The sequence below is a fragment of the Balaenoptera musculus genome, chromosome 13, assembly GCF_009873245.2.
Source record: "Balaenoptera musculus isolate JJ_BM4_2016_0621 chromosome 13, mBalMus1.pri.v3, whole genome shotgun sequence".
Lineage (NCBI taxonomy): Eukaryota > Metazoa > Chordata > Mammalia > Artiodactyla > Balaenopteridae > Balaenoptera > Balaenoptera musculus.
The window spans coordinates 10,473,792-10,539,411 of NC_045797.1; the positions used below are offsets into that span (position 1 = coordinate 10,473,792).

General features: G+C 41.7%; 1 protein-coding gene across 1 annotated transcript; it reads right to left on the reverse strand.

The window, feature by feature from the left end:
• Positions 1-232: 232 nt before the first annotated feature.
• BUB1 (BUB1 mitotic checkpoint serine/threonine kinase) lies at positions 233-42,141 on the reverse strand. Its single transcript, XM_036872320.1, has 25 exons — positions 42,025-42,141; positions 38,846-38,905; positions 38,623-38,761; positions 37,604-37,800; positions 34,809-34,852; positions 34,008-34,108; positions 32,460-32,512; positions 32,183-32,367; positions 30,798-30,949; positions 28,097-28,350; positions 26,266-26,324; positions 24,826-24,954; positions 24,619-24,729; positions 23,774-23,873; positions 22,773-22,854; positions 21,595-21,769; positions 17,068-17,155; positions 12,350-12,585; positions 11,042-11,185; positions 3,731-3,846; positions 3,258-3,419; positions 2,923-3,080; positions 2,649-2,823; positions 1,992-2,098; positions 233-449 (listed from the first exon to the last, which is right to left on the reverse strand). The coding sequence occupies exons 1-25, from the start codon at positions 42,048-42,050 to the stop codon at positions 254-256; spliced, it is 3,249 nt and encodes a 1,082-aa protein (XP_036728215.1). The 5' UTR covers positions 42,051-42,141; the 3' UTR covers positions 233-253.
• Between the last annotated feature and the right edge of the window lie 23,479 nt (positions 42,142-65,620).

Genomic DNA, 65,620 nt, shown 5'->3' on the forward strand with positions numbered 1-65,620 from the left:
CTTTTAGAGAATGTTCACTTGCCGATTATTCTCATGAATGCTCTCATCCCAAGAGCCGCCAGTCAGCCTGCTACGCAGGGACGTTACCGTGTTGTGTATTTTGTTGAAATATTTGTAACAACTATGTGCCAGGGATATACTTTGTGGGCTTTATTTTTAAGCAACATTTACATAAACAATAAATGTGGAAACATCAAGGTTCAAAGTGAGCAGGCCAGCATTTACAAGGCGATTTTTAGGGAGTGTCCATATTTTATTTTCGAGAACGCTTATATTCTAAGAGCAGTACAATTAGCCTATTACGAAGGGTCTTAATCTTGTTTGTATAGTGTTCTTGAAATACTTTCTTCAGCTTCTGCCTTAACAAATCCAAAGATGGAAGATGATGACAATCTGGTATATTCAACATTATGTGAAAAAATTCATTCCACATATCCAGGTGAGGAAGCCTGGAGAGACAAGGCATAAATGAAGGATAAAATGTAGCCTTCAGGGCTTCCCTGGTGGCTCACTGGTTAAGAATCCACCTGCCAATGCAGGGGACATGGGTTCGAGCCCTGGCCCGGGAAGATCCCACATGCCGTGGAGCAACTGAGCCCGTGCGCCACAACTACTGAGCCTGCGCTCTAGAGCCTGTGAGCCACAGCTACTGAGCCCGCGTGCCACAACTACTGAAGCCCGTGGGCCTAGAGCCCATGCTCTGCAAAAAGGGAAGCCACCTCAATAAGAAGCCCGCGCACCGCAACGAAGAGTAGCCCCTGCTTGCTGAAACTAGAGAAAGCCCGCGTGCAGCAACAAAGACCCGATGCAGCCAATAAATAAATTTATTAAAAAAAAAAAAGTAGCCTTCAGCATGCAGGGCAATCCCACTCTTGCATCTGACTTAACTCTAACCTCAACCCAACCTAATGCATCAAGAATGGATATGTTGGTGGGAATGTAAATTGATACAACCACTATGGAAAACCGTATGGAGGTTCCTTAAAAAACTAAAAATAGAACTACCATATGACCCAGCAATCCCACTACTGGGCATATACCCTGAGAAAACCATAATGCAAAAAGAGTCATGTACCACAGTGTTCATTGCAGCACTATTTACAATAGCCAGGACATGGAAGCAACCTAAATGTCCATCGACAGATGAAAGGATAAAGAAGATGTGGCACATATATACAATGGAATATTACTCAGCCATAAAAAGAAACGAAATTGAGTTATTTGTAGTGAGGTGGATGGACCTAGAGTCTGTCGTACAGAGTGAAGTAAATCAGAAAGAGAAAAACAAATACCATATGCTAACGCATATATATGGAATCTAAAAAAAAAAAAAAAATGGTACTGATAAACCTAGTTGCAGGGCAGGAATAAAGATACAGACCTAGAGAATGGACTTGAGGACATGGGGTGGGAGGGGGAAGCTGGGGCGAAGTGAGAGTAGCATCAACATATATACACTACTAAATGTAAAATAGCTAGTGGGAAGCAGCAGCGTAGCACAGGGAGATCAGCTCCGTGCTTTGCGATGACCTAGACGGGTGGAATAGGGAGGATGGGAGGGAGGCTCAAGAGGGAGGGGCTATGGGGACATATGTATGCATATGGATGATTCACTTTGTTGTACAACAGAAGCTAACACAGTATGTGAAGCAATTATACTCCAGTGAAGATCTATTAAAAAAAATAATAAAATAAAAAAAATTAAAATATTCAAAAAAAAAAATAGAATGGATATGTTGAATCTATTATACATAGGAGAAACTGAAGATCCAAAGAAATGTCTATACACAACTTGGTCCACAAAAGTTACAAATGGAGAAACAGAAGGACTTAAATAACTTGCTCACTGCACCCAGGGCCCAGGGTTATGCTATTTCACCCTACTTCCCAAGGCATGGGTCTTCTGTGGCAAAGATCCATTTTCCACCAGATGGAACCCAACATTCTACTGTATTTATTCTTTTCACTGTAGCACCAATGCTAATACCCACCTTCTAAAAAGACCTTCAGGCTTCCAGACTCCCCCTTCATTTTTCACTTTCATGTAAGTGCCAAAAAGCATGCAGTACACTGTTGCAGCAACTCCAAAGTAATCAATCTATAAAGAAAATATGGGTATATATGACTATACACTAATTTACACTTGAGTATATTCCCATGTCTAAGTTATGCAGCAAATATGATAAATCACAGGAAATAAATAGTCACAGGATTTCACTTTTAAAGAATTCTGGAAGTGTGCATTAACCCCACACTGACACGTCCTATGAACGCCTGTCTAGGCTTTGCTGGAGGCTTCCACGGACGGCAGATCACCCGCCACCTCCTGAGGCAGCGTCTTGGGAAGCTCTGCTCTTCCTGAGCTACTGCGTCCTTCGTTTTGTCACACAGAGGCAAACACAACACCAAGCCGCTTGCAAGTCCTCCCAGCTCCTCCCCCCAGGACTGGCTGTGGTCTTTGAACTGTGCTCCAAACCTCACGAGGTGTGACGAGTCCACAACGGAGAACAACCCTGGAGCGTCGTCTGAATCCAGGGCTAGAAGAACACTAGATCAGCTCAAACTATCTAGATGCTCAAATTCATTTTGAAATTATAGTGAGTGTTATACAGGGAAATGTTTTCAAATCTCTCACTCTAGTTCTCTACCTGGTAGTTCCAGGGCTTGTTACTGAGCATCTCAATACACTGGAAACCAGATGTTTCACACTTTGCCGTAAATGCGGTTCCTTTTGGAAAAAGTTTCATGTCTATACTCTGACCCAGGTCGATCAGTGCCAAGCCAGCAGATAAATCATCATCTTCACTGTCCTGTTCCAAAAATCTATATTAAACACAAACAAGGGCCAGGCTGCGTGAGCACAGATAATAAAAGTCTGCTGGGGAAACGGTAAGAGAAGGACCTGTTAAAAGGGCAACTTGCCTGTTTCCAAGTATGAAATTGTCTGGCTTGATGTCTCCGTGGATGATTTCGCAGTCATGGACTTGTTCAATCATGCACAGCACTCTGATAGCAAAAGCGAGGACTAGAGCTTGAGGCATCACTTTTTCAGGGGTATTTTTGTAGAGGTTAATGGCATTCTAGAAACAATGAAAAGTGGAGTCCTGAGTTGGTTGCACAGGATTAATGAAATTTCAAGTCAAGAGCTTTGCCCCCACCCATCACTCCAATAAAAGCTCCAAGTGCAAAAGGTATGTGCAAGGCACAAGCCAAAAATGTACTTCAGTTCCTGTTTGTCATAAAAGCAATACACTTACTAGTAATGTCCCATAGCTGTAGAGATCTCCTACTAACACACTGCCATTCTGGAACAGGTGGGCAGAATAGAATTTGATAAACATGTGTCGCATGCTTGGCTTTAGTCTCTCCATCAGCTGGGTCCCGATATAGAATTCCCAGGGGTTGGCGGGCTTCTGGACCTGCAAATCAGGTATGTGACATTCATATCCAGCTCACATTCTGGAAAATGATAGCAAGAAAGCCACCTCATCCAAATATAGGATGTGGGGTAGAAAGTGATGACAAGCTATGAATTGTTGCTGCAGCGTGGGAACTGCTGCAAGGTAATTTTAGTGGCGAGGCAATTCTGAATCCTTGTGGGATAGTTTTGTTTCTTAAGTGCTGACAATAGACCTAAGTGAAACCACCACTATCTTTAAAAAAAAAAAAAAAAGGAGGCTGGCAAACTCAAGTCCTAAAATTCATTTTCTATATTGTACAGATCATTTACCTTCAAAACAAATTTCTGCTTTTTTTTGCTATCGTTCACGTCTCCGTGGGTAACTTCATAGACGTGGGCAAAAGCCCCTTCTCCAAGAAGGTGATCAACATAGACCAGCAAAGAACCTGAGGAGGTAGATAAGTCAAAATGAAAAAAAGGCTCAGGGGCTTCCCTGGTGGCGCAGTGGTTGGGAATCTGCCTGCCGGTGCAGGGGACACGGGTTCGAGCCCTGGTCTGGGAGGATCCCACATGCCGCGGAGCAACTGGGCCCGTGAGCCACAACTACTGAGCCTGAGCGTCTGGAGCCTGTGCTCCGCAACAAAAGAGGCCGCGACAGTGAGAGGCCCGCGCACCGCGATGAAGAGTGGCCCCCACTTGCCGCAACTGGAGAGGGCCCTCGCGCAGAAACGAAGACCCAACACAGCCAAAAAAAAAAAAAAAAAAAAAGTAAATATATATATTAAAAAAAAAAAAAGGCTCTAAACATTAAAGACTATCAAAATGAAGTATTTGTAAATTTTTCTTGGTGCTTGCATTGCTTTAATAAATAAAAATGGATATAGCTCCCTTAGGAAATGTTTTTCCAGTCTTACGTGAAAGTTAAAAAAATACCTGCCACAAAACAGCCCCCTTTATAACGAAGTGATGGAGGAGCCAGGGCAGCACTGCCGGGACCCAGGCCTGTCACTGAGCAGCAGGGCCGCGGGCAGCCATCCTCTCTTTACCAGTGCGCTGTCATATTTGAAGGGGGAGTACGTGTGCTGCCTACTGGGCAAGGCTGTTGTGATGACAGAAAGAACAAGTGGACATCCTCTACAACGTGCTAAACAAAGCTCTAACATGCCTTTGAAAAATGCAAGCGTTTTACATCAGAATAAAAAGGGCAGAGTATAATTGTACCGATATTTCTAACAGATACTTAAAAAATTTTTATTGCAGTAAACTTTCTATTTTAGAACAGTTTTTGATTTATAGAAAAGTTGAGAAGATAGTAGTTTCTGTATGTGCTGCATCCTGTTTCCCCTACTGCTAACTTTTACATAACCAAGTTACACTGGTAACAAACAAGAACCAAAACCGGTATGTTACTGTTAACTAAACTCCACACTTTATTCAGATTTCACTAGTTTTCCCCTAATGTTCTAGGACACATTCATCAAGTCTCCTCAGCCTCTGCTAGGCTGTGACAGTTTCTAACTTTTTGTTCTGATGACCATGACAGTTCCAAGGAGCACTGTTCTGGTAAGTTGTAGAATGCCCCTCAGCTGGATTTGTCTTGATATTTTTCAGTTACACTGGGGTTATTGGTTTTGGTAGAAAGATGACAGAGGTAAAGTTGTAACAGATTTTTAATTTTTTAAAAAACGAATTCATGTGTTTAAAATCAAATATAAAAAAGTAGCTTTCTGGTTTCTAGCTGGCATGTAAGGCGTTTGGAAGTCGTCAGTCTACCCTCACAGTAAGAAAAAGCTGAACAAATTGAAAATCAACAACTCTTAGATCTGTTAGAGAACTGAGGTCACAGGGAAAACTGCTGCCCCCCAAACTGAGGAGACAGACAGGTGAATACAGAGAATAGCAGAGCCCAGAAGCAGAAACTACCACTGAAGCCAGTACCGAAGGGGGGTTGGGGAGAGGAGTCACCACAGAAAGAATTGATGTCTCAGACCTTATTTAAGAACAAGTCTCTAGGTAAGCCCAAAGACAACAGGGGAGACAAATAAGGACACGAAGGGGAATTTCAGCCTTTGATACCTACAGCCACAGAAAATAGTAAACACAGCCTAAGCCCAAGCCAGATAAGCATAAACCTTACACTAAAGGCCTATTTATCTCAGTTCCTTTCAGCAGGATATGAGGACTGGCTTCTAACAAAAATTACAAGGCATAATAAAAGACAAAAAACACAGCTTGAAAAGACAGAGCAAGTATCAGAACCAGATACAGATATAGAAAAGATTTTGGAATTATAAGACCAGGAATAAAAAAAATTATGATTAATATGCTAAGAGCTGTAATGAAGAAGGTAAACGACATGCAAGAATACATGAGTAATGTAAGAAGACAAATACAAACTCCGAGAAAGAATCAAAAGGAAACGCTAGAAATAAAAAAGGACTGTGACAAAATGAAGAATATCTTTGATGGGCTCATCAATAGGCTGTATGTGGCTGGAAAAAGAAACTGTGAGCTTGACAAATATGCCAACAGAAACTTCCAACACTGAAATGCAAAGAGAAAAATAAAATGAAAAAGATAGAATAGAATGCTCAAGAACTATGGGACAACTACAAAAGGGGTAACAAATGTGTAATGGGACACTAGGATGAAGAAGAAAAAGAGAACAGAAGACATAGCTGGGGTAATAATGGCTGAGAAATTTCCAAAATCAATGACAGACACTAAATCACAGATCCAGGAATTTCAGAGAACACCAAGCAGGAAGAATACCAAAAAGCTACAGCTAGGCATGTCACGTCCAAACTGCAGAAAATCAGACAAGGAGAAAATATTGAAAGAAACCAGAGGAATAAAACCACCTTATCTATAGAGGAGCAAGCATAAGAATTACACTGACTTCTCTTCAGAAACCATACAAGCAAGAAGAGACTGGAGTATGTATTGAAAAAAAAAAAAAAAAAAAGCCAGAAAACCACAAACCAAGAATTCTTCCCTTTCAAAAGTGAAGAAGAAATAAAGACTTCATTAGACAAACAAAAATTAAGGCAATCTGTCACCAGTAAACCTGCCTTGCAAGAAATGTTAAAAGAAGTTCTGGGGGGTGGGATGAATTGGGAGATTGGGATTGACATATATACACTATTGATACTATGCGTAAAATAGATAACTAATGAGAACCTAACATATATAGCACAGGGAATTCTACTCAATGCTCTGTGGTGACCTAATTGGGATAGAAATCCAAAAGAGAGGGGATATATTGGGTTGGCCCAAAAGTTCATTCATTCCGTAACATCGTATGGAAAAACCCGAACGAACTTTTTGGCCAACCCAATAGATATACGTATAGCTGATTCACTTTGCTGTACAGCAGAAACTAACACAACATTGTAAAGCAACTATACTCCCATAAAAATAAAAGAGAAAAAAAGAAGTTCTTCAGAGGGAAGGAAGATGATACAGGTCAGAAACTCAGATCAGAAAAGTATAGGAAAAGGAATAAATGAAGATAAAATAAAATCTTTTATTTATTTTTTATTCCTAATTGATCTAACAGATAGCTGTTCAAAATAATAATAGCAACAATGTGTTCAGTAAGCACAGCCTGTGGGTAAGTGAAATGAGTGAGAGTAATGCCATAGGGGGGAGGAGGGAGGAATTGGTAACTCTGTTATAAGGGACTTGTGCTATTTGTGAAGCAGTATAGTGTTATTGAAAGGTGGACATGGATTACTTGTAAATGTACATTGCAAACTCTAGGGCAACCACTAAAAAAAGTAAAGAAAGAAGTATAATTGATATGCTAAGAGAAGAGAGAAAATAGAATCACATAAATAATTAAAACCAGAGAAGGCAGAAAGAGAGTGAAAGACAAAAAAGGAAATGAAAAACAAGGGCAATAAATAGAAAACAGTAACAAATATAGTAGATATTAATCCAACTATATCACAATAGATAAAAATACAAGACCCAACTATATATTGTCTACAAGAAACACACCTTAAATATAAAGACACAGAAAAAATAAAAGTAAAGGCATGGAGAAAGATATGTCACGCTAATATTAATCAACAGAAAGCTGGTGTAGCTATATTAATTTTACACAGAACAGACTTAAAAGTAAGGAAAGTTATCAAGGATAAAGAAAGGCATTACATAATGATATAGGGCTCAGTTCTCCAAGACATAACAATCCTTAATGTGTATGAGCCTAAGAACAGAGCATCAAAATAGGCAAAAATTGACAGACTTGCAAGGAGAATAAATCAATTCACTATTACAGTTGGAGTTTCTACATCCCTCTATCAGCAATTGACAGATCCAACAGGCAGAAAATCCTTAAGGGCATGGTTGAACCGAACAGCACCACCAATCAACTGGATCTAACAGACATTCATGAAATACTTAATTTAACAACAGTGGAATATACATTTTTTTCAAGCTTACATGGAACAGTCACCAAGAAAGACCACATTCTAGGCCATAAAACACAACTTCACCAAATTAAAAAAAAAAAAAAAAAAGAAATCATACAAAGTATGCACTCAGATCACAGTGGAATTAAGCTGGTAATCAATAACAGAAGGATAGCTGGAAAGTCCCCCAAAACTTGGAGATTAAATAACACACTTTGAAAACATAATTTATTGAAATTGTGAGATGTGGAAAATGCAGTATTAAGAAATTTATAGCATTGAATGCATGTGTTAGAAAAAAAGATCTAAAATCAATAATCTTAGTTTCCACCTCAGAAAACTGGTGGAAACCAGAAGAGCAAATTAAATCCAAAGTAAGGAAAAAGAAGAGCAAATTAAATCCAAAGTAAGCAGAAGAAAAAAAAAATAAGAATCAGAGTAGAAATCAACAAAATTTAAAACTGAAAATCAATAGAGGAAATCAATGAAAACAAAAGTTGGTTCTGTGGGAAAAAAAGTTGGTTCTTTGAAAATATCAATGAAATTGATAAGCTTCTGCCAGGCTAACTAAGAAAAATTAGGGAGGACACATATTACTAATATCAGAAATGAAAGAGGGGGCATCACTACAGATCCTATGGACATTAAAAGGATAATAAAGGAATACTGTGAACAGTTCTATGCCACATGTACCAAAAATGAATAAGTGGAATTTGAAATTAAAAACACAATACAATTTACATTAGCAACCTCCTCCTCCCCAATGAAATATTTAAGTATAAATGTAACAAAATATGTACAAGGTCTACATGAGGAAAACTACAAAACTCTGATGAAACAAATTAAAAAATCTAAATATATGTAGAGATATTCTATATACACAGATAGGAAGACACAGCATTGTGAAGTTCTTCCAAACTTGATCTATAGATTCAATGCAATACCAAGCAAAATCCCACCAAGTCATTTTGTGGATAATGACAAACTAATTCTAAAGTTTATATGGAAAGGCAAAAGAATCAGACAGCCAACACAGTATTGAAGGAGAACAAATTGGAGGACCGACACTACCCAACATCAAGACTTACTATAAAAGCTACCAAAATCAAGACAGTGTGGTATTGGTGAATAGGCAAATAGATTAATGAAACAGAGGAGAGAGCCCAGCAATAGACCCAAACAAATATAGTCAATTGATCACTGACAAAAGAGTAAAGGCTATTCAATGCAGGAAAGATAGTCTTTTCAACAAATGGTGATGGAACAACTGAACATCAACATGCAAAATGAATCTAGACACAGATCTTATACCTTTGACAGAAGTTAATTCAAAATGGTTCATAGATCTGAATATATAACACAAAACTACAAAATTCCTAGCAGATAACGTAGGAGAATATCTAGGTGACCTTGGGTTTGCTGATGACCTCTTGGATACAACACCAAAAGCATGATCCGTGAAAGGAAAAAAGTGATAAACTAGACTTCATTAAAATTGAAAGCTTCTACTCTGCAAAAAACACAGCTAATAGAATGAAAAGACAAGCCAGAGGCTGGGGGAAAATCTTTGTAAAACAACTGATAAAGGACCACTAGCCAAAATATACAATGAACTCTTAATAAGAAAACTAACAACCTGATTGAAAAATGGGCAAACGATCTGAACATATATCTCAGGAAAGAAGATATTCAGATGGCAAATAAACATTTGAAAAAATGTTCAACATCATACATAATTAGAGAATTGCAAATTAAAGACAATAGTGAAATACCACTGCACATCTACTAGAATGGCTAATACCCCAAACACTGACAATACCACATGCTGACAAGAATGTGGAGCAACAGAATTCTCATTCATTGCTGTGGGAATTCAAAATGGTATAAACCCCGTTGGAAGACAGTTTGGCAGTTTCTTACAAAAGTAAACATAGCCTTAACTATATGATCCAGCAATCACACTCCTTAGTACTTAGCCAAATGAACTGAAAACTTACGTCCACACAAAAACTGTACAGGAATGTTTACGGCAGCTTTATTCATCATTGCCAAAACTTGGAAGCAACCAAGATACCCTTCAATAGGTGAATGGATAAATAAACTATAGTACCTTCCCACAATGGAATACTCCTCAGAGATGAAAAAGAAAGAGCTATCAAGTCATGAAAAGACATGGAGGAAACTTAAATGCATATTGCTAAGCAAAAGAAGCCCATCTGAAAAGTCTATATGCTGTAATGATTACAACTATGCGGAGACGGCAGTAAGAGATTAGTGGTTGCTAGGGTTTCAGGTAGAGGGAGGAAGGGATGAATAGATGAAGCACAGGGGTTTAGGGCACTGAAACTGTTCTGTATGATACTGTAATGACAGATGCATGTCATTACACATCTGTCAAACCCCACAGAATGTACAACACAAAGAATGAATCCTAATGTAAACTATGAACTGTAGTTAATAATAATGTAGCAATATTGGCTCATCAACTTTAACAAATGTACCACACCGATGCAAGATGTTAATAATAGGGGAATCTGTGTGTGTGTGTGTGTGTCTGTGTGTGTGTGTGTGTGTGTGGAAAGTACATTATGAGAAGTCTTGCTCTCATTGTTATCCACATCTACCCTGTTTCCCCTCCCACTAACAATTAACCATTTTTATTAGTTTTGAGTACCCTTCAAGTGTTCTCTGGAAATACTATCAAATATGAATATATATTATCTTGCCCCTTTTTAAGAAATAAAAAGCAGCATATAACACTAGTCTGCCCTTTCACTTAGCAGCATGTTTTGGAGATCATTCCCTAGCTGCACAGTGAGCTGTAGCTTACTGTAGAGATGTCCCATAATTTATTTAAGCAGTCCCCTTAGATGCCTATGTTGTTTCCAATCTGTTGCTTTTACACACACCTCACTTTGAATGTATCCAAGTGTATCTGCAGGAAATCCTTAAAAGTGGATGTCTGGGTCTAAAAGTACATGCATTTGAAATTTTGGTGGATATTGCCAAATTGCCCTTTATAAGTTATAGTCCCACAGCAATCAAAATCCTACAGTCATGGCTTAACAAAATGTTCTCATCTTAATACTACAGATAAAACTTTTTAACGGAAGTGGGGGAGGGGGAGGAGGGGTAGGGGTGAGGGTGGTGCCAGCAGGAATAAACATCAACTTCCCACAGAGAAAAAAAGAGTTTAAAGTTTTATTACCCATATGGTTCTTACCCAGTTGAAATTCAGTCTTGGGCTTGATGGCTGGAAGTTTACATTGCCATTCGTAAGTATTTGGATAGGAACTCACTGGTTTAGAAAGTCCGGATAAAAGTTTGACAATCAACTCATCATCCCAGGGATTCTCAACAGGGAAGTCTTAAAGGAACAGGAACAAAAAAGAAAAGGAATTCAGTATCCAACACTTTTACCAAATAAATCATAGACAAAGCAAGTGGAGACATTCATTAAAGAAGCTTTCAAAAGCCTTATCTTTAAAGAGCATTGATTCAAATAATAAAGAACCATTTTCAAAAGTCAAAATGGGTACTTCTGCACAGTTCATTATCTGTCATTTTAGATCTACAAATTTAAATCAATATTCAGTTGGGACAAAGGAAATTAACACCAAGGGCATCTATTCTAGATTTTGCCTTTAACACAATTATGGGTACATGTCTTAAAGGCAAACTTGGAGATTAGTTACTTCTAACGTGATCATATATATATTCTTTAAATTGCTTTCCACTTCTATTTATAAAACACGCTGCCTTTTAACACATACTACCTACGTGCAATTTGTCGGTATGAGATATAATTTGGGTCCACAAAGACACAAAGAGAAACCGTTTCTAAAGGGAAGAAAAAAGTTCCTGCCCAATTTAGAATGCTATAAAAAATTCTATTAGTGGCAGTTATCAAAGACTAATCCAACATGACTGATATTTACTAGTGCTAAGCAGATGTGGGACACTGTTCTGAGCCCTTGATGTTTAGTAACTCACTTGGTCCTAACAGTAAGACCCTAAAGTAGGTACTGCCAACCCCTCCACTTTATGGGAAACAGGGCCACAGAGAATTGAAATAATCTTGGCCAAGATCACAAGACAGCCTAAGAGGGGGAGCTAGGATTAGAATCTAGCTAGTCCATCTCCAGAGTCTGTGCTCTTGTCCACTGTTAAGATTGTTTCTGTGTAACCTTGGGGTGGGGGTGGGGTCCTTTAACCCTGAGCCTGTTTACTTTTCTGTAAAATGGGGATAACAGTATTAGATTAAACGCCTGGCATAATGGGCCCTCCAATTCCAGTTCTCTTTTCCAACAGTAGTTATTTTGATACCTTTTAAAATTAAAACAAATTAATTAGCCCTTCAAGTATGTTACTGTTGTATGCACGGTGATACAGCACGCAAGTTTGTCTGAACTTGCGTTCTACTCAACGGCATTCAAGGCCCTGCTCTTTGAGCTTCTTTCATGGAACAGCTTTTATTAACAGGCTATTGTCCTTATTCAGGGAACAATTAAGAATGAGCATCTGTTCATACCTGGAGCGTCGATATTCCCAAGCAAGCCAGTCTGCATTGGTTCTGCCTGGAACCTGGCATTGGCGTCTGCTGGATCCTCTGCAGGGGCAAAGTCAGGGTCTGTGAGTTTACAGGCCTTGAGGCCCCGCTCTGCCTCGCTGGTCAGCACAGCTGCAGCAGGTTGGCTCAGACGGAGCAAGGATGCTGAAGAGACATCTGTGGGGAACGCTGGTTCTGGGCTTTTCTCTTCAATTGGACTGGATGTGTTAAAGGGACAAGATAAACACACATGATTACAAGCTTTATTGGGTTTGAACACAAAAAAATCCCACAAAACAGTTTCCTTTTCATTCTAGGAATGAGATTTCAAAACTGCTTCACAAAGAGTTTATTAAAGCATTTTCTTCATACAAATATATGCAGATACACAGCTCGTACAATATGAATAGAAATAAAATAAAAAACGTGATAATATATTAAATAGGTGAGGTGACACATGGGATATTCTTTAGTAGGAGATGTTGGTAGGAAAGGGTTTATTTTCTCAAGTTGTCTTCTAAGCATCACTACTGTAATAGACTGAATATTTTATTCCAAAAATGGCTTCTTTTATAACACTGAAACAAACAGAAAATGTCAGCCATAGTCCAACAACCTAACACCAGTACATTTCCACACACACACACACAGTCGATCCTCCTTCCTCAAGGATTCCATACCTGTGAATTCACCTACATGCAAATATTTATTTGTTACCGCAAACAACACTCATGGTGCTTTTGCTGTCATCTCAAGACGTGCAGAACAATGAAAAATTTGAGTCACTCAACATTTATGTTCCTAGGTGAGGTCGAGCAAGGTGACGCTCTGCCTTCTCCTTTCGGCTCATACTGTAAACATTGTCCTTTCACAGTGTAGTTAGCGATGTGGGGTGTTTCTTTTTCTTGCATTTTTGTGCTTTTAGTTGGTGATTTAGCTGTTTAACTGTTCCCCAAGTGTAGTGCTCAAGTGCTGTCTAGCGTTCCTAAGTGTAAGAAGGCTGTGACGTGTCTTGTGGAGAAAATATGTGTTGGATAAGTTTCGTTCAGGCATGGGTTACAGTGCTCTTGGCCATGAGTTCAATGTTAATGAATCAATAGTATATATTAAATAAGTGTCTCTTTTTTAATATAAATTTATTTATTTTATTTATTTATTTTCGGCTGTGTTGGGTCTTCGTTGCTGCACATGGGCTTTCTCTAGTTGCGGTGAGCGGGCGTTACTCTTCACTGCAGTGCGCGGGCTTCTCATTGCGGTGGCTTCTCTTGTTGTGGAGCCCAGGCTCTAGGTGCGCGGACCTCAGTAGTTGTGGCACGCGAGCTCAGTAGTTGTGGCTCGTGGGCTCTAGAGCGCAGGTTCAGTAGTTGTGGCGCACAGGCTTAGTTGCTCCGTGGCATGTGGGATCTTCCCAGACCAGGGCTCGAACCCGTGTCCCCTGCATTGGCAGGCAGATTCTTAACCACTGAGCCACCAGGGAAGCCCTAAATAAGTGTCTTTAAACAAAGTGCTGTGACCAGAGGCTTGTAGAATCCTAACTGTGTATTTCCCCTAGAAGCAATGGATCAGTATTTGCTAATTCAGTGTTTGCAGTGATTTTATAGAAAAGAACCAATGCAAATAACAAGTTTGGACTGTACATACGTCTCCACACTCATATTCTCTCCGCACCTTTAGATCCACATATCTACAAACAGATGCAAGAGTATATATTTTTATACAAATGAATTCACGCAACTTCATGTTGCATTTTTTACTTCTTGACACAGGCGTTTTTCCTACCATGAATGTTTAAAAAAATAAACTAATTTTGGAATTTAGATTTAAAGAAATGTCACAGAGATAAAAGAGAATTCCCATATGCTCCTCACCAATTTCCTCTAATGTTACCACCTCACATTAAAGTGGCTCTCTTGTCAAAACCAATAAACCAACCTTTGTCAGATTACTACTGACTAACCTCCAGACCTCGTTTGGATCTCGCCAGGTTCTCCACAAGGCCCCGTGTTTGCTCCAGGATCCAATCGTGGACACCATGCTGCATTAGTTGTCAGCCTCCTTACTCTCTTCTCCTCTGTCACACTTTCTTAGTCTTTCCTAGTTTCCTAAGACCTTGTCGGTTTTGAGGAGTACTGGCCAGCTATTTTGTAGACTGTCCCTCAATTTGGGGTTCTCTTGTTTTCCTCCTGACTAGACTGTGAGTATTGGTTTGGGGAGAATATCAGAGAGGTGACGTGCCCTTCTCCTCCCATGACATCACCATGTGTCATCACGGGTGACGTTAGCCTGATTATTTGGGAAAGGTGGTGTCTGCTGGGTTTCTCCACAGTTCTACTGTGGATTTTAATGCTGTACACCATTTAATCCAGTGGATGTGTGATGAAGTGTAACAATTCCCTTGTTCTTAGATATTGAACATATTTCCAATATTTTATATTACAACAAAACAGATGTGTTTCCAAACCCACGTACATTGCTACTAGCAACATGAGTGCCCAAATTACTGTGGGTGCATAAACGATGAATAAAATCCTTTTCCCTTCTCCACAAAACTGTGAATTTTGGTTAACTTTCTAGCTCTTCCCCTTCTCCACTGAAAACTGAAAAGGTAAGGTATCACTGTCATCAATGCTTATGATAAAAAATAGCTGTATCTAGACTGGGAGAATTATGAACATGTGCCGGGAATCCATAGATTCAGGCTTCAGGTGTAATGATTCTCGTAATGGGCCTGTCCCTGGGGGGGACTCTGGAAACTAAATCTATGGAGTGTTGCAAGAGCCACTGACTCCCTGGGAATAAGGTTTCGAAGCTAAGGAAGCCTCTGTCCCTGGGTGTCTCCCCACATGAGTCTTGTTTCCTTGCAGCTTAACTGTCACATGCAGTCAAAGACAATAGTTTCTTGGACAGTACTACCCTGCTGGCAACAGTGATTTCTGTCCTATATACACCTAAATTAATCTTATGCCAAGTGTGGTTTATGGTAGTCTTATGGGTCAAAAGTTTAGCTGCACAAAGGAAGATTCCTGGTGGGCAGTAATAGACTATGCCCACTGAGTAAAATTTTAAATTAAAAGGCAAAACCTACTTAATTTGCATTAATTTTATTTCTAGTGAGTTAACCCTTTTCTACATGTTTATTCATTAATTTTTCTTTTGTAAGTTCTGCTCATGTCCTTTATCCAATAATTTATTTACTGGGGTCGTAGTTCAAGAAGAGGTTTTTGATAATAAGAAGCAGTACAGCATAGTGGTGAGAGAGAGGATTCTGAAATCAGAGATAGGGGTTCAAATCCCAGGGCTGCAAAGCAGAAGCCGTATGGCTTCAGGTCCTTTATTTAGTCCTCTGGATCTGGTTTCCTCATCTGTAATGCTGGAAAAGAATAGTTCCTACAACTAAAGTTATTATAAGGGTTAGTTAAAGGGTGTAGTACATGATAAGCGTTAAGTGCTGTGCAGGAATATAATAAATACTCAAAAGATTGTAGCTACTTTTAGTGTCTATTACATTCACCAGACTATTCAAACATGGCAGAATTTTACTTCTGCAAAGCATTAGTGTATGTATGGTAAGTCTGCATTTTGCATCAGAACCTAAGAGGCTTAAACATTCTATCTTCCTCCTCTTAAAAGAAAGTTATTAGGACTTCCCTGGTGGTGCAGTGGTTAAGAATCCGCCTGCCAATGCAGGGGACACGCGTTTGATCCCTGGTCTGGGAAGATCTCACATGCCGTGGAGCAGCTAAGCCCGAGCGCCACAACTACTGAAGCCCCCTCGCCCTAGAGCCCGCGCACCACAACGACTGAGCCCACGTGCTGCAACTACTGGAGCCCGTGTGCTCCAACTACTGAAGCCCATGCGCTTAGAGCCTGTGCTCCGCAACAAGAGAAGCCACCACAATGAGAAGCCCATGCACCGCAATGAAGAGTAGCCCCTGCTCGTCACAACTAGAGAAAGCCTGCGCGCAGCAACGAAGACCCAACGCAGCCAAAAAGAAGAAAAAAAAAGAAAGTTATTGATTTTCTCAATTATAATGGGTATACAGAAGCAATTAGGTGTTTGCTCAGTTCTGCAATAGTCTTTATATGTCACGGTCTTTGGCTGGCAAGAGCATCTGCAGTTCTGCTCCCCAAATCAGTGGAAGTCAGTCACAGGAACAGTTTCCCCAGGGATTCTCTGCTACCCCAGCTGCTTCTCTCACTGCCCTGGTGTACCAAGTGTCATTGTATTTATATGTACAGAGAGTACCTTCTGACTTAAAGCTCTGAGTTGATAAAAACTCTGGCAGCCCTTAAAGAAGGGCTGGAATGAGGTATTCCATTACAGCTTAAGAAGCAAGCTAGGGGCTTCCCTGGTAGCGCAGTGGTTGAGAATCTGCCTGCCAATGCAGGGGATACGGGTTCGAGCCCTGGTCTGGGAAGATCCCACATGCCACAGAGCGACCAGGCCCGTGAGCCACAATTACTCAGCCTGCGCATCTGGAGCCTGTGCTCCGCAACAAGAGAGGCCGCGATAGTGAGAGGCCCGCGCACCGCGATGAAGAGTGGCCCCCACTTGCCGCAACTAGAGAAAGCCCTCGCACAGAAATGAAGACCCAACACAGCCATAAATAAATAAACAAATAAATAAATAAAATTAAAAAAAAAAAAGCAAGCTAGAATGAAAAGGGAGAGAGACAGGACCACATGCACCCACACAATACCTGAACTTTCTCTCTTTCAAGGGTTCCATCTTGTTTCTTTCACAAGAATCCAAAGTCACATGGGTGTACTGTTCTGCTACCACATTTTCTGAAATATACAGAAAAGTAGAGATAGACATTATACACACACATATGATTTTATATGGTTATAAAGTCCAGGATTCCTTTTTACACTGACTTTCATTATAATTTCAAAACAGTATTCCATGGTAAAATGTACTAGGTTTAAAAAATGGGGAAAAAAAATCACTTTAAAAAATTCTACCGTTATATGTGAGCGTTTCAACCTTACACATCTAATCCATACAATCCTTCAAGAGAAAAGAGTCCAGAGAGCAGCAGGTCCGCCGTGGGAGGATGACCAGACCACGGGAAGTTACGGGTGGCAGTGCGCACACCCTGTCTGAGGAGAAGCCGATGCCAAGGCCATGGAGAATAAAAGGCTGAAACGCTTGCGGAGGGCAGAGATTTTGGCGTCTTTCAGTCTAACTTACCTTATTTAGTCAGCGTTTAGTTGACTGAACTGACTCAGAGTGTTTACACCAGAAAGCAACCTGGCAATACTTACTATCACTCCCTTTAATTAAAAAAAGAAATCTATCTATGGAGAGACAACCTAGATAGGGCAGAAATACAGAGCATACTTCTACCAAGTGATACTAATACAATATAGAGCCAACTATTACACTAGATTAAATTTTATCAGATACTGCTTCACTGAACAGGTGCTAACACTTTTTAGTACTAGAACATTAGCTTCTATTTATACAATCAAAGGGGCAACTACACTAAGAAAGGTCAATATTGACTTTATGAAAGACTCTTGACTGTTAAACAGATTAAGTTTTCCAAATTGAAAAGGCTTTAAATTTTTAGAATTAAAGTAGCAAGTCTGTGATAGCACTTGGCAATTGTCCAAGTTTCAACGAAATCCTTCTTTAAAATTCAGGAAAGAAATATATTTGGTTAGTACAGTAAGAAAAAATGTTTACTCCTTAGTTAAAAACTTTTAGGCCTATAGGCTCAGACTTCACATTACAATAAGCTTTCATCCAGGGGAATGAAATTCTTTTGCAGTTCTTTCACTATTGCTTCAGTGAAAACTGCTATTAAAAAAAAAAACAAAAATGCCAGCAGTGATAGCGTTTGGCTAGTAAATTAGCAGAAAAGGGTAAAGCAGTCCCAGATCTCATAGTACAGGCACACTTCAGAGATATTGCGGGTTTGTATCCAGACCACTGCAATAAAACGAATATCACAATAAAGCGAGTCACACGAATTTTTTGGTTTCCCAGTGCACATAGAAGTTATGTTTACACTGTACTGAAGTCTTGAGTGTGCAATAGCATTATGTCTAAAAAAACAATGTGCATACCTCAATTAAAAAACAGTTAATTGCTAAAAAATGCGAATCATCATCTGAGTCTTTAGGGAGTCGTAATCCTTTTGCTGGTGGAGGGTCTCGCCTTGATGTTGGGCGCTGCTGACTGATCAGGCTGGTGGCTGCTGAAGGCTGGGGTCGCCGTGGCAGTTTCTTAAAATAAGACAACAGTGAAGTTTGCCGCATCGATTGACTCTTCCTTTCATGAACGATTTCTCTGTAGCATGCAATGCTGTTTGACAGCATTTTACCCATGGTAGAACTTCTTTCAAAATTGGAGTCAATCCTCTCAAACTCTGCCACTGCTTTATCAACTCAGTTTGTGTAGTATTTTATATCCTTTGTTGTCATTTCAACAATCTTCACATAAAGCAACTATACTCCAATAAAAACTACTAAAAAATAAAAAAATAAAAAATAAAACAAAACAAAAAAAATAATCTTCACAGCATCTGCACCAGGAATAGATTCCATCTCAGGAAACCACTTTCTTTGCTCATCCATGAGAAGCAACTCCTCGTCCATTAACTTTTTATCATGAAATTGCAGCAATTCAGTCACACCTTCTGGCTCCATTTCTAATTCTAGTTCTCTTGCTATTTCCACCACATCTGCAGTTACTTCCTCCACTGAAGTCTTGAACCCCTCAAAGTCATCCATGAGGGTTGGGAACAACTTCTTCCAAACTCCTGATAATGTTGATATTCTGACCTCTTCCTATGAATCAGAAATGTTTTTAATGGCATCTAGAATGGTGAATTCTTTCCAGAAGGTTTTCAATTGACTGCCCAGATTCATCAGAGGAATCACTGTCTATGGCAGCTATAGCCTTATGAAATGTATTCCCTTTTTTTTTTTAAATTAATTTATTTAGGCTACATCAGGTCTTCCTTGTGGCAGGCAGGCTCTTTGTCACGGCGTATGGGCATCTCTCTAGTTGAGGCACGCGGGCTTGGTTGCCCCACAGCACGTGGGATCTTAGTTCCCTGACCAGGCATCAAACCTGCGTCCCCTGCATTGGAAGGCGGATTCTTTACCACTGGGCCACCAGGAAAGTCCCTGAAATGTATTTCTTAAATAATAAGACTTGAAAGTCTAAATTACTCCTTGATCCATGGGCTGCAGAATGGATGTTGTGTTAGCAGGCATGAAAATAATCTCATTGTACATCACCATCGGAGCTCTTGGATGACCAGGTCCGTTGTCAATGAGCAGTACTATTTTGGAAGGACTCTTCTGAGCAGTATGTCTTAACAGTGGACTTAAAATATTCAGTAAACCACGCTGTAAACAGATTTGCTGTTATCTGGTTTTGCTGTTCCATTTATAGAGAACAGCCAGAAAAGATTAAGCATAATTCTTAAAGGCCCTAGGACTTTTGGAATGGTAAACAAGCATTGGCTTCAACTTAAAATCATCAGCTGCGTTAGCCCCAACAAGAAAGTCAGCCTGTCCTTTGAAGCTTTAAAGCCAGACCTTGACTTCTCCTCTCTGGCTATGAAAGTCCTAGATGGCAACTTCTTCCAATAGAAGGCTGTTTCATCTACTTTGAAAACCTGTTGTTTAGTATAACCACCTTTATTAATGATCTTAGCTAGATCTTCTGGATAACTTGCTGCAGTTTCTGCATCAGCACTTGCTGCTTCACCTTGCACTTTTATGTTCTAGAGATGCCTTGTTTCCTTAAACCTCACGAACCAACCTCTGCTACCTTCAAACGTTTCCTCTGCAGCTTCCTCACCTCTCAGCCTTCATAGAAGTGAAGAGAGTTAGGGCCTCGCTCTGGATTAGGCTTTGGCTTCAGGGGATGTTGTGGCTGGTTTGATCTTCTATCCAGGTCACTCAAACTTTCTCCATATCAGCAATAAGGCTGTTTTGCTTTCTTATCATTTATATGTTCACTGGAGTAGCACATTTAATTTCCTTCAAGAACTTTTCCTTTGCATCCACATGGTGAAAGAGGCCTACCTTTCGGCCTAACTGGACTTTCGACACGCCTTCCTCACTAAGCTTCATCATTTCTAACTTTGGATTTGAAGTGAGAGACGTGCAACTCTTCCTTTCACTTGAACACTTAGAGGCCATTGTAGGGTTATTAACTGGTCTAAATTTCAATATTGTTGTGTCTCAGGGAAGAGAGAGGCCCGAGGAGAGTGAGGAAGACAGGGAACGACCAGCGGGTGGAGCAGTCAAGGAACACACACAACAACCACTGATTAAGTTCACCATCTTCTGTGGGTGAGGTTCGTGGCACCCCAAAACAGTTACAACAGTAACATCAAAGACCACTGACAGCAGATCACCATAACAAATATAACAGTAAGGAAAAGTTTGAAATATTGCGAGAATTACCAAAATGTGACTCAGACACAAAGTGAGTAAATGCTGCTGGAAAAATGGCGCCAATAGGCTGCTTGACACAGGGCTGCCACACACCTTCAATTTGTAAAAAAAAATCCAGTATCTGCGAAGGGCAATAAAGTGCAATAAAACAAGGTATGCCTGTATTTATTTTGCAGGATGGTATTTAATAGGTAGTAATTATCTGTATTCAATAACTGTGTCATTCATTAAGCTTCAGTTCATATGTATAAAGATCTTTGATATGAGAATGTTATGTTTGGGGAAAATGAGCACCATCTGTGAGTTTTATCAGATCACTAAAAAATTTTTAAATATGATTTTCTGAGTATAGTACTTGGCTACATCTCTAAAGTAATAAAATTTGTAGATACATATCAAGGATTAAAATTTGCTGTTTGTTACTCTTATCAAATTAGAAAATAAAATGTTCATATTTTTAACATTCAAGTCTGTCTGTAGTGGCTATTTTGTTTGTTGTAAAACATGAAATAAAGCTATATCCCACACAAATGGGTTGGACTTTGTATCTTTGCCTTTAAATGCTTCTACAGATTTTTCTCCCGTTCTACCTATAATCTAAGTTATTAAACTTTTAAAATGCACATAGACTTTAGAAAGACATTATGCCAAAACCAAAAACCCTATATGTAATAATACAGTGAATGGATTTTAAGTTTCCTCTTTATGATTTTCAAATTTTCCATTTAGAATTTTCAAGAAGAAAACTATAATAGTAAAAGAACTGAAGTTGGCAGAAGACACTAAGATAGTGTAAGGCACACCTTTATCTTCTAGAGGGTGCACTGAATCCACCGGAAGTCTGTGGAAGGGCGTAGATGCCAGCTGTGCAGCAGACGTAAAGTCTCCCGGGCTCTTGGGACTGGGCGCCAGGGTTTTGTTGCAGCGGACACCCCACACGGTTGAATCATCCAAAAACTCGTCAGTGTGAGGTACTTCCTACAACGAAAGATGAACGGAAAAAAAGCAGCAATCTCCTTGTTTCATAGATGTAATTTAACACATTAATACTTTTTAAGATTCAAAAAAATGAGGAATTTTAATTTTTTCGAAGAAATGGATGTAACCCCTGACTAACACAGAGCCAAGGACATCGTGGGTCTGTTCTTTTCCCCAGAACTGGGACACTTCATCTTTAGCACACTCCAGTGGAGTTATATCACATGCAAGAGTCACGTTTTGTTTACCGATTTTTACTTTTTTTTTAAAAAGGTTTATCATTCATTTATTTTATTATTTATTTTTGGCTGCATCAGGTCTTAGTTGCGGCAACGGGATCTTCATTGTGGCACGCGGGCTTCTCTCTAGTTGTGGCACGAGGGTTTTCTCTTCTCTAGTTGTGGCACGCAGGCTCCAGGGCGCGTACGCTCTGTAGTTTGCGGCACGCAGTCTGTCTTGTTGAGGCGCGCGAGCTCAGCAGTTGTGGCGTGTGGGCTTAGCTGCCCCGCGGCATGTGGGATCTTAGTTTCCTGACTAGGGATCGAACCCGTGTCCCCTGCATTGTAAGGCAGATTCTTTATCACTGGACCACCAGGCAAGTCCCTACTTTTCTTTTCTTTTTTTAATTTGAAAAGTCTAGATTTACAGAGGAATTACAAAGATAATACATAGTTCCCATATAGCCTGTATCAAACTTCTTAGGTCTAGGAAAAATACATATGCCCCCAGTGGTTCCTCCTGTCTAAAGGGAAGGCTCTTAGGGGGCAAGGATCATATCAAACTCATTTTTCAGTTTCTATATCTATCTTAATGTGTGGTGCATAATAGATTTGCAAATAATTATAGAATAATGTTCTATAAAACTTAATTTTCACATAATATTTTATTTTTTCAGCACAGTTTTTAAAATACACCATCTCATTTGACTGGCACAAGCATCTGGTAAAATGAAAAGAAAAGGGTTGCGGGACCCATTTCATGGATGAAGCAGAGATTTACTTACATTTGGTTTTGAAGGGAACCTCCACATCGAGCGTTCTCCAAAGGTCCTGGCTCCTGTGGGCTTATTTTTAGGCTGTGGTAATCTAAGGAGAGATTTGCAAAATTACAAACAGCAAAATATGTTAAGGAAATAAATTCTACCACTTAAGTTAGAGTGTTAAAAACATTCTCCCCTTATCCTATTTAGTTAATATTTATACACATATTTCTTACTTTTACAGCAAAACTGAGTGCAGGTTGAATTAACTTGACTATGTATATAAAAGTAGATCTACAGTTACTTAGGAGAGGGTGGAAAATACAGAACTCTCTATTGCACTGAGTTTTAAGTTTTAAGGACAAAAAAAGAGTTAGGGCCGTGGCCAACAGAATGGCATGGATGCCATACGTTTTATTTCTTATTCCCAGTGCTTGGTCTAGCTACAGAACATGAATCTCTTCTATACCATGATACCTTTAGTTCACACCTCTCTTTCACGGTTTAAATTATTAATGGTGAAACTTCCTGGTGCTACCCTACTCTACCCTGATGGGGCTCAGCCTTAAAACAAATGTTCTCTGCAGTGTGATCCAACATAAGCCACTTCCTTTTCTACTTTATCAATCCTGCAAATATATACAGAGCATGTATGGATACCTGTACTGGTGAATTCATTTACAGCTAATACAATTTCAAATCTATAGGATCCCTTGGTTCTCTGATGATTTATAACCATACGGTTTCCTTTTGTAACAAATACTTTTGTTATGGAAGGACTACTTCCTTGTAACCCCCCAGAACTCTGCAGATCTGGAAAAGAACTTCAGCAACCATCTCCCGGTCATGTGGTCAAAAGGCTCATCTGTGGCAGAGCTGGGGCTGGGGCCCAGACCATTTGAGCGGCAGGTCCTGTTCTCTCACCAGCTCACCACCCTGGACTCCTGGAGGGATCTCCGCACTGTCCCTGTCACTATGGCAACATGCATCTCCCCCAGTGTTATCTTAACCAGATATTTCTTTACCCATAATTTTCTTTGTTTCCATCTTCGAACACGGGAAAAGCAGTTGACAGAGAAGAGATAATCTTATTGACTCCCCAAGCCCCAGAAGATGTTGCATTTTCTGCAAGGGTAAAAAATTGCAGTTAATTATTATAATAGGACAAAAACACTATCTTTTAGGTGCAACTTCAACTACAAATAAGAAAATGGAATAAGAGCTTACAGAAAACAACCAATGTCAGTTTTTGAAATACTAGGCAATGAGGTAAGTCACTCTGCAGTGACATGAAGGGACTAATAACTATGGTCACAAGGGTTAGCACGTGAGCCTCCGGTCTTGAGTTCCTGCCACACATAAAGCAGCGTTTGCCGTTCTCCTAACACATTGCTATGGTCACTGACACTGAATAAAGTTCTCCATGTCTTTGCTTTCCTACAAGGAGGAACTAAGCTCTTAGCTCTATATTTATCTTCATCGTGATCTCCCTCTGGCTTCCAGCACAAATCCTCTGACTCTAGACAAAGGTGGGCTAGTCCTGGCTCCCAACACTCCAGCCCGAACATTCCTCTGCTGGGCAAGGCTCAAGTATCCCTCAACTACTCAGCCCTTCCTGGCCATTCCTACCCATGCGGATTTTGTCCTTCTTTAGCACTTACTATTTATTATTTTTTAAGAAACAAACCAAGTCTACGGCACACATTGAGTACCTTACCAAACAACATTGTATTTTTTATTTCACAAACTCCATGCCCTTATGTGACAAGCTAACCAGGGCAGGACCACTTCTTGTATAATCCTTGCTATTTCTGTGGGCAACCACCCACAACGCTATCCACTTAGCAGCTATTAAACAATCCGTTATTACTTTGAAACTGGGCTTCAAATGCATCTTCATTTTGACCTAGAGATGGCCATTCATCTTTGTCATCAGAAACATCAGGAAGTGTAGGAGCCTGAAACATATTCATGATGAAACCTTAAAAGAATAGAAATAATGGTAAACATGGCTGCAAAAGAGCTTTCATTAATTTGTTGTCAGATGCTACACATTCAAACAAAAGGCCTTACATACCTAATGCTTCTTTTGTGTGCACGGTGGGTGACGGCTGCACTTTGGATGGTGTTGCCTGAACCAGTCCCAGTGATGTGTTAGGAGTTGTGTGAAAAGAACTTGTGTTAACAACCTTCTGTGTTTCACACCCTATTAAAGAAATGGGGACAAAATGCAGCATCAGTAGAGAAATCAGGATAGTTTAGAAGGCACAATTTAAGAAACTTATTATACTTATTATACATTTGTATTATTCTTGATAATCCTCACTAAGGACTTCCATTACTATCATGCTTTCATATCTTTCATTTTTCTCTTTATAATAGTCCCACGAGGTAGGTAAGGCAAGAAGTATCCGTTTACAAAAAAGGAAATAAAAGCTCAAAGAGATTAAGTGGTTTCCTCTAAGATCATATCAAATTAGCAGACTGGTCATAAATAGCCCTCTTTGCTCCACTATACCCAAGAAATAGTTAATAGTGACGTTGTATACCTTAGGATTGGCTTTCCATCTCCCTCAGCCGGGTCCCAGCAATGGCGTACACGGCCCTGCACAGCCTGAGCCTCTCGGCTCCCACCTCACCTTCCTCCTCCCCCCCTGCTCCCTGCAGCCACTGGCCGCTCTGCTGTGCTCCAAACAATTCAGGGATATTCCTGCCTGAGGGCTCTGCCCTTGCTGTTCCCTCCACCTAAACCAGGCTGCCAAGGGCTGCGTGGGTGGCTTCCCCCGTCAGTCTCTACCCAGATATCACCTTCTTTGTGAGGGTCTTTCCCAGTTGTCCCTGAAATTTCAACCTCTGGCCCCTCCCCCACCAACAGCCACACTTCCTTTCCCCCTCTTCGTGGGTGGGGATTTCTGCCCTTTCTGTTCATGACTGCATCTCTCACTACCTAGAACAGTGCCTGGCTTCTACCAGTGCCCAGTTAGGTCCTGGTTAAATGTAGGTGTCACTGCTTTTGCAAGTAGCTCTGCTCCCACTAAACTGTCATTGGAAAGGATGGCACAGTACATGAAGCAGTGGGGGGAATGAAGACCCAATCCATGTGTCTTATTTTATTTATAAAACTTTTATGCAAATTCCTCTAACAAAGTAGTACCGAACAGAAGTATAACACTCCTAATTAAACTTTTAATCACCTTCCCTTCTTCACAACATATTAAAGATGACTCTGGTTTTAGATTAATCTGCTGAGAAATTTAATAAGAAAGTTTTCACAAATCAAGTTTCCAAAGGATTCCAACTAAGAAGATGTGACTGTCAAGTGAATTTCTACCTTTATTTTAAATGGTCTGGGGTTTAACTAACCCCTGCCTTCTAAGAACGGGAAAGCTGACACCCAGGTTCATTAAGGCCTGAAGCCTTCACGAACTGCAGCCACCAAACAGACCCTTGAGCGACCTGAACGAGTCTGGGCAAACAGCTTAGACACAAATGTATTATATCAATAGTTAAACATTACCTTCTTTTATCTCTGCTCCACTATGTGGCTTGAATTCATGAGTACTTTTATTCATACACCTGGAAGAGAAAACTCTTGAGACACACTAACTCTCAGGAAAGAACAGTAAAAAATGTCAGCAATTACGAGCCTGTTGTTAAAACACAGATGGGACTGCCTAGGTCTACAGTGTAAGTGAATAAGATGTTTTATGTTTTCTTTCATTTCCTTTCGAGGACAATAATTCTTACAGATAAAGGCCAGGTATTCACGTTTGCTTGACATAGTGATTCTGTACTTTAACACCCGATAATCATTCATACAGGAGGTAGGGCAGGATAAGGGCTTCGCTGGTTCGAACGATCCCATTTATTACACAGGCTAAAGGGCTAACCCCCAGCTCCGGGTCTGCCGCCCAGCACCACTCTCCTGTGCTGTGATGTGGGGAAGCGCTGGCACCTTCGCTGCAGGGGCCACCTCTCCCGTGATGGGCAGGTAGCCACAGTGCATTGTCCTCTAGACTTCAGCAGTTATCAAGAGGGGAAAGAATGGTACGTGAGACACTTACATCACAGTTTATTTTAAGTACAGTCGTGATAGTGGACCTCATCTGTCTATTTAACACTGCTTCCCTTAATGGACCCTGTGAGGGTATAAAGTAAAAAGTGCAAAGCACTTTTAATCTTACAAATCCCCATTAAACTGTCATAAAAACATGAGATTTATATGAGATACCAGAGTAAGGTGCCCTTTCTCTGTCGTGGTCAGCCGTCTAGGTCACTGAGAGTGTAACGGGGGGGTCTTTTCAGTCCCTTGCCTAGGCCAAGGTCAGGGTCAGTCTGAAAGGCTTCTGACTGATCTGAATGTTCATTAGGTTAAAGAGTTTCCTAATTTTATAAGGTTCAGCTGGACACGCATCATGTCTCCAGGGGCCTGTCATTGCTGCTGCTGTGACCATCTTATTGTTGCGCAAATTAACTACGAAGAACTAATGAAGTCACAGCCCCACACAACAGTCCTCTTTTTACATACATGGTTTGATACACGACACAGGTCTGAATTATTGTCCTAATGTGGCTGAAAAAGCATGATAATTTAAAATCTTATTTCCAGGAGAAATCATTGGTAAAAGTTAACCTTGGACATTGAGGAGAACCAGTACTTAAGAACCATAATCTGTGCCAAGGGATTTAGCCCAAGGGGAGGGTGTGAGCTACATTGTAGCTTTTATTTTTTCTAATAGATCAATAAAATGTTTATGTTTAAAAAAGAGAGAGCACCAAAGTGACTGAAGAGGAAAATATAAACAAGCGATGCGACAATAATTGTAATTTCTGCAATCTAGGAAAATCCCTCAAAATTGGAGAAAAAACCTCCACAGCAGTGTATAGACATATTTTGGCATATTGTGTAACAGATATTAATCCCAAACTGCTCCCGGTGGAAAGACAGAAGGAATATGAGAAGAATATATGTCAAGGAACTATCTGGATTGTAATGAACCCCTACATATGTTCAGTCAAAGCCAGTAAGCAAAGGCAATTTCAGTTTAACAGCTGTATATTCTTCAGCTTCAAAAAGACTGTTAAGTTTCAGTGTATCGAAAAATTTTAATTCAAGAGGGAAGTATGAAGTAAAACACATACTCAAAAAGAAACAATAAGTGAGGCTGAAAGATTTAGGGCTAATGTTTTGGTAACTTGTTTTTTTCACTACATGCCCATCTAAAAATTATTTTGAAAAACAAGACTCATCCATCATTTACACATTGCTCTTGAGATTGCAGGTCACGTAAAGAAGCCGTCAGACACCATTCACATCACTGTCATCTCTAGGGCTACCTTTGGCTTACCTGGCATCTTTGCTGGCCACTGTAAACATGGCATCTGTCACTGGCTGGGCTGCCAGAGGAACCTGGGGAGCTACACTCTGGGTGACGGCTGGGGACACCAAAGCAGCAGTGACAGCATTTGCCAGAAGAGGAACAACAGATGCCTCTCCGGGTTTCTCTCCTGCATTCTCTGAGGTCTGATGGACAGCTGGAAGACTCGGAGCTCCCAGTTCCTGCGGGGAGCCCGTGGGTGGCCCCATACCTGCTGGACTGACCTTTCACGGTAAGCAAACAAACAAAAACAAAGCCATGAGGTCCAGACTGCTACTAATTAGGTATTACAGCTTTTCAAAGAATGGCACCTGTCTTCTTCAGTAGATTCCTTTCCTCCTGAGCCAGCTCCTTACCCCTCCAGGTATCCTGAAATGAACAGTCAACAACAAAGGCCACTCTACGTGGTGGATGCTTCTGTAGCTTCTTAACCACAGACTCGACCGGCAGCTCATACTTCTAACCACTAAAATACCAGCCTCGGGGCTTCCCTGGTGGCGCAGCGGTTAAGAATCCGCCTGCCAATGAAGGGGACACGGGTTCAAGCCGTGGTCCGGGAAGATCCCACATGCCGTGGAGCAACTAAGCCCGTGCACCACAACTACTGAGTCTGTGCTCTAGAGCTCACAAGCCACAACTACTGAAGCCTGCGCGCCTAGAGCCTGTGCTCTGCAACAAGAGAAGCCACTGCAATGAGAAGCCCACGAAGTCCATGCACTGCAGCGAAGAGTAGCCCCCGCTCGCCGCAACTAAAGAAAGCACGGGAGCAGCACCGAAGATCCAGTGCAGCCAAAAATAAATAAATAAAATAAACAAATTTTTTTAAAAAATTAAAAAAATAAAATAAAATAAAATACCAGCCCTGACCATTCATTAGTATTTAAGAACTGGCACATTTCTCTTTACTTAATTTTGGGAAAAGACTAACAGTCAATGTTACCAAATGCTCATAATGGTGTTCCTTCTATTAAAATACCCTTGGTAACCATTTTCTCTTTAATGAGTAGGAAACATGAATATAAACTGCACTAACTGCCACAAAAGCATGGCTCACAGTGGGAACGACACGGCCCTTAACTTGAAATCTTTGCTTTTCTACTCACACGTACTTAGACTGTACATGTACACTCCTATGTTACCAAGTTAAAAGACAAAGAGTGGGATTTCCCTGGTGGTCCAGTGGTAAAGAATCTACGTTGCAATGCAGGGGATGTGGGTTCGATCCCTGGTCAGGGAACTAAGATCCCACATGCCATGGGGCAACTAAGCCTGCACCACAACTACTAAGCTTGCACACCTCAACTAGAGCCTGCGTGCCACAAAACTACACAGCCCATGCGCCCTGGAGCTTGCGAGCCACAACTAGAGAAGAGAAAAACCAGCACACCACAACTAGGGAGAAGCCCATGCGCCGCAAGGAAAGATCCCGCGTGCCGCAACTAAGACCCAACGCAGCCCAAAATAAATAATAAATAAATTTAAAAAAAAAAGACAAAGAGTTAATTTCTCACCATAGAAAAGTATTCTCACTAATTGTTAAGAAAAGCACCAAATATCTAGGGCAAGAAAAGTTATTTCACAGACAAATGGACAAAATATAAAAAGTTTATTCTCACTAGTCATCAAAAAAGATAATTAAAAATGACCTATACCATTTTCTCACTTACCAAATTAGTAAAGATTAAAAATAAACATAATATTAATTTCTGAAGAAATACATTAAAAAAATAATAGACTTTCTCCACCAGATATCAAAACATGGAATGATCAAGAAGAAACCTATTGACTAAAACAAAGAGACAGTTATTTTAGAAATGGATCTTATACCTTAAAAATTTAGTATGTGATAAGATATTTTTAACCAATAGGGAAAGGCTGAGCTGGTAAATAAATGATTTAGGGACAAATGGAGATCCATTTGGCAGATATATCCTTATACCACTCATATACAGACATAAGTTCATCAACAGAGGCTTCTGGTTAAAGGCAGCGGCTTAAACACGTGCTTTATCATCCACGTCCTCCCAAAACCTCACCAAATGACAGTAAAGGAATCCTAACACCTAGAACAGCAGCTGGAGGAGGCTGATCTCCAGAGAAGTTCAGAAATTTGAACACATCTCAGGATGGACGTGAAGGTGGAGCTGAAAACAGGAATGTGGCCACAGTAAGTCTGTAGAAAAAACAGGTCCTGAGACCCATTCTTGCAGGTGCGTGCTGGCTTCTCAACACAAACTAAAGAAATCATTATATTTGAATTTTCATTAAATAATACAGGCATTGTACATCCCCCAAAAAAATCAGAAAAAGGATTACATACGCTAATACTTAAGTATATAAGTATGTGCCTGCACACACACATGCACACACACAAACACACTACACATTCTGTTCTGTAACTTCCTTTCTCATTCTACATTTTGAACATCTTTCTGGGTTGGTGTTGAGAAGCCCAGTGTCATTCTGATTCTTGGCTCTTTAAGTGTGACCTCTATTGTCGCTGGAAGTGTGTTGGATTGCCTTTTCCCCCATTGTTGGGGGGAAAATAATTCAGAAAGCTAGTAACTAAATTAACATCAGAATTAACTCTAAAACTAGAGCACACAGAGGACAAATAGAAACAGAAGTTCCTGTACTGGGCATGGGAAGCGTCGGCAAGGAGCACACACACCTCAGACCTCCCCTGGGAAGAGGGCAGGTTCTCGTGTGATGTCTCCACCACTTGGTGCAACTTCTTATGAAGCTCATCCATTTTCTGTTTTAATAGTTGTTCTTCAAAAGCATTTGCTTCTTTCCTTTTCATATAATGCCTGTCTTCATTAACTTTAGGAAAGAGAAAATATGGTTTGCATGTGAAATTTAAATTCAGGTCATCAGAGGAATCCATGCAAAATCAGTAAAAGGTTATTTTTAAGATGGCAAATTTTTTACTAGTTTTTTCCATGTGTGTTAGGTTATTAGAACTGAAATATGTATTACTTTTCAATTATAATTTTTACCTTCCCCTAGCACAGTTACTTTTAAGTTCAGGGCATGTAAGTTATAAAAATTTACATGATGAGCAACAAAAATATTTGGTAATAGCACGGTATGATACTAAGCACTGCTTGTAGAACAATCACGACTGTGCAAATCATTTGAAAATGGAACAGTTTTTAAAAGATTTAAATCTCTAGGTGCTTTCTAAGAAGGAATAAGAGTAAAGTGCACCGAAAGGTCAGTGTGTCAGGTACACTGCTCTTGGTCCCATTTCCAATAACTGGTTAACATAACCACATCACGTACAAATCAAACCGTCCAGCTCAGAATTTAGCATCTGTGCAAGGCACAAAAGAGTCCTCCGCGAGTGTCAACTGACTGTCCTCTCAGTTGTCAACCAAAAGAGAAATAATGAATGAACAAAAAGTGGCCTACAGAGTGGGCACAGCACAAATACTTAGATGGTGTAAAAGCCCTGAGTAGGACAGAGGTTCATTTTCCTCTGAGGTCCACATTGTTACAGCAAAGGCAAGTGCCAACACTGGTGTTAACATTCAGTTCTCCCTGGGGAACAAAGCTTGATCCACTGTACAGCACAGCCATGAATAACATGGCACTTTCATCAGAGGACTCCTGAATGTCTTATTTACAGTAGTTGCAGATCTTGAAAAATCTCAACTCCAGTTCCTAACTTAATCCTTTCACAGTCCAAATAACGGACCCAGAGGTTTAGAATTGCTAGATAAAGAAGTTCAAATCTGTACAGATATTATTTGAAAGGTTAAAAATATCTACTTCTCTAAAAGCTAAGGTAACACTGGTGTGGATATCTATCTCCTTTAGTGCTGTTTCAACCCTGAGTTTTGTTGTCAAAAGACACCACTTTAGCCTTTGGACAAATGTGGTTGCTACACTAGTATTAAACAAAGATTTTTAGGCTCCTGACAGGATGAGCTAGAGACATTTTTCTTGCAGATTCTTTCAGTATAGCCAATTATCTGCTAAAAATGTAATTACTCAGAGATGAGGATTATTTTAAGTGACCTAGGATAGCTCAGACTGTAAGACTGCAAGTACCCCATTGTTCATGCTTTCTCCGTTGATTGTATTTCTGGGCTCTCAGCTCTTCAAAGGAAAACTCTGACTCTCCACGAATAAGCTTCTCCTTGCAATACATGACAACCTGCTGAACATCAGCTTTGGCTGCCACAGGTGGGTGCGCAGAATATCCTGATTTAGAAATCATGATCACCCTTTGTTCCCTAAAATGGGGAAAATACATTATTTACAACAGTGTACTGAAGCAGCTCTTGAAGGAAACTAAGTAATAGATGAATGCACTGATTGTACTTGCATATTCAACTCTTTATCACAAGCTGCAGATGTTACTCCAGAAAGTTCTGAACCCTAGAAAGACAGAAAAGAAACACAAGCACTCACTTATCTGGAAAGAATCTATCATCCAAATTACTTCACAAAACAATATGAAAACACTCGAGGGGGTCTCTGAATCATCGAGTAGATTTGTATATGTTCTTTCAAGTTACAATTAATATCTGAAGCCTAGGTTTGCATTATTACTTTTATGATAACTTTTGCAACTAGAGTCCGATAAGAAAGCGATTTTAAAGTATCTGCTTGGTAGTCGAGAAGGGCACTTACTTCCCTTTGATACATAGTCCAGGAGCTGAGCCACAGCACCTATGTGTAATGAGTTTAACATTCCAAATAGCTACATTTAAAAAAAAATCATTAAAATTTTCTTCTGGTACTATTCTATGTTGAGGAGTCTCCAATGCTAGCATTCATTCACTAGACAAATATTTACTGAACATCTCATACGTGTCATGTCCTGAGCTAGGTCCTGGGAAGTGACCATGAACAAGACCCAACTCTTCTGCCTAGAAACTTACAGTCGGGACAACAGGAAGCAATGAGACTGGCAAACATGAGTAGGATGTAAATTGGGATCATCTGAGTATCTGTCAAAGTTGGAAATTCATATTCTACATCAGGAATGTGCTACATTAATAAAACCTGCACATGTGTACTACGAACAGAGGCATTTCCATGGGATTTAGCTTAGAGGAGGTCCTTAGCAAACTTTGAAAGAGCAACAGTACTATGAAGAGGAAAGATGCTGGGAAGCAAGGAAAGAGCGTTTTCACAGGCTAATAAGCCATCAGGGCAGAAGAGCCACCTTGCCCCACTGCAATGGCAGGGAAAGGTGAAGTTATTTATTGGTTGGTGGCAGAAATGGACAGACATCATCTGACGGCTTCTGCAGTTTCCCTGAAATAGTATTTTTGCCAGTTCCTGAGGAAGAGGTTAGAGGTAGTCAGGTCTCAAGTTTGAGGAGAGTAAAAAGAAGTGTAAAATCATTATAATTTGGCATTAGAGAGTAAAATGGGAAACATAAGTGATATGTAAAACATAAAGAGTGAACTGGGAAATTGGAAGCATAATTGCCGGGGAGTAGTAAAAGCCCTGGCTGAGGTTACAGTTCGAAGCCAGGAGTGTTTTAGGTGGGCTCAGGTGCCTCCACGTGGGTGTGACCCAAGGTAGGGAATCCTGGGCCTGTGCAAGGGAGCCCCGCAGAACAAAGGAGGAGAGAGGCTGGTGGGAGGAGGCGAAGACAGGAGGTCATGGAGCAGGGGTCCCTAGGTCAGACAATGCAGGAGGTTATGATCAGTGAGTTATTTTAAATTTAATATTTGAGGTGAGCAGTGGTGGATGATGACAGGCCCGGAGAGGTGCCGCAGGCACAGGTGGCTGACATGGAGGTTAGAGTCTTGGGAGACAAGGTCAAAGAAATGAGATGCCCAAGTAGCTGTGGAAGGTAGCTGGATGACCATTCCATACCCTTCCCAGTTCCCACACGAACTACAGTCATTATTATTACCTGATTCTTAGAAATGCAGCCTGAGTTATTTCCTGGATTGGATTTTGATGTTACCAGTTGGTTTACAATCTGAGCATTATGCAGAGGTTCTGAGGTTCTTGCTATGAGGGGAAAAAGATGAAATAAAAAGAAATAAGGGTAAAACCATATTAAATAAAATTATTACAGATACATTCCCTTGATCTTTCAATAAGTAGCATTAAAAAATAAACTCATTTACACTGTCTCAGAAAGTGCAACTAAAATACTTTATAAATAAGAGAAATATGGTAGAGATAGCTTTCTAATCAATTCAAAATGCCCAAGAAAGTCCCTGAAAGACATATAAACTCTAGTTATTTTAAACAACAGGATAGTCAGTGCTTAATGCTAGAATGTAATCTATTATCTCTAAAAAAAAAAAAAAAAATACTACATTTCTTTAAAAGTTGCATTAAACACATTTGATTCAATTCAGAGCAGATTCACTTCAGAGTAGGTATCGTCCTCTATGTGGGGCAATTTTTATTTTTATTTTTTAAAAATCCTAAAAATACAATGAAATCACCAAGTTTGTGTGTGTGTGTGTGTGTGTGTGTGTGTGTGTGTGTGCTGGAGGGGGGTTTCTTTTAAAGTGCTATGACAGAGCCCCTGCTCTGCTATTTATCAGGCATTATTATTATCAGAGCACCATCCCTGTTATCTAAGACAATATAATCAATAAATAGTGGATGGATTTGTTTTTTAAGGAAAACAAAAAAAAGGCAGTGAAAATCAGACTAAATTACCAACATCTTGGACATTTTAGAAAGCATTATTTACCTTGAGTTGGCAAATGAGTTTCGTTGAGGCGTGTCTGAAACAACCTAAAAGACAGCAATAAAGGCATCAATATAGATTATAATTTACAGTTCAATATATATTATATTAAAGTGAAAACTAGGGACTTCCCTGGTGGCACAGTGGGTAAGAATCTGCCTACCAATGCAGGGGACGCGGGTTCGAGCCCTGGTCTGGGAAGATCCCATGTGCCATGAGCAACTAAGCCCATGTGCCGCAACTACTGAGCCCACGTGCCACAACTACTGAAGCTCGTGCGCCTAGAGCCTGTGCTCCACAACAAGAGAAGCCACCACAATGAAAAGTATCCCCTGCTCACCGCAACTAGAGAAAGCCTGCGCGCAGCAATGAAGACCCAAAGCAGCCAAAAATAATTAATTAATTAATTATTATTTTTTTTAAAATGAAAACTAAACATGATAGACAGCTTACTATAAGCTAGTAAAGACTGAGGTTAAGAGAGAATGTAGGGCTTCCCTGGTGGCGCAGTGGTTGAGAGTCTGCCTGCTAATGCAGGGGACACGGGTTCGAGCCCTGGTCTGGGAAGATCCCACATGCCACAGAGCAACTGGGCCCGTGAGCCACAACTACTGAGCCTGCGCGTCTGGAGCCTGTGCTCCGCAACAAGAGAGGCCGCGATAGTGAGAGGCCCGCGCACCGCGATGAAGAGTGGCCCCCGCTTGCCGCAGCTAGAGAAAGCCCTCGCACAGAAACGAAGACCCAACACAGACAAAAATAAATAAATAAAATAAAATAAAATTAATAAAAAAAAAAAAAGAGAGAATGTAAAGTTGAATTTTAGAGTTGCTTCAAAATTAAAAAAAAAAAAAAATTCTGGGATTGTCTTCGTAACCAATACACTTATATTAGAAAAATTCCTCCTTTTGCCTCGTTTATGTTAGTGTTTCTTAAATTCATATAACAAACATACCCTCCTTCTGAGGGTATCAAGTATGTACATGTTACAACATGGGGTGTTCGAACTCTCTATTTTAGGCATTCTCTACATCTGGAACATATGAAAAGTATAATGGTTTGAAGAAAGATGTTAAAGTACAAAACTATTTTAAAAAGCAGATATATTACTGTTCATGCTGTGAGGACTTCTTAAACATGTCATTTCATGCATCTTTGCATGTTAATCAACCTATCAAGTAATATGCAACCTCCAAGCCCGACATTTTTGGGTGATATGAGGAGGGGTGCACAGTATGAAGAGACTGAGAGATGTACAACCAAATGCAGATGCTGTTTGACTCAATTCAAACAAACCAACGGTTTAAAAAAAAGGCAAAAAACAAAAACATTTTACATAATGAAGAATAGCTGAAAATTAGATGATATTAAAGAATTACTATTCATTTTGTTAGGTGTGAAAATGATGTAAGGTTCTGTAAGAAATCACCTTTTTGAGATGTTTATGGAAGTGTTTAGGGTAAAATATTTTGCTGTTTTGGATCTGCTTTAAATCCTTCAGCACAGGGACTTCCCTGGTGGCGCAGTGGTTAGCAGGCGATGCAGGTTCGAGCCCTGGTCCGGGAAGATTCCACATGCCGCGGAGCAACTAAGCCCACGCGCCACAACTACTGAGCCTGCACTCTACAGCCTGCGTGCCTAGAGCCCGTGTTCCGCAACAAGAGAAGCCACCACAATGAGAAGCCTGTGCACCGCAACAAAGAGAAAGCCGGCGTGCAGCAACAAAGACCCAACGCAGCCAGAAGTATATAAATAAATTAATTAAACAAAAAATCCTTCAGCACAGCGTGATCAAATATTAATAATTATTAAAAGCAAGTGATAAGTAAATGCAGGTTCATTATATTAACTTTTCTTTTTTTAACGCATACTTGAAAATTCTCATAATAAAGTTTAAAAAGAGCATGCGCACTGGAGCAAAGTTGAAAACGATGAGTGTATTAAGAGCCGGCAAGGGGTGCAGTGAGACAAGCTGTCTCTATGCTGCTAGACAGAGACAGCAGAAACCTGTACCACCTTTTGAGAAGGGAATTTGGTTACATGTACCACAAGCCTGAACACTCTTCATACACCCTTTGACTCCATAGTTTCAATTCTGAGAATCTATCAGAAGGAACCAGATAATAATAAGAAATACATTAGGAAATACTTTTATGATGAAGAAAAAAGACCTTGACACAGGGCTGCCTATGTACGTAAAACACGCCTGCAATCCTGTTACAAGTGGAGAAAAAAATGAGAACTAAAATTGACGGGTTTCTTCTGCTTCTTTAGTTTTCTGTATTAGGGTATATATAAATAACACCCTAAATGAGGTGTATTTAATCTCTGAAAAAGTTAAAAATTGTGAAAAACAAAGTTATTCATTAAAATATTCATTATGTTGTTATTTATAAAAATCAAAATGTTGGAAACAACTTTAATGTTCTGTTGGAGAACAATTAAATTATGACATAGCTCTGCGGCAGACTTCACAACCACTTTATAAGTAGTATAAAAGTGCATAATTTCTTAAGAGCAGTATAAAGCTCAGTACATACAACCAGACATACAGTACGGTCTGCTATAAAAATACACAGACACTAAGGCACACACATAGGCATCGGAAAAGATATTGGAAGGAAGTGCACAAAAATGTTAACAGTAATATTTCTGGGCAGCTTTTCTACTATTCTGTATATCCACATTTCCCCCAATGAGAAGGATTTCCCTGTACAAACAGACAACAATAAAAATCTTTTAAGAGCAAACGTTGCATTTCAAGGTAGGAGACACTGCGTGGAGTTTTATTTTCAAACTACCTGTACTGTTGCTGCAGCAGCTCTCTAGGTTCGGCCTGGTTCTGAATTCCTCTCCGAAAAATGGCACTGGCGTGCTGCCGTTCCCCCTGGCCTTCCAGATGCCCAGCCCAGGCTACGTACAGAGGAGCTGACAGGGTCCCAATCCCATGGTTGTACAGAAACTCAAAAAACTGATGAAGGTCACTGTTGCACTCAGCCTGCAGAAATCCAAAGCAGACAGACATGAGAACGAAGGCACTGCCAGTCTCAGTGTGGCCGAGTCCAGCCAGCCCTCAGCGTTCGTCTTCCTGGAGGCCTCAGGATGTACTGTGCAGGGGAAGGCCTGTGTGGTCCTCTGATGGCAAGCCTCAAAGTTAAGCTCGTTCCTTTCCTTGACATTCAATGTCCCCAGATAACCCACGTTATTTCCCAAGACAGCAGGTTCTGTAACGTAGTATATAAAGTTATACTTGTTCAAGCTCCACAGGCTTTCTCTAATCCTCATATTTTGAAACTTAGTGAACAAATCCCTGTTTACTTTATCTATTCCATTCATGATTTTATTACTAGAAATCACGCCCCCAAGCCTTTATTTCAAGATTGAAGAGACCCAGCCTAACCTGAGGCGGCCTTCTCCTTTTAGTACTAAATTTCATTTCTGAGAGTTAATATTTTCTTAATTATTTGCAATGAATTTAGTTTACTCCCAGGAACCCACTGGGAGTGCCTACTTATCTCCCCTTCCCCAAGCATGCTTCTCATCCAACGAACCTTCTTTTAATCTAATGGTTTCTACCTTGTGTTGTCACATTTCAGACTTGATACACAGAGAAGGAGGATTTTAAAATTAAATCACTGATTCCACAGTACAGAAGCCAAAAGGTTGTAAAATATGTGTCTCTGGGCATACAACTTAAAAAAAATTTATGAAATGTAAGGTATCAGAATAAAAGACAGTCTAAAATGATCTTCAAATCTGGGGTAAAAAGCAAAAGGACACATGACTAGAGATGTGATTATACATCTGAAAGTATACTTACAAATTTTAAACAATAATTGATGAACCTTGGGTCATTGTGGTATCTCTTCTTATCTAAAAATTCCTTCATTAGATGCTCTAATAAAGTTGTCAAATATTCTTTATTCTCAGGAAAATTCTCTTCTACCCATCGCATGTAACTAGAAAAAATATGGATAATACTAATTTTTCAGGGCAGCGTATATAGTTTGTTTACAGAAAAAATAAATAAACAAAATGCTAACCTTTCCCATTCACCAAGCGGGTCATCGCCCTTGTAGCTCTGCATATGGGCTTCAAACATTCTAGAGCAGAGAAAAATATGTACATGGGATTATTAGGAGTACTTCCTAAAAGCAAAAGATATATTTTATATTTATCATTTATACACCTTAAAATAGAAATCTTAAATATCAATTCAAATGCTATAATAAAAACGAAAACAGCATTCCCTCAGAAGTCAGAAAACTCAGAAGCAGTCAGTGTTTCTTCAGAAGAAAGTAAGACGCAAGGCCCCTGAGGCAGCCCTATAAAGAAGCAGCTAAAAGAAGGTCCCCAGGTCTATCCCCAAGAGTCTCCCTATCCTCTCACTGACTCCCGGTGTCACTACCACCACCACGAGGGGCAGCACCCAGAAGTTTGCTGCTCCTCCTCCTAATGTTGGGCCCCAGGCATGGCACTGACTCAGACCCCTCCCCTTGCTGCTCAGGAGCTTGGCTGGAAGACCTGAAGAGGGCTTGTGAAGGGTGCGCGACAGCCCAGGGTCCCACCAATCAGGGCTTCCAGATACAGTCTGCTTTCTGGGCCTCAGTGGAACACAACGTCCCTGAGGAAGAACACACAATGGCAACGCTCAGAAGTCAGTGGCTATAGCTCCCTGAGAACTCTGCTTGGCCCGACCTCCGTGTACCCAACCACAGCTTAAAAAAAAAACAACCAAGCAAAGCAAAGTTCTCCAGGGGCCCCTAGGTGCTAGTGCGGTAAACAAACAAACAAAAAGAAAACTGCAAAATATTGTCAGGTGACATTAAGCACACAGGAAAAAAAACTCAGAAGATGGGAGAAGGGGTAAGAATGTGACAGGACTTACTATTTTTAGGTAGAGTGGTCAGGGAAAGAAAGCCTGCCTCTCTGAGGGGGTGACATTTGATCGGTGCCAGGGATCCAAGCAGCTGTGTAAGTACGCTGAGGTAGGAGAAGGGTGGGGATGACAAGATCTCATTTGCATTTTAAAATGTGCATTCTGTCTCTCCAAGTGAAGAAGCGGGTGGGGGATGAGAATAGAAGGTGGAAACCAGTTAGGAAGCTACTGCAGAGCCCCAGTGACAATGTGGACCATGGTGGGAACAGTAAGTGTGGAATTTGGGTGTTCTGGAGAAAGAAACAATGAGACTTGCTGATGGGATTGCACACTGGGTAAGAGACAGTCAAGCTAAGGAACACTCCTAGGTTTCTATCAGAGACGCTACATGACTTTTGTTACATGACTTTTTTTGGGGGTAGGGAAAAAAGGTTTGAAAGTAATACTTTCTTCTAGCCCTTGTACCTCAGGATACAGATGAAATCAATGTTTCTTATGACTCAAAATCCAGAAGCCACAAAAGAAAAGCTAGATGAAGTCAACTACATATAAATTAAAAGCTTCTATATGTCGAATAAACAAAACAAAACACGAAGCAGAGTCAAAAGAGAAATGATAAACTGGGATAACTAAACAGAGCTTCTAGAAGTTGGGCGGAAAAAACCAAACCCAACCCAGTTTAAGAAATGAACAAAAGGTATTCCACAAAAATATACTCAACCTCTCTCATAAGAGAAATTCACCTCACTGAGATACAACTTCTCACCCACCAGACTGCAACAATGTGACAAGTGTAGAGGGGAAGTAAAGGAAACAGGCACTCCTACAACTTGCTTGCAGGTGGGAGTGTACACAGTCCCTGCCAGGGCAATTGGTAATAAGATCTACCAAAATTCCAGATGGATTTACTTTTGATCTAGCAAACCCACTTCTGGGAATCTAGAGGACAGATATATGCAAAATGCCACGTGTACAAGATTTTTCACTGCGGCACTATTTGTAATAGCAAAATATTGTCCACAACCCAAGTATCCATCAATGGGGTACTTTTTAGATCAATTGTGGTACATGAAATATCACGTAGTTGTAAAAAAGAATGAGAAAAGAATCTATGGATTGATAAGAGTGAAATCTCCAAGGATAGTGTTAAGCAAAAAAAGCAGTGTGTACACTCTGCTACTTTTTATGTGCAATAAAGGCAGGAATTGTACACACGCGTACATATATGTATACAGATATGTTCATATGTTATTATAACTATTTATATTTGCAAAAAAAATATAAAAATAAACTAGAAAAATGGTTACATATGAGGGAGTGGGAGAGCAGTCAAGTATAGAGCGCAGTGAACAGTTTTCTAAATCTTTTTTTAACCATGTAAATGTAGTACTTATTTTTAAAAGTTAAAAAGTCAAAATGAGGTCGGAAATACCTGATTTCTTTTTTAAAATGGGGGAAAACGAGCCTCTAATATCGAAATCCTTTGCAGGCTGGGCTAAAGAAAAAGTCTTAAGGCAAACAAATTTTTGTTTTGACAGCACTTAACCACCTGAGTCTTCGGATCCCCAGAGAGTTAAGATTACCTCGGTGCTGATAAAACTAACCAGTTTTACTTCCTGTCGCATATGGTTTAAGTGTTTTAAATACTTTTGAAACAGTCTGGACAAATCACCTAAGTCATACAAATAGAAAGCAAAGGCGTGGGAATTTTAAAAATTGTTAGCAGGCTGACATAAATGACGATAAACATAAGGCAACATTTTTCCCCTTAAAGTGCACATTATTCAAAGCCTTTTAAAAATTGACTGTGGGATTACGGGTTAAAGCAATTTTAAGTTCTCTCTCTTTCGCAGAATTTTAAAATGAGTGGCTTTGAAAGTTTCTCATGAAACCTACATGTAAGTTTTAGTTTTTTGTTGGGTTAGACGTTTTACTTCCACAGCGGCGATCTGCCCAGAGCGGATTCCTTACAAAGAATCAAGGAGCGCTGAGGGCCTCAGGAACCGTCCAAATCCCCCCAAACTGCCATTCAGGCCGCAGCTCGGCCTCAGGGCCGGGGTCTCAGCGGAGAGTCCCGGCTACACGGTGCGCGGTCCTTTCCACGGCTCCCTAGTGGCCCACAGCCCAGCTGGGATGGGGTGGGGGTGGGTGGGGTGACGGTGGGAGGGGACAAACTCCGGAGCCAAGGAAAGGGGTTGGGAAGGGCAAAGGGAGGCAGGTCTGGGGCGGGCCGGGCCGGGGACCTGCAGTCCACCAGGCCCGAACCCAGGTACCCCAGCCCCCTGGCTGCCGGCAGCTGGGGATCACGCTCCCACCCGTCCCCTCCCACAGACCCACACTTACTGAAAAACATTTTCCGGGTTATCCATGGCTAGAGGACGCGAGCCAGCAGCAGCCCCACCTACGCTGCCAGCGAGGAGCCGCCGCCAATTCGAATCTCCCGCGCAGCCGCAGTCGCCACGCCGAGCGTTTGCAAGGCGCCTGACCATTGGCCTCGGCTGCAGATGGGCTGGCCAATCGCCGGGGCCGTTGCCGGGAGACCAAGCCCCGCCTCCATCCCGCGCGCCGGCCTCTCCTTTCACGTCCCGCAGCCATGTTGAACCGAAAGCTCGCGGGGTCTTGAGCGTGGGCTGGGATTCGGGGTGCGGCGTGGTGAGGGCGTGCTAGGTTGGCTCAGGAGGAGGGAATGGGTTTTTTTTTCCTTAGCTGTCCAAGCTGCAACTGGCTTACATGGTTACACGATTAAAGCATCATCCCAGGGAAGGTATCGTAGGAGAAAAAAAACTAACTTGAGGTTCCCGAGGTGGAAAAAATTGTGCCTCGGCCCTTGGGTCCGGAGAGTCGTGCCTCTTCCCAATACACCAGAATCGTTATGTCTGGTTTATGGAAAAAAGAAAATTAATACCGTTTGTAGAGTCGAGACTTGTTTGAGGTCGCAGAGTCCTGGGGGAAATGCCTGCCTCTGGCTTAAGAGGTAGGCAGGTGGGGTGAAAACGGAACCCCGCCGAGTGGCACACCTCCCGGTTTCCCGCAGTTTTCTGTTCCGCGTCCTTGCTGTAAGGAAAGAACCTAGATGCTGAAGCCCGTGAAATTTTGGTTCCAGACCCTAAAATGCTGTGGCAGAGAGCTAGGGAGTGAGTCATCAAAAGCCCAGGGAAGAACCTAAGTGGGTTTTAGCTTAGTGGCTATAACGTGAGGGCATGTGGGTAGGCACTTCAGGGTTAGTTATGTAAATTATATTGATACATGGCAAATGAAAGCGATGGGTTGGTACCCTTGGAGACCTCCAGGCTTGATTTAACTGATCTGAAAGGCTGTGTGGACAGAGTAAATGAGGGCTCAAGGGACTGGGAGTTGTTCCTGCCTCCAACTGGTAATTAAAGAACGGAAGTTTGGATAGAGTATAGAATGGCGGCCGGAAAGCTTTCACCATCTTCCGTGGAACTAGAAGCTCTGGAGACCGAGGACTTATGGATTCGAAAACCAAAAATGAAGAGACCTCTTTGTCAAGGAGTCCAGATGTCTACGAAGACATGTAATACGCTGATGCTTCCTACCTGAGAGTGAGTTGTCAAACAGTCAGCCTAACCTTCTCTGCCCCTTGGTCTTTTAGTAACTTCCCATTCTACTTCTCAAGGTTCTTTCAAGAGCCACTTGACAATGCAAGTAAAATATAAAGAGCTATTCATGTGATTACCTTCCTTTTAGAGAAGCTGTGTGGATATTTTGCTCTCTTAGGGCCCTTAAGTTAAATACCTTTAAAAAAAAAGTTAGCTGCTTTTGGAAATCCTGATGCTCCCAGAGTCCAGAATTTCTTTCAGGGCATTGATTAATTAATTTGGATCTACACAAGTATCCAATTTGTGGGGTTGTTAACTCAGAGGGTGCTCACTCTGGGGTCTTTAGACAAGTTTAGGTTCTGCTAACCATTATAGGAATTAACACATTTTTAGGTCTCACTAACTCAAGTCTTCAACTTGTGTCTGATAGCACCTCAATCAGTCAACAGTCAGGAAACGTTGATCGGGCATCCACTGCTATTGGATTTATACCTAATTACAACCTTATCTTACGGAAAAAGATCCTGTCCTTAAGAAACTAGTGGTATTATCTGGGAGATGGAGGTACAGACATAGAAAATATTAATTGCTTAATTAATGTGTATTAAGTGCTAAATTAATACACATATGATTTAGCCTATCTGCTAGGGGAGTCTGTAGGAGGGAGGGGATGTGGGGCCTGTCTGCTGTCTGTCAGAGAAAGCTTCATGGGGCAAGGGGGGCTTAACTTTTGACTTGGGCCTTAACAGGGGGTGCAGGGGGTGGTGGTGGATCTGGATTGGGGAGAGCCTGGGGAGGACATTCCTGATGTAAATCAGGGTTACTGAAGAAACTCACCCTTGAGGACTCCTGCTAATGAGCAGTGGAGATTCTTTTTGAAAGACTGGTTTGATAGTTTGATGTTTAATCTTAAATGCTAGACTAAGGAGTTTGTACTTGATCTTGATAGTAAACTGAGCCTTTTGGGAACAAATAGCACTGTGGTTATAGGACCTTATGGTAATTATACTTACCTCTACCCTGTTTTCTAACAGCTGCAGAGATGGTCTGCCCTCCTTCCTTTCTACTGCTAGGAGCTTCTTTCCCACCAGGCTTGTTTGTGGAGTAGGGTGAAGTATTGTGGATGCCTCTTCCACACTGCCCCTTGAAAAGGTCACAATGATCCCCTCTAAAGCCCTGATGCCAATCACTGTGGGTATATCTAGGAGTAACAGAAGTAAGTACTAGGGTTGTCAGCAGTTATTAGAATCTGACGTGTGTCTAGGAATAATTTCCTGGCTTACTCAATGCCTTCCCTTTGTCCTTAATTATGGATGCCCCTCTCTGCTATTATTCTTATTCTGAGGGGCAATTACAATGACCCTCCCACACAATGGGTTCTTCGTAATGTCCCTATTAGGTTAATTGACCCTGTTCCCAATAAATTGGCATTTACTGGGGACAGGGGAGGGGAGGGGTGGGTAGCCGAGGCAGAGAACAGTAATTTGCAGACTTTAAACTGGTATTGGAGGCAGAGGGAATGGAAGAAGGTAAAGTAGGGAATCAGATCTCAAGGAGGGAGAGTTCTCAGAACACAATGATGTCTTCAGTATGTAAGGAAAAGAAAAGAAAGGTGATTTGGTGGCCTAGAAGAATTGACAGAAACAGCCATTGAAGCTGGTAAGGCTGATGCTTGTTTTCTGATGTGCTGAGTTGGAGAGGTAACCAGGCGTTTGACCTTCCTACGTAACAAGACTGGGCACCGTGGAAGGAAGGGAGAGACAGGCCAGGTTGAAAGGCTTCAGGAGCTTCTTATTGAGGGAAGTTTCATGTGCTGTTTCCTAAGCCTAGAATGATTGTTTTTTTCTAAGAGCTTCACATTACCTCTACATGTCAGGAATAAAGGAAGAACTTCCAAAGAGTTTGATGAAGAAATAGTTTGATACTTTGATGAAGCAAATCTATAAACCCCGCAATGCTGGCAATTTACATAAATCAATAGAAGCAGAAAATACCCAAAGGCTCGCAAATATGTTGCCCATTAAAAAAAAAAAATTCACTAATTGGAAGCTCGTGCCACTGACAGCATTTCAAATTTCATCTGCTCTGACTCTTATCTTCTTTAATCTTCTCCCTCTGCCCTTTTTTCTCAGATTTGTGTTGAGAGTGTGGTGATTGCCATGGAATATCTGAAAATCTGTTAAATAATAATCCTTGCTTCACTGATCTAGCCCTCCCTTTAATTTTTGGCATTGCTGTTGCCTTAGTGAATCTGTTATCTTCCCAAACCCACCCCAGAATGTAAGGGGGGAGGCTTGTTTTGATCTGGGTGGGAGTAAATGGTCCACCTGTGTCTAAGTTTGCCTTTCCTGCTTCTGAGGCAGAAATGTGCAGTTACAAGTCTCTCTTCCTTTAAAACTCTAATTTACTTTACCTGCTTGCTAATTTCAATATTAAATGTCTATTTCTGTAAAATGACTAATAGATTCTCTAAGTTATAGGAAGGCCAGTGAGTAAAGTATTTTTATTCATATTTGGGCTTTCAGTGACTTGTTATTCCAACATCATAATTTCCAGACTTATTGGAGAAGGAAAACCAGGCCACGTCAGGGGACATGAGCTCCAACCTTGACTTTCCCAAGAAGCAGATAATGGGCAAATGACTTAAACTCTTAATCTGGGTGTCAGTTTCCTGATACGTAAAATGAAAAAAGAAATTTGCCTCCTTGTCTTCATAATGTTTCTCTGAATTCCACTCTCCTATAGCCTCAGAAGGTTCTCCACTCAATTTCTTGGGTTGTCACATGATATCAAAGTTAGAGCTCTGTTTAGAAAAGTGATTATTTTTCTCTAGGTACTGCCTGTTTGGCAGATGCAAACAATCACAGATACACATATATCTTCCTTCCACTGGGAAATTTAAAAGAATTTAGAATAGCAGTATTAGATATGTTGCTGAAACATCATATAAGATTAGAGATTTATAATTAAAATTGTTACAGAAAGCTGACAAGTGATTTAAGGGGCTATAAAGTATTGACATTAAGAATAAAGTTGATATGAAGAAAAGAAAAAATAAAGCCCATCTGAAATGTTTTTCATCTGAGACTGTTTGGTGACTTCAGAAGATGCCTGTGTGGTCAAAACCCAGAATGTACTCTTGTATCATTGCAGCCTAGGAGAAAGGATGGGAATCCCAGCTTCCTGCCCCCATCAGCCTCCCCAAGAATCTTTAATAGAATGTTCAGTTCTATGTACTAGGCTGGTATTTGTTTAAAGGACCTAAGTGATACCCAGATGTTATTTACGTTTTGAGCCTGGTTCTAGAGACCAGAGACCCTATTCTTTTCTCTATCCTATTCTTCCCTTATTAGAGGCCTCTCAGGTCTTCATAAGCTTAGTCTTGCATCCTGATAAATGACTGCTCGTATTCTCTCCAGACTGGCCTACCTTAGCTCTGTGCATCTCTTCGGAATTCATCCCTCTTGTCAGCTACAGAGTTCTTTCTTCAGCTTCTGTATGTGAACATTGGTTGTATCCTTCCGTTGCTGTGTAAATTGTGCTGTCTTGGATTCTGGGGCAGGTTGTTCTCCTAAGACTTAGGAAACCAGATACAGCAAACTTTAGTCTTGGAATCAAAAGCACACATGAAACATATTACTTCCCTTCATCAAAGGCACTTTCCTAAATTTGTAGGACTCACTCCCCTAGATTTAGGCTTCTCCAACCCTAATTGAGTGGGATGACTTCTGTGATCAATGTCAGGGACTTATGGCTGTTCTCCAGTTTCCCTCTGTCCCCCAGCATCTAAGATAGAGCTTGTCTTCCTTTTCTCTTCACAGCTGCTGTCACCCATTCCATCTCTCATGACTTACAAAATAAGATGGATGAGAACAGTCACTTCAGATCCCACCCTTTTTCCTTTGGATCCCTGAGAAATGGAGGCTTTTGTTTATTTTAAAGTTTACCCAAATGGATATATTAATTAGTTTCTTCTAATTAAACTCAGGGTGGTGTTTTAGCAACAAAACTTTTCTGTAGGCTATACCTACTCTACTCATAACCCTAATTCCTACAAGGCAATTGGAAAGAAAAGACTTATGAGAGCATGTAAAGGAAAAGGCAGAAAATACAGATCAGGCAGCATCTCTGAACTCTACAAAATGTTTTGTAGAAGAAAGTAGTTCTGGCTTCTTGGGGAAAATCACTTCTCAAAAAGTGTCAGGCTTTTAGGAAAAACTACACCATCATCAGGCCCTGGCCAGCTTTATCTTAAAGGTAGCAGTTTGGCCATATAGGCAGTGACAGGTGACCACACCTCTCTTAAGTGATGATGGACCATCCCTTCTCCTGGTTCTCATAGAAGGTGTTTTGTTTCCACCTCAACTGGGTGTGCTGCAGTTCAACTTTGACACTAGCCACCTGGGAGTTAGTCAGAATCCACAGGTTTAAGGGCACGGTCCCCAACAAGATCATCCTTAGTTCAGACACCAGCCACAAGTTCCAGGGGTTCCCAGCTAGCCACACTTCTGATCCACTGGCTACAATTTCAGGGGTTCCCACAATCCCGTCCAGGTTTGACAATTTACTGTAATGACTCACAGAACTCAGGAAAGTGCTATGTGGACGATTACAGCTTTATTATAAAGGATACGCATGGGGCAAGGTCTGGGAGTGTCCTCAACGTGGACCCTCTCTCCGTGGAGTCAGGGTGTGTTATTTCCCTGGCACGTCAGTGTGTTCATCAATCAGGAATCTCCACTGAGCTTCAGTGTCCAGAGTTTTTACTGGCGTTTCATTATGTAAAAATGACTGATTAAATCATTGGGCACATGAGTGAACTCAATCTCCGACCCTCCCTCCCCTTTCTTGACGTCAGGAGGTCTGACTGATGTTAGGACTCAAAGCCCCAACCTTCTAATCACATGATTTACCTTTCTGCTGACCAGTCCCCATCCTGAGGCTATATAGGGACCCACCAGGTGTCATCTCATTAGTATAACAAAGACACTGTGATCACTTAAGAAATTCCCAGTGTTCTTGAAGCTCTGTGCCAGGAACCCTGGTCATAGACCAGACAAATTTCTTTTTATTATACCATGGAGGTGGTCTGCATCTCTGAGCATAAGCTCAAAATTTCATTAGCATTAATAGCCTCTCTACCTTATAACATTATCTATACTTTCAGGACAGCAATCCTTTCCTCTTATCAAGTTGCTAAGTCTTTAGTATTCTTGCTCAGATTGGATTGCTTCTGCCCCTTCAAAGAGCTGGACACTTCCCAATCTAGAGAAAAGAGCTAAAATCAAGTTTCAAACTTGTTTATTTAAAAGCATCAACTTCCGGGATAGTCCTGACAGATGTTTGTATAGCTGAGCACTAGTATAATTCTTGTCTGTGTATCAAAGTCTGAATGAGGTCCTTTTGTTTGTCCTTTAGGAAACAAAGGAGTGATGTTGAGGGTACCATGAGTTACGTGGAGCCTAGTTTACCAGATGCTTAGTCTAGGCATATATATGGTGTTAAAAAAAAAAATGAAGACAATTGAGATGATACAAACTTTATTTAATACTTCATGAAGCAGGTGGTCTCTGTTCTCAAGAGTCCAGAGAATTGTGAAGCAGGGGAGGAAGTGGCAAATTTTTGTAGAAAATGAACAAGGTAGAGAAAAATAAAAAATGAACAAAAGACAAGGAAAACATTCGACTTACTTGGTGATCGGGGATTAGTCTCATGGACGGTGTAACTTCTGGGCAGATGGAATCCTTACAAGAACATGAAACTTTAAATATTAGGTTTTGGCTTGCTGATGTGATCGTGAATCAATATTAATTGGTTTGCTGAGGAAAGGCCATTGTTAGGTTAAATAAAGATTTCAACAATAGTTAATTATCATATATATTACATGGGCATGCTTCATGTGTAGATGATTTCTTTTCCCCAGGGAATGACAAAAATTTCTAACTAACCCTAGGCAACTAGAGGCACAGTGGTGATAGCCTTCCACTCAACAACGTTGGTTCTCTTTTCATTTATTTAGGTCTTTAATTTCTTCCAACCATGTTTTGTAGTTTTCGGTGTACAAGTCTTGCACCACCTTGATTAAATTTATTCCTAAGTGTTTTATTATTTTTGATGCTATTGTAAATGAAAAATAGTTTCTTAATTTCATTTCTTCTTTTCTAAAAAATTTACTTATTTTATTTATTTATTTTTGGCTGCATTGGGTCTTCATTGCTGTGTGCGGGCTTTCTCTAGTTGCGGCGAGCGGGGGCTACTCTTCGTTGCAGTGCCTGCGCTTCTCATTGTGGTGGCTTCTCTTGTTGTGGAGCACGGGCTCTAGGTACGTGGGCTTCAGTACTTGTGGCACGTAGGTTCAGTAGTGTGGCTCGCAGGCTCTAGAGTGCAGGTTTAGTAGTTGTGGCAGAAAGGCTTAGTTGCTCCGCAGCATGTGGGATCTTCCCGGACCAGGGCTCAAACCCATGTCCCCTGCATTGGCAGGTGGATTCTTAACCACTGCGCCACCAGGGAAGCCCTTAATTTCATTTCTTGATTGGTTATTGCTACTGTGTAGAAATACCCCTGCTTTTTGTATATTGATCTTGTATCTTGCAAATTTGCTAAATTATTTTATTAGTTCTAATGGTTTTGTGGTGGATTCTTTTATATTTCCTATACATAAGATAATGTCTTCAAAAGTGCAGACTGCAAAAAGTGATAGTTTTACTTTTCTCTTTCCAATTTGGATGCCTTTTATTTCTTTTTATTGTTTAATTGCTCTGGCTAGAACGGCGATGGCCATTGGTTGAGTGAGTGCCGTGCACTAGGCACTGTGCCAAACCCTGTTATGTGACACAGTGACATTTGCTATTTGCCCCTGTAGTTTCCATTCTCTATATTCTGGCAATAATCTTCAAGTCCTTTAGCAGAGAGAGTGACCCCTCTCCAATTCTCAGTCCCTAAGGTCTACACACATACACACACACACACACACACTCACACACACACACACACACACACACAAACCCTCTGCTTCTTACCCCAGGGAAGCACACTCCACCTGTCCCCTGCCCCCTCCCAGAGGAGATGACTGTGTCAGGTTTGTATAACAGGGTGTGAAAATTGGTCTCTAATTGTGGCAAGTGAGGGAGAAAGGTGAGCTCAGGAAGCCCAAGCCCAGTCAGGACAGGCTGCAGCTGAGTGCCTATGTGTCTCATTGATCATGTCTGTGTATGTGTGTGCTCTCCTAGTGTGTGCATGCCATATTTGACAGTTTGGATTTATGTGTTGGGGGGTGTTAGGTGGGAGGAATAAGGTCTCATAACCCACCTATGTACTTCCTCATAAATTACTTCAGTATGTGTAATTACTGGATGTGGTGCCCTTGTACAGTGTACAACGTAAGCAACTGTATATGGTAGCCTTGCCCTGTTTCCTTCTGGTCTTTGATTCTGCTGTCCCACTGCTGGGAACATTCTCTTGCCCACTTTTTGTTTGGTTAAGTTCTTAGCTTTCATGTATCAGTGTCCCCAAGTTGGGATTGGGGGTTCAACCCTCATGCATTCATATACAGACTGGCTTCCACTCCATATAGGACAAAACACCCCAGAAATAGAAGTTAAACAAATTGTAAAGTCATACTATTTCCAATTCAAATTGTTGTTGTTGTTGTTGAGATCGTTCTTTTTTAAAATTAATTAATTAATTAATTAATTAATTTTTGTCTGCGTTGTGTCTTCGTTGCTGCTGCGTGTGGGCTTTTCTCTAGTTGTGGCGAGTGGGGGGTACTCTTCGTTGCGGTGTGCTTACTTCTCATTGCGGTGGCTTCTCTTGTTGCGGAGCACAGGCTCTAGGTGCACGGGCTTCAGTAGTTGTGGCACACGGGCTCAGTAGTTGTGGCTCGTGGGCTCTAGAGCGCAGCCTCAGTAGTTGTGGCACATGGGCTTAGTTGCTCCGCGGCATGTGGGATCTTCCCAGACCAGGGCTCAAACCCGTGTCCCCTGCATTGGCAGGTGGATTCTTAACCACTGCGCCACCAGGGAAGTCCCTCCAATTCAAATTTAAGGTAAGGATTTAACTTAAGGATTTTGCCTTAATTTCTTTGATTTTGTTTTTGTCACTTTTTTATGTTAATGATCTTGGATTCTAATGCCATTTATCTAGTTAATTATTTGTTTTATATTACAGCAAACACAAAACAGTTTCAAAATAACACCAATATTACTACTACTACTAGGACTATTAAATGTAGTACAAAATTTCTCTATTTTTCTTTTTACCCTTCTTGGGCTATATTCCTAGTGGGCTGTTCAAAGTAATGAATTTAAAGTTAGTTGAATAGTTTTTCTCTTGTGATCATGCCACCAACTTGAAATAGAATTGAGTAAATTTGTTTCAGTTTGCTTTTTTAGAGGCCACTTTATTTTCCCATTAGGTTTAATTTTTTAAAGTTATGTAAAACATTTACCTAGCTCTAAAGTAAAAATTATAAAACAAGTTATATTCAGAGAGTTCACCTTCCATCCTCATTCCCTCTCTCCTCTTATAGGTAATAATTTTCATTGGCTTTTTTTAAAATTAATTTTTATTGGCGTATAGTTGCTTTACATTGTTGTGTTAGTTTCTGCTGTTCAGCATGGACAGCTACATGTAAAAGAATGAAATTAGAACACTCCCTAACACCACACACAAAAATAAACTCAAATGGACTAAAGGCCTAAATGTAAGGCCGGATACAATAAAACTCTCAGAGGAAAACATAGGCAAAACACTCTTTGACATAAATTGCAGCAAGATCTTTTTCAATTCCACCGCCTAGAGTAATGAAGATAAAAACAAAAATAAACAAATGGGACCTAATTAAACTTAAAAGCTTTTGCACAGCAAAGGAAACCATAAACAGAACGAAAAGATAACCCTCAGAATGGGAGAAAATATTTGCAAACGAAGCAACTGGCAAAGGATTAATCTCCAAAATATACAAGCAGCTCATGCAGCTCATTAGCTTTTGGTTTATCCTTGTTTCTTTTTGAAAATATAAGTAAATGTGCACGCACACATACTCTTCCTGTTACACAAGAGGTAGCAGATTTTACACACCATTCTTCCCTTGCTTTTTAAACAGTTCGCATGGAGATCCCTGCATGCAACATACAGAGATAATTCTTAGTGTGTGGTTGGTCCATGTTCACAATGGGCGTCCCCAGCATGTGCCACTTGTGCCTGGTGGGGCTGGAGTGTGCCCGTTGGAGTCCATTTGTCAAAGGCTCCATCCTGGGGAGAAAAGGAGGCAGGCACATTGGGGGTGATCCTGTAATGAAGCTGTGGCTGTTTGGAGGGTGGGTATTCCTGAGGACAGTGTGGTGGCTGTTTCTGGAATCTTCCCCTTCCCTATCCCTGGACACCTGTCTAGCTCCTAGGATAAGAGAGGCAGTCAGTAAAGGCTGCTGAGTTTTCTCATTGTAAACTCTGCTGGAGGGCCCTGTTCACAAAGTGACATGATAACAGAGGGAGCTGTGTCTCCAGGCTCCCTTCCCCACATGCACCTTCTGGTCGCAGCCCAGGGCTCCACATGGAGTCAGACTGTGTCCAGTGGGAGAGGCAGCGGAGCTGCTCATGATCACATGGGAGAAACTTCTCAGGGCGCCTAGCAATGGTGGCAAGGTGGGAAGGATGGGGCTTATCCAAGGGCTAAGGCTCTGCGTCGAGACCACTGAGTGGGCCACTGAGCAGTAAAAAACAAACAAACCACCCTAAATTAAGCTAATATGCAGCCAATGTAGAAACCACTTCTTTTCTAAGTTCATCTCTTATAATAACTTGTCCAACACAACCAATAGCAGCCAACGTGCAGTGCTAACATTGTTTTTAGCATCTTCTTCTGAAGTGATGAGTTCATTAGGCTGTGTCATCTGTTGGTGATGGTGCCGTCAAATGTTTGCCACTTCATAACATGAACCTCCTTCCGTCCAGCTTTGTTTAATATCATCTTCACTGCCCTCTCCCTTCACTGCCCTCTCCCTTCACTGTCTCTAAGCCAGTTGCACATACTTTGGTTTTTTATCAGCATCAGAATTCTTCCAGGATCTTCTAGGATAGGTTAGGTTATGGTTGGGTAGCAAACAAAGCTCCAACAAAATCTTAGTGACTTATAACTACAAAGGATTTTTTTTCTCACTAAAGTTACATAGACTTGGAAGCTTACTTAGTAACTTACCTTTTTAGCTTTTAGGTCTCTGAATCGAAAGGTACCACATCCTGACTTGATGCAGAGACGACTGTGCATCCCCCAGGGGCCTTGGACTTGATATCGTGATAGTCTGGGACTTTGTTTGGTTGTCTCCTTTGGGGCGTGGAGAGTGCATGTTGCCTGTGGGAGCCGAATGTTTGGCAAGATTTAGTAGCCACAAGTGCTGCTCCCAGGTTATTTGGGGCGTTGGCCTTCTGGGCATGTCCTGGATGGTACTTCCCTTCCCCCACAGAGTCAGGCGTGAACTGCTTTGGCCAATGGATTGTGTGTGGAAGTTACACAGGTCCTTTGCCGCTGGAAGCTTGAAGAGCCTGTGTGGCCACACAGTGGCTGTTCTCTCAGCTGGGACCTGGAGAAAGAGGACATGGGGCAGAGCCCCCAGGTGGCGTGGTGAGAATTAAAGTCTTAGCTTTTTAAACCCTAAGGTTTGGGGTATTTGTGACCACAGTGTGTGTCGTTTTGAGGTTGTTTCTTACTACTGTGCTATCCTCACTGATATAGAAGGAAATGCCCCTCTTCTGCTTGGCACCAAGTGGTGCTTGGAGCTGCAGCATCCATCTGATGACTGAGAGATAAAGATAACACACTGAGAAAGGATGCTGGAGAAGAAAGATGGAAAGGGAACCTGGGTCCCTGGGGTAGAGCCACTGGATTAGCCCTCAGGCTTTCCTACCCCCAGCCTCCCTGTTATATGAGAAGGCAAAGTCCTTATTCATGGCATCTGGTAGGTATTGTTACTTGCAGCTGCACAGGTGGTGTGGTGGACAGAACAATGGCCCACCAAAGACGTTCATAGCCTAATCCCCAGAACCTGTATGTTATCTCACCTGGGGAAGGGGATGTTGCTGGTGTGATTAAATTACAGATATGGAAACAAGGAGATTATCCTGAATTATCTGGGTGGGCCCAATGTAGTCACCAGAGTCCTTCTAAGAGGGAGGCAAGAAGGTCAAAGTCAGGAGACCAGCAAGGAAGCAGAGGTTGTTGGGATGCACTTTGAAGATGGAGGAAGGGGCTGGGACCCTACAAATGCAGGCAGCTTCTAGAAGCTGGAAAAGATGAGGAAAGGGATTTTTCTCCTGGAGCCTCCAGGAGGGGTCCAGCTCTGCCAACACCTTGATTTTTAGTCCTGTAAGATCCATTTTAGACTTCTGACCTCCAGAACTTTAACAATAAATGTTTGTTACACAAGCCTTAGGAAACTGATACAAGTGATGTCCATAAACCTAATGACAGCACACAGCGACCCAACTGCCAGCTACCCTACACCCCCAAGAGTCATCTCCCCAGCAGGGTGGTCTTTGGAAGGGAACAGCTAACATTTCCTTCATACTTAAAAGGAGAATCAATAAAGTATATGAGACTTAGAGAGAGGAAAGGAATGAACATTTGTCACTTGTTAAAGCAACAGAAGGAGGGTGCTGGGAGATGAGTTAATATTTGCTCATTGCCTTGTTCTGTTTGCGTCTCCCAGCTACACTGCAGGCCCGGGCCACCCCCAGATTACAGTAATATTAAAGTTCATTGGAATGCCCAGTGTGGGGGTGGCAAGGATTCGAGCTGAGCTGCAGCTGAGTTGGGACTGTCACAGGGAAGAGCCAAATCTGACTACATGGTGGATCTGTTTCTTTTACTTTAACCTTTGCTTTCCGCTGCTTTTGTTCACGAAAAGGATACTGTCTATACACAGTGGCCTGCCTGAGGGAACCCTGCGCCTCTGCCTGAATGTTAAACCAAAGTGCCTTTGTTCAGGGAAACATCTGGACCCTGTCCACCTGTGGATGGCCACAAGAAAGCAGAAATTAACACATCCCCTCCCCGAGGCTGGCCATTCCAGGTGATATTTGCAAAACTTACGCCTTTTTACTTCCTTGTCTCCTCCCCCTCTCTGTGCTATAAAAGATGGTTGTTTTGAGACTTTGCCATCTTTTCAGCCTGCTGGCTTTCATAATGTCATATTCCTTGCCTCAGCACCTCATCTTCCATTCATTGGCCTGACCCCAGAGAGAGGAGGGAGCTTGGACTCTGTAAGGAGACCAGAGCATGGCCTGGGGCATCTTGGATCTCGGTGGCAGAGAGGCTGGCACGGGAGGTCCTCTGAGTAAAGATGTTACAGCTCTGAGCAACCAGGATCCCCGTGCCCACAGCGTACCCTGTGTCTACCTCACCAACTCCCCCTTGGGTTCTAATACTTCTTGTGGGCCACCGACTGGAGGGACAACTGAGCCGTGGGCACGGGCGGCAGAAACTAAAGCCCTAGGGCCAGGCAGTAGAGTTTGTTCCAGGGGAGACCATTGTGAGAGCTCAGTCTCCCTGGACCGTTCTTTTCTTCACTTGGTGCCCAGGGAGCCGGTCGGGGCAGGGCCAGCGCCGCCGGGGAGGGAGGAGACTGGCTGGCGGCGGCGTGCGGATAAGAGGGCGTGCGCTCCTCGGCCCCAAGTGCAGCAGCTGGAGGAGGCGCGCAGGGAAGCGGCCCCGCGGACGCGCCAGAGGACGGGCGGCGCGATGGAACCGGCGCCGGACCTGGGGCTCGGGGACTCGTCCCTGCACCGCTATCTGGACTGCGAGTTCTGGAGCCTCAAGAACGAGCTGCACTGGCTTCTGGGCGGCTGCCCGCTCTTCCGGCACAGGTACCGGCCTCGTCGCCACCCCGCCCCGTGCGTCCCGCCGCCGGCCGCGTCCCCTCGGTCCCCCGCGCGTCCCTGCGGGCAGCGCCCTCCTGGTGCGCCCCGGGCGAGGGCGAGCTGGGGGTGTGGGTGCTGTGCCCGAGAAGCAGGTCCCTCCCGACCTGGCAGATGATGGACTGCCCTCCCCAGTCCTGTGGGCGCAGCAGAGCTGGCGACTTCATCTGCCCCTGGAGGTGTCCTCCGCCCGCCGAGCTCCCTCCTACACCGGGAGTCGGGGTGCACGGGTGGGTCCCCGCAGCGGCGGGCGGGGTGCTCGGCCGGGAGTGGTGGCTGGAAGGGTCGGCCTTACTTCTAAACCTGTTTCTTGACTCCCCGCCCCCGGGTGTCCCACCCCTGGAGGGAAGAAGGGGCAGAAAACCCAGGATGAGGCGGGAGTGAAGCGCGCCCAGGGCCACCGTGCAACCCTGTCCGGACCAGGAGCGCGGAAACGGGGGCAGAACAGCGTCATCTCGGGTCGTGCCTGCCGGGAAGTGAGGGCATTTTCCCGGCACAGGGGTGGACTGGCTCTGCCCAGGGTGTATCTGGTCGTCGGCGTGGGGCAGGTTCCCAGGGGCCCCGCGGAGTCCAGGTGTGCAGAGGGGCAGCCTAACAGCAAATGGGGTGCTTGGGTTGTAAGGTGGGCTCAGGTCCACGAGGTCATTTGATGCCAGGACAGCCCTGAGAAGTGGGCAGAGGGCTTGGTGCAGCCTAAGTTTGCAGAAGGAGAAAATAACCCAGGGACCGGCCAGTCAGGACCAGAACTCAACCCTTGTGTCTCAATGGGGACTGTTTCTCCTGTGCTCTGCTGGGCGGCTGACCCCATCTCAGGCTGTCTGATAAGCCCACCTTTAGAATCAGGCTTTGGAGTTTTAGTTTAAGAAAGCTCCAGTTAAGAACACCAGTATGTTCCGAAGGAAGATTAACTACTTAGCCCACGTTTAGTTTATGTCTCAAGGTTGAGCTGGGCTGAGAGGGAAGGAGATGCTTGGAGTAAAAGCAGCCTGTCCTTGGCCAGGGAGCTGTGGTTTCTGCCCTGGTGGTACCCAGTGGGGAGAGGGGAGCTTAGGGAAGGTGAAAGCTGACAGGTGTGAGATGGTGGGTGTGCCCTTGAGTGTCTCCCCACCTTCTTTTTCTCTCTCTCTCACACCTAGTTCTTTATGTCATGATTCTCAAAGCATGGTCCAGGGTCTCCGGGCGGTAGCCAAGACTGTCCCAGGAGCTTCACAGGTTAGAAATTATTTTAGTAATAATATGAAGCAGTTATTGGCCTTTTCATTCTCATTTTCTCACAAATGTTCAGTGGTAGTTCCCAGAGACTGCATGATGTATAATTTTCCAACATGTCTGCAGAAGCAGATATGAGAATCCAGCAGTTTTAAGGCAGATACGAAAGATTTGTAAAAATGCAGAACAATGCCACTTTTCTAATTAAATTTTAATACTGTTATTTTCAAATGCTTTAATAAATATTTGAACAATTTTTCTGTTATAATTTCTAAGATGATAAATACCAATAGATATTTGGGGCCCCCAATAATTTTTTTAAAGACAATTTTAAAGAGCAGTTTTAGGTTTACAACAAAATTGAGAGGGAGGTACAGAGATTTCCCATATACCCCCTGTCCCCACGCAGACATAGCAGCCCCCCCCCCCCCGTTATTAACATCACTCACCAGAATGGTACTTGTTTTTTGCTTTTTTGTGTGTTTTTTTGTTTTTGTGTGTGTGTGTATTTTTTTTTTAACCAAAAATGAATCTATTGATTTATCATAATCACTCAGAGTCCACAGTTTACATTACAGTTCACTCTTGGTGTTGTACATTCTGTGGGTTTGGACAAAAGTATAATGACATGTACCCATCATTTGGTATCATACAGAATATTTTCACTGCCTTAAAAATTCTCTGTGCTCTATTTTTCTCTCCCTACCACCTACCCCTGGCAACCACTGATCTTTTCACTGTTTCCATAGTTTTGCCTTTTCTACAATCATACAGTTGGAATCATATAGTATGTAGCCTTTTCAGATTGCCTTATTTCACTTAGTGATATGTATTTAAGCTTCATCCATGTCTCTTCATGGCCTGATAGCTCATTTCTTTTTCTTGCTGAATAGTATTCCATTGTCGGGATGAACCACAGTTTATTTATCCATTCATCTACTGAAGGCCATCTCGGTTGATTCCAAGTTTTGGCAATTATGAATAAAACTGCTATAAACATCTATGTGCAGGTTTTTGTGTGGAGGCCTCAGTAATTTTTCAGAGGGCAAGGAGGTCCTACTGCTTTAAGTCATATTTAGTTCTGTCACATCCCTTTTCCTATCTTCCTCCATCTTTTCAGTTTAGTTCATGGGCTGTCATCTCTTTGTCTTTTCAATTTAGATAACTGCAGTTTAAATGATGGGACAGAATGCTAATATCCAAACTACTGATTTGGGCCTTGTAGAAGGTTCTTTGCTATGAATTGCACAGTCTGCTTAGGGACAGAGGGAAAGGCAGGCGGGTGCTGGAAAGCCAGCCGGCAGCTTATTGCCTGTGTGATTGTCATCATGTGTGATTTTACCTTCCTGAGCTTACATTTGCTGATTCAAAAGAATGGGGATAATATCTGTGCTGCTGGATTGTTGGGACACTTATAAACTGTTGAGTAGCTATTTAGTATTGCTGGCTGTGGTGTGACACCAAAAAGAAAAAAAAAAAAAGAAAGGAGAAAAAGAAAAAGGTACAAATTACCCTAACAAACACTTTTCCATTCTCTCCAGTTCTTGCTTATTGACTTAATAATTTCAGAGTTGAAATAAGAGCCTAAATTTCATATTGTTTTTCTCCAGTGATCAAAGATTGTGCTATCTGCTTGAAAGTTCACATTGTATCAGATTTGATCTTACGGGGTGTTAGAAGACAGTGATCCTGATTTCTCGATTTTTTTTTTTTTTTTTTAACATTCTGCTGCAGTAAAACGCTCCATGGGAGGCCAGAAATAAAACTTCTCTAGCTACAGATTCACTGAGGCAAGGTGAGGCCTCCTGTGGCCGGTCTCCCCTCCCCAGGCCTTTGAAGTTCAAGTAGGTGTGGGAGGGGATGGGCTTCATTAGTGTGAGTGCTGTGTGTATAGTGGGAAGTTTGTACGGGGTCCGGCACTCCCAGGACCGAAGAGCCCAGGAAACAGTGTGCTTCCAAAAAAACCAAAAACCTGGTTGTGCAGTTTTCTGTGCACATCATAGCTGCCCTCAGTGCAGGGATTCATGCACTAGTCCACCGCCCCAGCTGTGGTGTGGGCACAGCCAGGGTGCCCCATCTCTCCCCGAGACCAGCTTGCCAGGCCGAGTCCTCCCTGTCCCTACTGTGGTGGAGGGTCCCCCAGGCTCCGGGGACGCCCCGGCTGCTGAGGGTCACACCTGCCCTGTGGTGCATAGGACAGCATGCCCTTGACTGGGACCCCACAGGATTCTGGGCCACTTGAGGCTCCTCCCTGGGGTTTGCAGGGAATATTTCAAAGCAACATCTGAAATGAGATAAGCTTTTGAAATGCTTTTGAGTTTGTTTCTTGGCAAACCAGAGCTCTCTCCTGAGGGCCTGGCGGGCGAGTGGGTGTGCACAATGCAAGGCTTACAGGCCCCACTAGACATTTCTGGGCCCCCAAGACCCCCTCACCACCCTTCCTCAGGGCTCCCCTCCCTGACCTGGCTGTGCTGGGCCTGCCTGGTTCCCCGTCCCCCTGCTTTCTCTTCGCTGCCTTTTCTTTCCTTCCCTGGAGCAATGCACATTTCTCTCCCTTAATTTTGGCAAAGGTTTAGTTTTCCCCCTCAGTCTTCTATGCACATGCAAGTATTTCATGAAAAACTTCTCATTGCAAAGAGTCAAATAATATGGAAAGCGTGAAAGTTTCTTAAACTGTCCCCTCCCCCGAACCACTTTTTCTTTTTTGATTGTGGTGAAATACACAGAAAATAAAATTTACCATTTTAACCATTTTTAAGTGTGCAGTGGCATTAAGTACATTCACAGTGTTGTGCGACCATCACCACCGTCCATCTCCAGAACTTCGGCATCATCACAATTTGAAACTGTACTCATTAAACACTAACTCCCCCTTCCTTCCTCCCGCAGTCCCTGGCAACAACCATTCTACTTTCTGTCTCTATGAATTTGACTACTGTGGTTACTTCACATAAGTGGAATCACACAACATTTGTCCTTTGGAGTTTGGCTTATGCACTTGGCAGAGTGTCCTGAAGGTTCGTTCATGTTGTGACACGTGACAGAATCTCCTTCCGTTTTTTTATTTTTATTTTTTTATCTTTTTAAAATTAATTAATTTATTTATTTTTGGCTGTGTTGGGTCTTCGTTTCTGTGCGAGGGCTTTCTCCAGTTGCGGCAAGCGGGGGCCACTCTTCATCGCGGTGCGCGGGCCTCTCACTATCGTGGCCTCTCCTGCTGCGGAGCACAGGCTCCAGACGCGCAGGCTCAGTAGTTGTGGCTCACGGGCCTAGTTGCTCCGCGGCATGTGGGATCTTCCCAGACCAGGGCTCGAACCCATGTCCCCTGCACCGGCAGGCAGATTCTCAACCACTGCGCCACCAGGGAAGCCCCTCTCCTTCCGTTTTAAGGCTGGATAACACTCCACTGCATGGATAGACCACATTTTGTTTACCCATTCATTTGTTGATGGACTTTTGGTCCTCCAACCACTTTGAATATTTTAGTGTGTTGTAGGGTTTTTTTCTACTTTTTCTATTTTCCTATGAGTTCGCATATACATGTGAACATTTTCTTATATAAACAGGATCATACTATGTGTTTTGTCCTACAGCTTGCTCTTTTACAATTTAAGTTTTATTTTCATGATATAATGTATGAACCTACTTAATACAAAAAATACTATGAAGTTTGGAGTAAAAAACATCCACCCCTGTTCCACCCCCCTTCATCCCTCATCCCCTTTCCTCACTGGCAAACACTTCCAAGTCTTTCATTGGATTCTTATGTTATTTACCTCTATTTCCTTAAAAGCATGCGTAAGCAGCTACTTCTTGATTATATAATGACTTACTCGTATAGAAAATGAAGACTCCCACTAATGCCCACTTTCTTTCCTTATTCCCCCAAATCCGTGCATCCCAATTTTTACTTAAATCAGTATCCAGTGTTCACATCGCTGTGACTATGTAAGTATTATTCTCAGCTATGCCCCTTAGTGTACCATATTTCATTTCCTTTCTTTCACAACTTTTGGTGTTCTCTTGGGCTAACAGTTGCCCCTTTTATTCATTTGCTTAGTTTTGTATAAACTCATCACTTTCTGGCCTCCACACTTTTGGATAGAACAGTTGCACTTCTCTCAAGTTGGTCAAACCTGTCAGGTAACTGGCAGTTCTGTTCCTCCTGGCCCACCACGGACACATCCATCCAGGAGGCCTCCTTCTGGGGCTTTAGTCTGGACTGGCTTTACCATTGTCTTCACCATTATCTTGGGAATTTCCTTTGCATCTCCTCTACAGTCAAGTCACTGTTTCCCCAGGCCTTCTCTTTTTTGGTTACCCTTTGTGGAGGATTAGAGATGGCCACAAGTTCTTTAACACTGCTCCCGTTGAGAGGTGTGGTTTGTGAACCCTCCCCTTGAATCTGGGTGGCTTATGACTGCTTTGACCCACAGGATATGGCTGAAGTGCCAGTGTGCCAGTGTCCAGGCTTAGGCCTAAAGTGACCGGTACCTTCCACTTCCTGTCTCTTGAGGCCCCAAGCTTCCATGTGAAAAGTTCTACCAGCCTATGGCTGCCATGCTGTGAGGAAGCCCGAGCTGGTCCATGTAGAGATGCCCCATAGAGAGATGCTGAACATTCCCGACTGCTCCAGCCTCCAGCCATCTAAGTCATCTAAGCTGGGACCCCAGACACTGAGAAGCCAAGACACGCCATCTCTACTTGATCCTGTGTGTCCAAATTCCTGTTAGAGTAGTGAGATATAATGATAATGAATTTTTTGTTTTAAGCCACTAAGTTTTGGGGTACATTGTTACCATAGCTATAGATAACCAGGACAGTCTCTCATCTAATAGCTTTCTGAGAAGGGATGCCAGAGAGTTAACTTTTTGAGATTTTTGAGATCTTCACGTCTGAAAATATTTACTATCAAAATCGGCTGAATATTTGTACAGGTGTAGAATTCTAGGCTGGAAGTAAAATTTCCCCCAGAATTTTAAGGACATTATGCCATTGCTTTCAAGTATCCAACATTGTTATTAATTAATCTGATCGCTTCTGCACCCTGGCATTTTAATATATAAATATATGACTTGTTTTTCTTCCTCCCTCCTGGAAGTTTCTAGGACTTTCTTTTTAGCACTGGTTTTATGGAATTTCACCATGTTGTGGCTTGATGTGGGCCTCTTTTTCTTTCATTTCTTTCATTATGGGGGGTATGCGATGGGCTCTTTTAATTTGGAAACTCATGTTCTTCAACTATTTGCACTGCTCTCTTATCTGAACTCCTTTTGTTCACATGTTGGACCTCCTGGGCTTGTCTTCTAGTTTCCTAATCCTCTTCATCTCTTTACCTTTTCATTCTAATTCCTGGGAGATTTTCTCAACTTTATCTTCCAACTGTTCTTGAGTCATTTTAAATATCTACTATTGTATTTTTAATTTTCAAAAGTTCTTTAAGTTCTTTATTCCTTTTTTATAGCATCTGTTCTTGTTTTCTGGTTGCAAAGTCTCTTATTTCTTGGGAATAGTTGATGGTAATTTTTGAGATGTTTCTTTCTATTCTCTGCTTTGTCTCTATTTCCTTTGAGTTCCTTTTTCTTTTCCTGTTTGTACTTTTGACCTCTGGCTCTCATGTCTGAGGCTTTTGTTAAATGTCTAGTCAGTCTTGGGTATTTGTTCAAAACAGGAGTGAAGTGAGTAATATGAGCAAAATGCTGATTGTAAACAGGCAGGGTCCTTGGCCACAGGCTTTCTTGATCAGAGAGAACCTTCCTTTCAGTGGCAGACCAGTATTAGTGTTTTGTTTTGGTCAGGGTTAATTTCTCCAGAGATGAATCTTTTAGTCCCTGAGGGATGGGTGCGTGGAGAATGAATGACAGGTCATAAGCCCAGGTGCCTGAAAGGATGGTGAGCAGGGATCCTCCATATATGACTTTAGGCTCATTGGAAAATGATGCTCTTCTTATGCGTGAAATCTAAAAAAGCTGTGAACTCATAAAAACAGAGTGGAATCATGGTTACCAGGGGCTGGGTGGTAGGAGGAATAAGAGAGATGTTGCTGAAAGGTACAAACTTGCAATCAGTAGATAAAAAAGGCCCGGAGAGCTAAGGCATAGTATAGTGAGTATAGAAAATAATATTGTATTATAAACACCAAACTTGCTAAAGACAAGGCTTTTTTTTTCTTATTGAAGTATCGTCGATTTACAATGTTGTGTTAGTTGCTGATGTACAACAAAGTGATTCATATATATATATACATGTACACACACATATATATATGAATATATATATATTCTTTTTCATATTCTTTTCCATTATGGTTTATTACAAGACATTGAATAAGTTCCCTGTGCTATACAGTAAGTCCTTGTTGTATATCTATTTGATATATAGTATTTTATATCTGCTAATCCCAAACTCCTCATTTATCCCTCCGCCACCCCTTTTAACCTTTGGTAACCGTAAGTTTGTTTTGTATGTCTGTGAGTCTGTTTCTGTTTCGTAAATAAGTTCATTTGTATTATTTTTTTAGATTCCACATGTGATATATAATATTTGTCTTTCTCTGTCTGATTTACTTCACTTGGTATGATAATCTCTAGGTCCATCCATGTTGCTGCAAATGGCATTATTTCATTCTTTTTTTATGGCTGAGTAGTAGTCCGTTGTATATATATACCACATCTTCTTTATCCATTCCTCTGTCAATTGACACTTAGGTTGCTTCCATGTCTCAGCTATTGTGAATAGTGCTGTTATGAACATTGGTGTGCTGATTCCTTTTTTTTTTACAAAGTTAACATAAATTAAACCAACAGTATACTCTTTAGACATACCTGGATATGTGAGAAACTCTATAAAATGAAAGTAAAGGAATGCTAAACCAAGATTCTAGAGGATTGGAGGGGGAGGGCAGAGAGATGGGAGGGAGAGGCATGGGTGTGGTTAGAAGTTACTGTCATTGTGCTAGTTCTCCAACTGCATGAGGGTCTTTATCATGGATTTCAAATGATGACTTAGCCCGTGTTGCCTCCCAGTTATGGTTGTAAAAGGCAGAATTGTTTCCTGGTTGGATCAACAGTTGGAAGAAAAGAAAATAGTAAACTAACCAAGGGTCCCTCCACAGGATACTGGCAGAGAGGGAGACAGGAAGAGACTGAGAGAGACTGAGAGAAAGAGAGATCTAGAGAAAGGAACTAAAACCCCTGCCGGTAAAAGGTCAGGAGACTCAGTGGTCCCACTTCCCCTTCACAGGGCTGTCTGTGCAGTTGGTTGCACACTTTTTATATCTGATCTCTCATTTGACTCTCAAAGGGGATAATGCTGAAGTGTGAAAAGGGAATAGTTCTGGTGAAAAACAGAGAGAGGAGAGGACAGAGACACTGAAGAGGTGGGATCTGCAGGATTTGATCATTCTAAATTCTGTTCACTAATTTAATGTGAGAAATTCCCTTAGAGAAGATTGTGATGTATCAATAAATACCTGGGTGATTATAAATGCTAGCTTTATTGTAACATTGGTTTGTAACTCCACTTTTTGTTTTCTACCTGCTCTAAGAGACCAATACAAAAAGACAACATGCGTTGGGAAGGATGTAGACAAACCGGAACCCTTGTATGCTGTGGTGGGAACACAAAATGGTGTAGCCACTATGGAAAACAGTATGGAAATTCCTCAAAAATTAAATATAGAACTGCCATGTACAGCACAGGGAATATAGTCAGTATTTTATAATAACTTTAAATGGAGTATAATCTATACAATTTTTGAATCACTATGTTGTACACCTGAAGCTAATACAATATTGTAAATCAACTATACATCAATTTTAAAAAATGATTGGGAAATAAATAAATAATAAAAAATTGGAACAAGGGGAAAAAACTGTAAGGAAGATACAAACCTAATATAGTAGTACTACTTAAGGCAAAATGTTTGGGTAATTACAGGTCAATGAAAACAACAATAGTAATACCTAACATTTATTGGCTGGCCAAAACGTTTGTTCGGGTTTTTCTGTAACATCTTACGGAAAAACCCAAGCGAACTTGTTGGCCAACCCAATAGTAATTTCTTTTCTTCCTTGTTTGCCACAGTGTTAATGAAGTAAGCGTTTGTCCTCACATCACGCCTCTTCCCAGCACTTCCTAGGTTTTCATTTGGGCACGTGACCCTCTCCCATAGGTTGTATAATCCAGAGAAAGTGGACCAGTCACCTCGTCGACCCCCCACCTTGACAAAGGGATTGACCCGTAACCCTGAGGCAGCCAGC

Bases quoted from the DNA above. Each gene is read 5' to 3' on its own strand.
- BUB1 (XM_036872320.1), bottom strand. From the start codon at position 42,050: ATGGATAACCCGGAAAATGTTTTTCA. The intron at 12,586-17,067 runs GTATTGTGTGGG...TAACACATCCAG, and splicing joins TTGAAAGAGAGAAAGTTCAG to TCCAATTGAAGAGAAAAGCC. The intron at 450-1,991 runs GTGGGTATTAGC...TTGTCTCTCCAG, and splicing joins CCTGAAGGTCTTTTTAGAAG to GCTTCCTCACCTGGATATGT.